The following is a 72,089-nucleotide window of genomic DNA, read 5'->3' as shown; positions in this document are numbered from 1 at the left end:
GTCCTCCTGCTCCTCCACAATCTTCTCCAGCTCCCTGAAACACTCACGTATTGGCTGCACATAGATCCAATCTTGTGAGGTCTTTGAGATACATCCCTCCAGCATGTTTGCCTGCTCATGCAGAACCTTCTGCAGGTTCTCCCAGGCCTTCTGGTTTCTCATAACGTTCTCCTGGTGCGTTATGTATAGCTGGATGGTTTTGTAGAAGATTTCACGCACCATTATGGCCCCAGATTCAACATTCCAGGTGTTGTTGAGAGGGCAGGTGAGGTTCCTGTTGGTCTGACAGTGGTCAGATGTCCCGTTCTCTGGATGCATGAGCTGGAAGTTGTTGAGCATCTTCTTGGGAAGATCTTTGTTGTCATCTTGGAGCCATGCGCATGCCTCGGTGTAGACGATTGAACTGACACAGAGGAAAATAAAAGTGCAGGTGTGGACTGGAGACATCATCCTTGGTCTTTAGAATATGGTGAGAAGATGATGTGATATTGGACAGGAGGTTCTGGGTTCCTCTGTCTTGGTTCTGTCTATGCTCAGTGATGGGCTCCATCTTCACAACTCCACACTTATATCCCAAAACACACCTGGATGTCACATAGAAAAGTGAAAGCATCCACCAAGCTGGGATCTTCCCTATGAGTTTTAGTTTCCTGACTGCGGAGGAAATTTTTACATTCTTGATCCTTTTCTGAATGCAGAGACATCTAGTGGTGATCTTACACACTTCAAGGAAAATGTTCTTATAGTTTGTCCTTCACTCATTAAGGTTTTCTCTCTGGAAGATAATTTTTCTCTGCATTGTAGCATTATTTATACTGTATCTACAGCAAGGATACCCTCTCCTAGCAATTAACTGTATTTGAATTGGGGCTCAGCATTTATTCTAAAATAAGTGACAATTCAAACAAATGTTCAGCATTTAATGCCATTGAAAAATCCTAGAATACAAAGGTACCGCTTAAAACTGGATCTTACCAAACATAAAATAAAAACCTCTCATTATATCATGTTACAAATTCAACCCACATAAACAAAATGGCTAAAAATTGGAAATCACCAAATATTCCAAATAATTTACTATTAAAAAAAGATCATAAACCAGATAAACAGTAATTGATTATATAAATATTAGCAAGAAACTAACAAAATACAAAAACATACAAAATGGTCTTGGGATTATAGACAACACCAAATTATACCTCAATCTGACCATATGATAGAAAGTATCATACATATGAAACAATAAAAGAACCAGCACTCGGACATAACAATAGCATTTCTCCGGGTTACATACAAGATAGGTTTAGTAGGGTTGTTCGTAAATTGAATTTGTATTTAAGTCGGAATTTGTAGATTTAACAAATGTAATTCCAGAAAAATACATTTCTATCCTTGTGACAATTGGATTTTCAAAATTTTGGCTTGCCATGGAAACAAGGGTTAAAAATAAAGCTTTATTACAGACACTTTTAATGACTGTTACAGTGAATCAATGCAGCCTGAGGGTAAATTTCTCACATTCACCAGCATCTAGAGAGCTTCACCAGAGGTCAAGGTGGGCAGAGGGATCATGATCGCCTATGCGTTTCGGAAATGTGATCCTTATACATGGCTGCCATGATCACTAATAAGCAGACATTATGTATCCCTCCAAAACTATTACGTGACCTGGTACAACCAATCACATGGTCCATTTACCCCTGTCATTTTGCACCTTCCTACCACAGGACATTTTTTAAAATATGACGTGTTACTATAAGGCTGCATTCACACAGCCATTGCAGAGACGTAGATCCAGTATCAAACTATGTCCCCATAAACAGCTATGGCAACCCGTGTACGGCACAGAGGTGTGGAGGCTGCATGAAGAGGGCTCATTGGAGGGCATATTGCAGCAAACACCCACCGCTGATACCCGTGATCAGTACTAGCATTAACTCCTCCAATGTCGCCAGCGGCATTTAAAATACAGGGGTGCGTGTGCGTCACCACTTTTGTTACAATTGTAGCTCTCCAGGACACCATCGGGGAGCAGCAATCAGTTGCCATGACAGCCTTGGGTCTTCGTCAGACCCGAGGCTGCATGGCTTCCAAAGATTCATTACAATGAGCCAGTGAAAAATGTGCAAAAATGTTGCGTCTTTAAGGGGTTAATGTCTGGAAAAAAAGAAAATCATTTAATTCTTGTTTCAGATTTTTTCCTTTTTGGGGGGGGGGGCTTTCCTCCTTTTGCCCACTATTCTGCTTCTGTTGCCGTGAGTGCTTTGGCTCCGCCCCCTTCTGACATCACGGGCCTTCCTTTGTCTGCCCACGATTCTCCTCCTGCACATGTGCTATACACACAGGTGAGCTTGCTGCACATGGGCACTCTTCACCTTTGATTGGCTGTTATCCCTCATATATACTAGCTTCTTATTACCTGTCGTCATTCGTTGACAAAGACCTGCTGCGGTTGAAACGCGCGTCGGGGTTGCACGCCAGGTAATAGTTTGTCCTCCTTCCTGTCACCTCAGCGCCATTTTTGCTACCTTCTGGCGCTTATTTGTTCATCACTGGCTGTGCTGCGCTTCTGTGACTCAGGGCCCATATTGTTTGGTAGCTATTCCACACTTCTTACTTCACTGCCTGTTTAGCATGTATATGTATACTTATGTTTTGCTACCTTTTGCCGTATTATATCTGTCCCTGTCATTTTGTATTATCTATTATCTGTATTACTCTCTTTATACTTTACTTATTTAGGGCCTATTACCTGTCGTGCATTGTGTATCTCGCCCTGTGATGCACTCATATTTTATATATATATTTTTTATGCTTTCTATGTGATTACTATTTTTCATTAATTATTGTGTATTTCTTGAGATTTCTTAAAGAGGTTTTTGGCTTTTCTGGTATATATTACTGTCAGATTACCTAGAGTACTAATTCATGTATGACTTATTGTTTTTGGTTTATTTAGTATTTTTTGGTTGACAGTGCTGGTTGAGGGCTTATTTTTTGCGTGACAAGTTGTTCCTTCTTAAATACGTTAAAGACGTTCCGTTCAGTGCAAAGCAAGACAGACAACTGGCGGAGTCAGTGTAATAGATTTAGACCACTGTGTGTATTTCAGCCTGGGTAGTGTGCTAGGATGAATTTCATCCATTTTCAAAAGAAAGCCTTGGTTCTTGTATTCTTATTGTTTTCCTGATTCTATACTATCTGTATCTAGTGATAATCTGATAATCTGGTGGTATATGTCCATTACGCTCCCTTAATTATGTTATTTTTTCCATATCACTCTTGCTTTCTTATAATGGGAATAGCTGATATTATAGCAAGATACATCCCCTTTGTGGCACTGACATTTTTTACATTATCTCTCCTCATTTTCACTCACAGAGGCAGATTTACTTACCCGGCCCATTCGCGATCCAGCGGCGCGTTCTCTGCGCGGGATTGGGGTCCGGCCAGGATTTATTAAGGTAGTTCCTCCGCTGTCCACCAGGTGGCGCTGCTGCGCTGGAACGCACTGGAGTTCACCGAGCCGGGCTTAGTGAAGGTAAGTGCAAGCTCCGCGACAGATTTTTTTTAAAATGCGGCGGTTTTTCCAAATCCGTCAGGTTTTCGCTCGGCCACGCCCCCCGATTTCCATCGCGTGCATGCCCGCACAGATGCGCCACAATCCGATCGCGTGCGCCAAAATCCCGGGGCAATTCAGGGGAAATCGGCGCAAATCGGAAATATTCGGGTAACACGTCATGAAACCGCAAATCGGGCTCTTAGTAAATTACCCCCATAGAGTCCATTAATCCAGGACTCTGGACTGGCAATTTTATTGTTTCTATGTTTTTTGTTTCAAGGAACAGCAAACATTTACCCATTGTACTGTGTCACAGTGGGCTTTGTCCTGCATGAAAATTGCTGGCTGACTGAGAAAAGAATGTAACAAAGGAACCACTTGTTGTTAAAGAAGGTTCTGATACACACTTGCATTCTGAAAACATTCTGCAAACAATGACACTTCCTCCACCACTTTTCACTGACTGTTTTGCTTACCACTTTTCTGTCTGACTGTGCACTAGAAATAACATGAAAACTGTTTGTACATGTATTTATAATGTGTCTGTGCCAGTTTTGTGTCGTGGCTGCACTGTGTGGCCGACAAGACAGAAAAAATGTGCACCAAAAGGGGCTTATTAGTGCAGTTTTTCGCTAGTTTTGATAAATGTGGGCCTTAAGGCTCAGTCTTTCCCCAGTTTGTCTACAAACATAAAAAGTGAGGATGAGTGCCAATGTATGATAAAGGCCATAAGCCTCATGATGTATCCATCGGGTGGTGTGGCCCTTATCATACACTGACGCTCGTGCTATGATAAATCCCCCCTACCTGGCGAAGTTTTGCGTACAAACTGACCAACTAAAGTTTGCAGGTTTTTAAAAAGTATGCTTGCACGGGGGCTCTTCCATGCCCACATCCCATGGAGGTGGCTTAGTGGCAATAATAATTTGAAATTCTTTCAGTGTGCAAGAATATGAAATTATTTAAGTGCTTCTACACAAGCATTCCTCAGCAAAAGTCTAGTCTTTTGATTCTTTCTGCTAATCAGAGGTTTGGTAACTGCAGAGTGGGCTTTAGTCCAAAATACTCTTACACGTTGGGATATTGTATGACAAGACACATGCTTACCATGCTGAGTGCTAAATTGGCAAGCAATTCCAGTTGCAGTGTTGAAACGATTACCCATGGAGATTCTCTGCATTATCCTGTCCTCTCTTTCATTTGCCTTTCCGGGGTGAGCAGCCTTCTTGGGGGACTTGAATGAGTTTGTGATGCTGTGAAGATACAAAATATACAATTTGCAAAATAAGCCTAAATTACTGCTATTTTACTTTTGTTTGGATATATTCACATAGGACTACACAGTGACCTTGACATTAAGGAAAGTGTGTGCATGTATGTGTATGTATATGTGTCTATTAGTTTGATTAAAAACCATAGGTCATAGCTGGTTTTTGACGATACAATGTAGGAAAAGAGAATTTTGGGAGTTACCGGCTAGGGCCACATAACATCAACCAACAAAAATAGACCGTCTTAGCAAGTATCATATTTATCAAGTTGGATGATGCTGGATGATAAATCTATAACAGTTTAGGTCCATCTGGTGTAACCTTTCACCATCCAGTAGTGGATAACATGCTGCCTTAATTAACAACTTCTATGGTCACACAGACAACTGGATGGTACTTGGGAGTACCCAGGAGGAAAATCTCTAGGGGAAGACTCTGGAGGGAGGAGTCTGTGGACCAGTGGACCCTCTGGACCACTGCGGGAGATGGAGAGAGTACTAGCCGCAACCCGGGACCGGAGTCTAAGTGGCACCCTGGTCTTCACCAGAGCCTGTCGCAAAGCGGTATGGTCTTGCTGCGATGGGGTCCCACCAGGTCGTTCCACGGGTGCAACTAAACCCGCGGTGGCAGCCAGGAATAACAGGGGACAGAGGACACAGTCCGAGCCTGGGATGACAGGAGGAAAGCGGCTTGTAAGGATGAGCTGTAACTCACGGCAGGTAAGCAGGCAGTAGCTGGCACAGGACCCAGGCGGGCAGAAATGGAGAGGTCCTTGGAGGAGAGTTGGTGGCTTGCAGGCTTCTGGGATTGCTGGAAAACGGGAGGCACCAGGAGCGTATGGGAACGCTGGAGACAGGAAACATGGAGGCGTCTGGAAACGCTGGAGGTACACGGAGGCGTCTAGAAACGCTGGAGGAACAGAAGCGTCTGAAAACACTGATGGGCAATCACTTCAACAGGAACCGTTGTGGGAAGCGAGGTGTGGAAACCTCGGAAGTTCCATGGAATGCTGAAGATCCGGTCAGGAAGGAAGGGAGGTGCAGGATTATAAGGGCTGAGCTGGATTAGCCACACCAATCAGAAGGATGCTGGCCCTTTAAGGCTGGGAGAGACGGCGCGCGCGCCCTAGGAGCCTAGTTTCTCAGGAAGCAGGCTTGTGGAGAGACAAGTTCGGGCCGGGACCGCAGCACCACGCCATGGGGCAAGGCTGTACCAGCGACAAAGATTGCGGGTACATCCGTGACAACAACAAGTATGATATTGCCCGTTAGATATGATCTCCATCATATCAGCAATCCCACCCGGACCTTTGAAACATTTTCTCAAGTTCCTAAAACTGCAGCACTGAACTTGATCCACTTTCCTTTGTTTTAGCCAGTAAGCTTGGTCTGGTACCATATCCAGGCAGTAAGTGTCAGACCATTTAGAAAAGAGGGGGGCCCAGGATTTTCATACAGACCAGACACATGGCTGATACTGTCTTCCTATTAAACAGAATTAGCAAATCTTTACACATTCTGTCCTTTATATGCTAATGACTAGTCAGATTTTCGTATACATGATACATTTTATTACAATAAATATCAAATAGAACAATTGCAAATAAATAAATACAAATAGTAACTTGACATATCTAAATTGAATAAATTGCTGATATCACAGGTGTGCATGGAGACACCTGACTACTAAGCTGTCTTTTCAGAATGTCTTCTCCTCATGAGTGCAGATAGATGGGTGGCCTGACGGAGATTGTCTTTGATAAATACATGGATTATGCTCCGGGCACACACTGCGTCCTTCTGCTCCTCCACAATCTTTGCCATGTTCCTGAAACAGTCACGTATTGGCTGCACATAGATCCTCTTTTCTGTGGTTGTAGAGACACAGTCCTCCAGCAGCGGATACAGATCTTGCTGGAAGTTCTCCCAGGCCTTCTGGTTGCTCACAAGTTTCTCTTGGTTCTTTATGTATAAATTGATGGTTTGGTAGAAGAATTCACGCAGTGCTATGGCTGCAGATTCAACCTGCCAGATATTATTGAGGTGACAAGTGTCTCTGAGATTTCTGGAGGTCTGACAGTGGTCAGATGTGTCTTCCTCTGGAATCATGAATTGGAAGTTGTTGAGCATCTTCTTGGGAAGATCCATGTGGTTGTCTTTGAGCCATGAACATGTCTTGGAGCTGACAATGGAACTGGTGCAGACCAGGAGAAGGAAAGTCCAGGTGTTGACTGAAGACATCATCCTCAGGCTTTAGAATGAAATTGGGAGAAGATGTGATGTTGAAGAGGAGATTCTGGGGTTGTCTGTCTTGGTTGGGTCCTTGTTGAGTTTTGGGCTCCATCTTCACAGTGTCCAATTTATATCCTAAAAACAAACCTGGATGTCAAAAATGTGAAAGCATCCACCAAGAAGGGACCCTCCAAATTAATTATGTTTTCATAATGGGAGAACTTTTTTTGCTGATTGTAAAAACGTCTAGTGGTGATTCTACAATATTCAAGCAAAACCTTCAATATTCTGAACGTTCCTCCTATAGTTGGTCTTTCACTTCCCCTTAGAGTTTGGGGAATTCAGTGTTAAACATGGCATTACAATTCTGTATTCTGCAGAAGAGGAGGGATGCCCATTACTGAGGTCAGGGGATCACCCAGCATCGGGCTGAATGTGATAGCAGGGCTTCTGTATTCAGGAGAGCAGCACTCACTATTTTCACTATTTTCATCTTCCAAAACCCAGAACTTTTTACATTTTCCCATTTCATGGCCCTGTGAGAGCATTTTAAACTTAGAAAACTTTATGTTCTGCCACTTTTCTTTGCATTATGAATTGACATTGTTAATAATGTGGTGTAGATAACATGATTTGGTGATTTATCAGAGCTTGTAGGCCAGAAAATAGGCTTATAAGCGGGGGAATAACGGATGCGGGTATGGGGATGGAAGCGGCAGACTGCGGGTCCATGAGCAGGGAAGAAAATTGATTGTACGAATGTAAGACATAGCCGCGCAAACAAAGACACACTGGGGCTCATTTACTAAGGGTCCGAATCGTGCACTTTCGTCGGGTTTCCCGACGATTTTGCGCCGTAATGCCCCAGGATTTTGGTGCACGCGATCGGATTGTGCCGCATCGGCGCCGGCTTTCACGCGACAGAAATCGGGGGGCATGGCCGTCGAACAACCTGACGGATTCGGAAAAACTGGGGAATTTAGAAAAGAATTTGTGTCGCAAGGTCAGCACTTACATGCACCGGGGCGAAGAAGGTGAACTGCGGCGGACCGCGGCGCAGCAGCGACACCTGGTGGACATCGGGCGCACAACCTTAGTGAATCCCAGCAGACCCGAATCAGCGTCGGACAACGCGCCGTGGGCTCGCGACTGGATCGGGTAATTAAATGTGCCCCACTGTGCCCGTGCACACTCCCTGATCTCATCACACAGTGACAGCACCACATCATACAGTGTACATGAGCAGAAAATAAGGATATATCTCTGCCTGCACTGCTGCACGGGAAGAATGGGGAGAAGGGATGAGAGGGGGCAGCTGGACATTTCGTTATTGAGGGTCTTCTAGACATTTTAGGGATAAGAGGGGGGCTGCGGCTGGACATTTAATAAATGAGACAGGCATCTGACAGTGTTCTCTTACTTTAATCAGTGTTTTTCTTCATTTTTATTCTTTGCTTCAGAGTAGATACAATTTATAAAATAAGCTTGAAATACTGCTATTTTACTCATACAAACATATATATTCACATAGGGCTACACAATGGGGCACATTTACTTACCCGGTCCATTCGCGTTCCAGCGGCGGCTTCTCTGACGAGCGTTCGGGTCTTCCAGCGATTCATGAAGGTCCTGCGCCCGATGTCCACCAGGTGGCGCTGCTGCGTCGAAGTCTGCCGTGGTGCCCCGGAGTTCATCGTCTTCATCGTGGTGCATGTGAGTATGGCCCGTGCGACCAATTTTTTTTTTTAAATGCGGCGGTTTTTCCGAATCCGTCGGGTTACCGTTCGGCTACGCCCCCCGATTTCCGTCGCGTGCATGCCAGCGCCGATGCGCCACAAACCAATCGCGTGCGCCAAAATCCCAGTGCAATTCATGGAAAATCGGCGCAAATCGGAAATATTCGGGTAACACGTCGGGAAAACGCGAATCGGGCCCTTAGTAAATGACCCCAAATGACTTTGACATTTAGGAAATTGTGTGTTGTTTGATCTCCTGTGTAAATAGGGTGGAAACAAACCAATTGTAAAGGAGGAGACATCATTCTGTCATACAACTTCCAAACATATGGAAGATTTATATACTTAGTTGTCATAGTTCTGAAGTCTGGGATATGGGGCTCTCCATCCCATATCAGGATAACAACAGTCCCTTCCCTCAGTTACACACAGAGATTTCGTTCCTATTTAGCTCCCTCAATTATCTTATTCCTTCCATCTCACTCTTAGAATTGGTATTACTGATATAATAGCAGGATACATCTTCCTTGTGCCATTATTTTACTTCATTACTTCTCATTTTCACTTACTCAGTTCATCTTCCCGCTTGGTTAATAATAATATAATAACTCTTTATTTATATAGCGCACACAGATTACGCAGCGCTTCACAGAGGTTGTCAAATTGGTCCCTGTCCCCAATGGGGCTTACGATCTAATCAACCTACCATTATGTTTTGGAGTTTGGGAGGAAACTGGAGGACCTGGAGGAAAACCATGCAAACACGGAGAGAACATACAAACTCTTTGCAAATATTGAACTGGGTGGGATTTGAACCCAGGACCCCAGCGCTGCAAGTGCTACTCACTCAGCCACCGTGCCACCCCATCCCCTTTCAAAAATGTATAATAAATAAATCTGTAACGTTTAACAAGCCCAATTTTTTTGGACTTTAGACATTTATGAAGTGCACAGTCCGACTCTGCATCGGAAAGCCCCTTTAGGTGCATCATTTTGTGTCATGGCAAACACTATGGGGCACATTTACTAATGGTCCGCAGCCGCGAATCCGTCGGGTTTTTCCCGAATATTTCCGCTTTGCGCTGTATTTCACGGGATTGTGGCGCACGCGATCGATTTTTCGCGCGACAGAAATCGGGGGCGTGGCCACCGGACAACCCAAAGGATTCGGAAAAACCGCAGAATTTAAAAAGCCATTTGTGTCGCAAGATCAAGCACTCACATACACCAGAAAAAAGCAGGTGAACTTCGGCGGACCTCGGCGCAGCAGCAACACCTGGTGAATATCGGCGCACGGACCTTAGTGAATCCCGGCAGAACCCGAATCAGCGCCGGAGAACCCGCCGCTGGATCGCGACTGGACCGGGTAAGTAAATGTGCCCCTATGTGGCCGCGGCACAAAACTGGTGCAAACACTTTATAAATACATGTGCAAAATCCACAGACATTTTTCTATGTGCAAAGTCAGACCTGGCCCGATGACAATACAAAAGTTCTTTACGGACTATTCCAACATATTCCAACTATTCCAAATAACCAAAATTATCCAAAAAAACCCTGAAATAAATAGAACCCTATCTTCTTTTAGTCCTATTTCCAAGAACTATATTTTTATTATATTATGATGCAATTACAGAATTAGGTTACAGAGAGAAACAACCCCTCAGAGAATCACTATATAACAAAATGATACCCTCTACCCGCCCTCCAGATGACTGCACCAAATTAAAAAAACACTCCTAACTTTCGTCAGACCTGAGTGTTTCCCTACTGTCTGCATTTCTCTCCCAGTATCTGAGACATAAAGAACATAGATGTACATACAGATTCTTATTATTTCTGCCAGCTTCCAATAATTTTTCCATAGGTAATCTGGACAGAAATAACATCCTGTACAGAATAGGAACCTTGTTGCTCTCACCTAATATTCCATCTATACTGTATCTCCTAATATAGAACATGTAAACCCATGACATGGTTTATTTGCAAAAAATCACTATAGTTGAATATTTGGTACAAAAATTCTGTAAGGGATTTATCATACGCTGGAGCATAGTGCTTACACTCAGCCCTCAGACACGTTGGATACATCAGGAAGCTCCTCCCTTTTGATATATCTGGTGGCCGGTGGTGCTGCCAGTCAATTCTACACCAGACCCAGACTGGACCTAGAAGGGGCTAGAACACGCTATAACAGTGGTGGCGAACCTATGGCACAGGTGCCAGAGGTGGCACTCGGAGCCCTTTCTGTGGGCACTCAGGCCTTCACCCCAACACAGAGTTTGCCAGCTAGGACTTAAGGTTTTCTCCTGTGATCCAATACAGCCTATGAAGTGCCATGCTGAAGGCGTGGATAGAGATGGATTGTCATTGGACCTCCTGCGCTGGATCTCCTGATCCTTACTCTTCAGGGGACCCTGGAGGGAAGCTACAATCCAAATTTCGACATAATCTTTCTAATGCATTGGAAGCCAATACGATTAAAACCTGTGATACAGCAGGGATCAATAAGTTACTGCTTAAATTGTCATGTTGGCACATTGCGACCTATAAGGTTTTTGGTTGTAGCTTGGGCACTCCGTCCGCTATCACTGCGTTATAACTAGTGCACACTACACTATGAAACCAAATATAGGCTGACTATAGTGCTATGCAGGGCCGCATCTGCCATGAGGCAGGATGAAAATCTTGTTTCAGGCGGCGGACATCAGAGGCGGCAGAATGGCAGCCTGGATGATTTAGGAGGCAGCTCGTGACCTGATCTATCACCCAGCAGAAGTTCCTGCTGGCTGCTCTCTGCTCCCCCCTGCACAGGTCATACACTATTTAGTTAGGATCCTTTTAGCTAGCAGACAATTAACCCCTCAAGCCACCATGACGTACCCCAACGTTATGGGCAGCAGTGCATAAAGACACCATGACATTGTGGAACGTCATGACTTCTGTTACTCTGACAATATGCAGCGATTGCTGTGACTGGTCATTTAGTACAGACAGACAAATCCCAGAAGAAAGAAGCATTCCCTGGCGGAGCTCACCTTATCAGTATCCTATCTCCTCATTTTCCTTCACAGACCCTCCACACCATAAATCACCTGCACACCACACACAATTAACCCCTTCACTGCCCAGCTGCATACCTCTCCCATCTGTGCCCTCCTCTACATTTTTATTTAACTTTGAAGAAAACCTAAAGGGTTAATAAAGCTCCTTAAAGACATTTTGAATAATTGAAGGTGCAGTTTCTTAAATGGTGTAATTTATGTGTTTGTATCTGTTGTTTAGGTCCATTGAAATCACTTGAAATTGCCCTTAATAAAATGAATTTGGAAATTTAAAAAAAAATATCTACTAAACTTCTACCATCCTAAAGATACAAAAGAATTTTTAAAAATGTTGCCAACGCAAAGCAGACATATGGCGAATGTTATTTATTAAGTCATTTTTGTGTTATAACTATTTGTTCAAAAATTTTATTTAAAATACTGATCTCAGGAGGTAAACAATTGATACATATGGGTATTTGTGTGAGTGATTGTCTATATACAAATAGTGTGGAAATAAACATTTAAATAGGCCTGTGTATACAGCGTTGGGGGGGGGGGCGCTATTTGAATTTTCGCCTCAGGCAGCAAAAAGGCTAGAATCGGCCCTGGTGCTATGCAATCGTATCTCCTCCTGTTAACTAAATGTCCCCCATATTGTCTACAAGGAAGCCTAGAAGTTCGCACCGGACACTCTACTTCCATTATTGTGTTTGCCAGGGCCGGCTCCAGGTTTCAGTGGGCCCTTGGGCGACAGAGCCTCAGTGGGCCCCTTTGCAGTCAACTCGCGTAACGGCATGGATTCATTATATACAGCCCAGCCCCATCCTGACCCCCAATACATTATATGCAGACCCCTCCTGACCCCCAATACATTATATGCAGCCCCATCCTGACCCCCAATACATTATATGCAGCCCCCTCCTTGCCCCAATACAATATATGCAGCCCCCAATACATTATATGCAGCCCCCTCCTGACCCCAATACATTATATGCAGCCCCCTCCTCGCCCCCAATACATTATATGCAGCCCCCTCCTGACCCCCAATACATTATATGCAGCCCCCAATAAATTATATGCAGCCCCCAATACATTATATACAGCCCCCTCCTGACCCCCAATACATTATCTGCAGCCCCCAATACATTATATGCAGCCCCCTCCTCACCCCCAATAAATTATATGCAGCCCCAATACATTATATGCAGCCCCCTCCTCACCCCCAAAACATTATATGCAGCCCCCCATCAGATTTCACATTATATACAGCCCTCTTCCCCATATGGATTACATACAGCGCCCTCCTCATGTCCCAATCATTACTAACAGCCCCTATCAAAAGAATAATACTTACCTCAGCCTTCTGCTCAGGTCCGGAGCTTCCCCCTCTCCGTCTTCCTTCTCCTTCCAGCAGCCTCACAGCGCTTCAGCCGGCGGTCACAGGTTCCGCTAGCGTCGCGTTCATAACGCGACGCTAGCGCACAGGGGGCGGGCCGAGGCCCGATCGCATCTAAGATCGGGCCTCGGCCCGCCCCCTGTGCGCTAGCGTCGCGTTATGAACGCGACGCTAGCGGAGCCAGTGACCACGGCCATGCAGCACACAGAGCGCCGCTTTACGGTGCCAGCACCCGGCACGGCCAGGTCGCTTTGGACGGGGGTTTGGCCACGAGTGGGCCCTCCCAGCTGCTGGGGGCCCCGGCACTTGCCCGGGTTTGCCGGGTGCTGGCGCCGGCCCTGGTGTTTGCATTGATTTATTCAATCAGCTGCTGGAGCCTCCACGTGTACACTATGTGATCTTGTGTCCTCACTGCCCTCCTCTTGTCTGTTATATACACAGGCGGTCCCCTACTTAAGAACAACCAACTTACAGATGACCCCTAGTTACAAACGGACCTCTGGTAATTGGTAATTTATTGTACTTTAGTCCTAGGCTACAATAATCAGCTGTAACAGTTATCACAGGCGTCTGTAATGAAGCTTTTTTTTGTTAATCCTGGTTCTTATGACAATCCAACATTTTTAAAATCCAATTGTCACAGAGGCCCAAAAAAATTTCTCTAAAGCTACAATTATAAAATATACAGTTCACATATACACATTAGCGCAGAGGCAGGCTCAACTTTCTGGCTTCCCCCGCTGCTGGCTATATACTGGGGCAGGGGGCTGGTTATATACTGGGGGATATGGGCTGGCAGGCTATATACTGGGGGGCAGTTGCTGGCTATATACTATGGGGCAGGGTCCAGCAAGCAGGGTGCGTATAGCACCTGAAACGCGTAGGCCTAATCCCGCTATATGTAATAACTGGTGTTGCCATTGGGTCGTCATGTTCCATATTTTAATCGGAAGAAAATAAGGATTGAATGAAATTTTAGACAAGCCACGCCGGTGCCGGAGTGAATTTGTTCCCACTTTGTCATACCACGTCGAGGTCCAGACGTACTCCACGTGCACGACTTCGGGCTAAGGTGAGCCGCTATTTAGCCTACTTTTTTCTTTTCCAGCAAGCTATATACTGGGGCTTTGACCAATGCATTTCCCACCCTCGGCTTATACTCGAGTCAATAGGTTTTCCCAGGTTTTGTGGTAAAATTAGGGGCCTCGGCTTATACTTGGGTCGGCTTATACTCGAGTATATACGGTATATGAAATCTAGTCTAATTGCTCTGTTGAAGCTCTAGGAAATTATGATTTCTCACTTCCCAATTTTTATTTCATCCTTACAATAAATATTAAAAATGTTGTTTCTTTTTAAGTACACATCCTATTTTACATAAATACATATGCAAACCATTGACAATGAACAACTCAGACACCACCAACAACTTTGACCCATACATTTTTCGTCTTCTGCCTAGAAAAGCCCCATAGATGGAGCACCCCCTATGCTTTGAGCCCCAATATATGCCCCATCCACCATAGATCCTCGTACTTTTATGACGTCGGGTGGAAAGGGGGTTTGGAAGGGGTAAGTAATGATATTGACTGGTTGCTATTTCATTATTTGAATGTTTTCTGTTTCAGGAAATTGTTTTATTGTTTTGCTGTATAACAGGGGCCATTGTCCTGCATGAAAATCGCTGACTGATTTAATGAAGAACTCAAGGAATGAACCACGTATTGTTGAAGAAGGTTCTGATGATACACACTTGCATTTACTCTGACATGTAACTTTATGAGAGGTCCAAGTCCTACTGCAGAAAACATTCCCCAAACAATGACATTTCCTCCTCTACCTTTCACTGACTTCTTTTCACGCTGGGATCAATCTTTCCCCCGTTTGTCTACGAATATAATGTTTCCCATTAGATTCAAATAAGTTAACATGGCTCTCATCACATGGAGATTCTCCGCATTATTTGCCGAGCAGCCTTCTTGGGGGACTTGATTGAGTTTGTGATGTTGTAAAGATGCAATATTCTAGAGATCACAAACATGGATCCAAAAACTTATCTTGCTATGGCTAATAAAGAGGCTTTCAGATTAACAGCAATGACTTGAAGGACTCTAAAGTTTTCTCTAATTTGGATCAGTGTTCTTTTTTAATTATCCAATTTACATTTTTAGTTTATGCTTTAGAAAATATTCCTTTTTTAAAAAAAATAAGCTTAAAATGCTGATATTTTACTTATGTTAGGATGTATTCAATAGGACTACACAATGACCTTGACATTTAGGAAATTTTGATATCCAGCGAGTGCTGGAATTACAGGTCAGGGCCCAGCAACAAACAAGAACACTTTTTGATGGAAACAAAGACAACACAGTGGTAGCAAGTGATATATATATATATCACAGTGGGTGATGCTGAATGGTAAATCTGTCAAAGTTTAGGGCGACTTACTATAACCTCTCCATAACCATCCAGTAGTGGTTAATAATATAGGCGATGCTGAAGACTCATGCCCCTCTAAAATAACCACTAAGTATGATACTGTCCTTTAGATATAATCTTCAGAATTCAGCAATCCTACCTGGACCTTTTGAAAAACCTCTAATGTTCCTAAAACTGAAGCACTGAACCTGACTCCCTTTCCTTTGCTTTCTTCATAAGTCATGAGTTTGGTCTTATACCATATCCAGGCATTAAGTGGCCATTAAAAAATAGAATCTATGCTCCCAATTTTCTTACACTTTCTTCCTTTTAAGCAGAATAAGCAGATCTGTACTGTCACACTCTCCTCTGTAGGTTAATGATCAATGAGAAGTTCTTATACATGATACATTTTATTACAATTAATATCTCAATATGACAATGGCAATAAATAAAAACAAAAATAACTTGTTAGATTTCTATGTATATAAAGAAATAAATGGCTGATCACAACTAAGCGGTCTTTTCAAAATGTCTTCTCTTCATGAGGGCAGATAGATGGGTGGCCTGCCGGAGATTGTCTTTGATAAATACATGGATTATGCTCCGGGCACACACTGCGTCCTTCTGCTCCTCCACAATCTTTGCCATCTCCCTGAAACACTCACGTATTGGCTGCACATAGATCTTCTTTTCTGTAGTTGTAGAGACACAGTCCTCCAGCAGCGGATACAGATCTTGCTGGAAGTTCTCCCAGGCCTTCTGGTTGCTCACAAGTTTCTCCTGGTTCTTTATGTATAAATTGATGGTTTGGTAGAAGAATTCACGCAGTGCTATGGCTGCAGATTTAACCTGCCAGATATTATTGAGATGACAAGTGTCTCTGAGATTTCTGGAGGTCTGACAGTGGTCAGATGTGTCTTCCTCTGGAATCATGGATTGGAAGTTGTTGAGCATCTTCTTGGGAAGATCCATGTGGTTGTCTTGGAGCCATGAACATGTCTTGGAGCAGACGATGGAACTGGTGCAGACCAGGAGAAGGAAAATCCAGGTGTTGACTGGAGACATCATCCTCAGGCTGGAGAATGAAATTGGGAGATGTGATGTTGAAGAGATTTTGGGCTCTTCTATCTGGGATGGGTCCTTGCTGAGTTCTGGGCTCCATCTTCACAGTGTTCAATTTATATCCTAAAAACAAACCTTGATGTCAAAAATGTGAAAGTATCCACCAAGCTAGGACCCTCCACATGAATTATATTTTCATAATGGGAGAGAATTTTTTTACATTGTTGAATGTTTTATGAATGTAAAACGTCTAGTGCTGAATTTACATTATTCTAGCAAAATAAAATTCTGAACGTTCCTCCTGTGGTTGGTCTTTCACTTCTCCTTATAGTTGGGGAAATACAATGTTAAACATGGCATTACTGTTTTCTGCAGCAGAGGAGGGATGCCCAATACTGAGGTCAGGGGATCACCCAGCATCCGACAGAATGTAATAGCGGGGCTTCTGTATTCAGGAGAGCAGGTCTCAATATGACCTCTATGATAAGGGGCTATAGGCACAGGATTCGGAACCTTATTTACATTTGAATATGTTTTACCTTCCAAAAGCCAGAACTTTTGACATTTTCCTATGCATCCTATGTGTCTGCTGCTGGGCAGAACAAAAGGGGGCTGCTGCTGGACATTTCATTAATGTGGGGGTGGCTACTGGAAATTTCATTTGGGGCTTCTGGACATTTCATTAATAAGAAGGGACTTCTGGACATTTAATTAATAAGAGGGAGCTTCTGGACCTTTCATATGGGGCTTTTAGACATTTCATTAATGAGAGGGAGGCTGCTGCTGGACATTTCATTAATGTGGGGGTGGCTACTTTAAATTTCATGGGGGGCTTCTGGACATTTTGTATCGTACAGTCCAAAAAATAGTAGAAATGAAAATGTTGTCACATCCTGCAAAAATTGACACCTTATACAGCTCCATACGCCAAAGTATGAAAAAGATATTGGCGTCAGAACATGATGGAACAAATAATTTTCTTTTGTACAAAAGGTGTATAATTTTTTTTGACCCTGGCAAGGTGACCCTTGCCAGGAAACCGGAGCTGAGAGGAGAAAGGGGTGCTCTGCTACTGGATAATTAAGGGGTGTTCTGCTGAACATTATGGGGAGCTCTGCTGCTGGACATTTTATTAAAGGAGTAGTTGGTGCATTTCCTACACTTGACTTATATTGTACTCGAGTCAATGGGGCATATCTACAAGAAACAGTTCAGTCTGTACTATGTGCAGTTTTCCTGTGTATAGTGCAGGGGGGGCCAGATTCAGTATTTTTATGGTGCCCGTTCTTAATAGATCTGGTGCCCCAGCACTGCTTCGACAGAGTGCACCACTTTTTTTGGTGCACCATTAACATGGGCCGTGAAATACACTTCTGTTGGACTTTGCATGATTAATCTGGCGCACAATCCGACTGAGCACCGGAAAGCCCCCTTGAGTGCAGAAATTTGTGTCGCATGAAGAATAGTGCTGCTGTGACACAAAACTGTCACGTGGGACACAAATGTGTCTAAGACACTTCTTAAATGTCTGTGCAAGCAGTTTGCACATAAAAGAACATGTAAAGTCTGACAGAAAACTGGCACAGGGCCCTTAATAATTACATTAAAGGAAAGATTACTAAAATAAAGTTTTAACAAGTTAGGTTAGGTTCCAGGATTATTAAATTACAGATTAGGGCATAGGCAGGCAGGAGGAATGTACCATCACATGTACTTCTGATAGTAGCTTCCTCATGGTAGGTTTCCTTTACAGGACAACTATCACCAGATCAAGGATTGTAAACCAAGCACACTGACATACTGGTGTGTGCCCCCTCTGGCAGGATCTGCTCTTTTTTTAGCTTCTTATACCCTGGTTTAAGAAAAAAAAAGGCTTTTAAAATTGTGCAAATTAGCCTGAGGGGCTCCAGACTCCATAGGAGTTAATGAAGCCTGGAGCACCTCAGACTAATTTGCATAGTTTTTAAACCCCCTTTTTCTTGAAAACAAGGGCATAGGAAGCTAAAAGAACAGCGGATCCTGCCAGAGGGGGCACACACCAGTATGTCTGTATGTTTGGCTTACAATCCTTGATCTGGTGATAGATGTCCTTTAAATACTGAACTGAAATGATTAGTGCTGCCAACAATGGAGAAGTCTTTCACAACTTACTACTTCCTTCACACAACAAGAAAGATATATATGAAATCTGGTCTACCGGCTCTGTTGAAGCTCTAGGAAATTATTATCTCTCACTTCCCAATTTTTACCTCATTCTTACAATAAATATCAAAAATGTTGTTTCTTTTTTAGTGCACATCCTATATTACATAAAGAAATATGCCAATCATTATCACTGAACAACTCAGACACCACCATCAACTTTGACCCATACATTTTTCCTCTTCTGCCTAGAAAAGCCCCATAGATGTAGCGCCCCCTATGCCTTGATACCCAATACATGAACCATCCACCATAGAACCTTGTACTATTATGTCGTTGGGTGGAAAGGGGGTATGGTCTATTTCACTGTTTTAATGTTTTCTGTTTCAGGAAATTGCTTTACCCATTTTACTGTATGACAGGGGCCATTGTCCGGCATGCGAAATTCCTGGCTGATTCAGTGAAGAACTCAAGGAATGAACCACGTATTGTTGAAGTAGGTTATGATACACACTTGCATTCACTCCGCCATTAGATGTCAAACTCATGCGGCAAAACATTCCCCAAACAATGACATTTCCTCCTCTACCTTTCACTGACTTCTTTTCACACTGGGATCAATCTTTCCCCCGTTTGTCTGTGAACATTGGGGCTCAATTGCTATGGGTTTTGCTTCTCACTTTTGTCAGACTGTTTGCCTTTCTCGGGGATTGCACGGTTCGGACAGGTATTTAACAGGTGTCTACACTGGGATTTTGGCGCATGCAAATGTTTTTTGGTGCAGCTGCGCTGGCTTCCAACGGGGTGGCCGTTGGACGATCGTCTGATTGGGACTGAGCGCAGGATTTAATTTTCAAGTTGTGTCACAAGACAAAGCACTTACAAAGCGGGGAAGCGACACAAGGATATCGGGCGCACGATCTTAGTGATTGCGGCACAGTGCATAATTGTTGGACAAGACACTTTCTATGAACTTCAACGTTTTCCGCATTATCCTGTCCTCTCTTGCATTTGTCGGGTAGCCTTGAGGGACTTGAATGAGTTTATGCTGTCGTAAAGATGCAATATTCTAGAGATTACAGACATGGATCCAAAAACTTATCTTCCTATGGCACCTTTGGCCTTCACCTGGACAACCTGCTGCCAGAGGCTTTCAGATTATCATGAATGACCTGAAGGACTCTAATTTTGATCAGTGTTCTTTTTCAATTATTCCATTTACATTTTTATTTTGTGGTTTAGAAAATATTCCTTTTTTAAACAAAATAAGCTTAAAATGCTGATATTTTACTTATGTTAGGATATATTCACATAGGACTACACAATGACCTTGACATTTAAACCTTGACATATAAATTGTGTGTTGTTTTTTAATTTTGATATCCAGTGAGTGCTGGAATTACAGCTCAGGGCCACGCAAGATCAACAAGAACACTTTTTGATAGAAGCTAAGAGTACACAGTGCCATATGTGTGCCATTGGCTGATGCTAAGCGATACAGGCGGTCCCCTACTTAAGAACACTCGACTTACATACGACCCCTAGTTACAAACGGACCTCTGGATATTGGTAATTTACTGTACTTTAGCCTTAGGCTACAATAAACAGCTGTAACAGTTATCACAGGTGTCTGTAGTGAAGCTTTAGTGTTAATATTGATTCTAATGACAACCCAACATTTTTAAAATCCAATTGTCACAGAGACCAAAAAAGTTCTGTCTGGGTTTACAATAATAAAATATAGAGTTCCGACTTGCATACAAATTCAACTTAAGAACAAACCTACAGACCCTATCTTGTGTGTAACCCTGGGACTGCCTATACCAGTGGTGGCGAACCTATGGCACGAGTGCCAGAGGTGGCACTCAGAGCCCTCTATATGGGCACCCTTGCCATCTCCCCAGGGCAGGGTCTGCCAGACAGGACTCAAGACCTCTTGCAGTCCCAGGCAGCCCAGGTCCCTAGAAGGAAGCTACAATGATAATCCAAACTTCTCCTTCTTTCTACTGTATTGGTGTCCTGAGGTGCCTATACAATTTACCCCTGTGAAAGAGCAGGGAGTCATAAGTTACTGCTTAAATTGTCGCATTGGCACTTTGCGGAAAATACGTGGGGTTTTGGTTGTAGTTCGGGTACTCGGTGTCTAAAAGGTTTGCCATCACTGGCCTATACAGTTGTCACAGTTTAGGGCCATTTACTGTAATCTCTCACCATCAAGTAGTGGATAAAAATATGGGGGATTCTGAAGGCTCATGCCCTTCTAAAATAAAGTATGATACTGCCCTTTAGATATAATCTTCAGAATTCACCAATCCCAGCAGGACCTTTTGAGATACCTCTGTTCCTAAAACTGAAGCACTGAACTTGACCCCTTTCCTTTCTTTATTCATGAGCTAAGTTTGGTCTTATACCATATCCAGGCATTAGGTGGCAATTAAAAAAAAATAGAGGCAATGCTCACAATTGTCTTGCAGGCATATGGCAGACACTGTCTATACTGTCATGCTCTCCTCTGTATGGTGATGATGTCAGGTTAGCTGGAGAGAATGCTGGTACTTCTGGTTCTTCTGGTGGTGCTAGCAGCGTTCTCCGACCCCCGGCGCGTATCCATGCAAACTCCCCCTCTCGTCCCAGGCAGCGGCTGCTAAGATCTCGCGCTGTCTAGGAGTTGTGTTCTGAACTGCTGAGACTTGTTGTACCACTGCATGGTGCCTGCTATTGTGCTTGGTTATTCTGCACCATGAGAGATTAATTCTCAGTAGTTGTCCAGCTCCTGGAGGTGGGGTTCTGGCTGCATAAATTACAGCTTCACTAGTCACCTGTGCCAGTGTTTGAAAACCCTTCATCACTCGCTCGCTGCATTAGGTTGTATTGCTCTGTATCTGTATCGTTGTTGACCTCGGCTAGTTTTTGACATTGACGTTTTGCCGTCTGACTTTGTTATTGACGTACCCTCTCGTTGTGACTCCGGCTAGTTTACTATTCTTTTGTGTTTTAAGGTTGTCAGTCTGTTTGTGTTTCCCTTCCCACACTTATCCAGTGTATTTTGAGTCTTCAAGTAGTCGCCCCACGGTTTAGCGTGTGGGGGCTATAGGAAGGGACAGAGGTTGGGGCAAGCTCAGGGCACACTATCCCCTGTCTTCTGTGTTACCCAACCCTAACAGATGACCTGGGAGATGTTCTTATACATGATACATTTATTACAATAAATATCAAATATGACAATGGCAATGAATAAATACAAAAATATCTTGTTAGATTTCTATATATATATAAATCATAGAAATTGCTGATCACAGGTATGGATGGAGACTTCTTTGCCTGACTACTAAGCTGTCTTTTCAGAATGTCTTCTCCTCATGAGTGCAGATAGATGGGTGGCCTGCCGGAGATTGTCTTTGATAAATACATGGATTATGCTCCGGGCACACACTGCGTCCTTCTGCTTCTCCACAATCTTTGCCATCTCCCTGAAACAGTCACGTATTGGCTGCACATAGATCCTCTTTTCTGTGGTTGTAGAGACACAGTCCTCCAGCAGCGGATACAGATCTTGCTGGAAGTTCTCCCAGGCCTTCTGGTTGCTCACAAGTTTCTCCTGGTTCTTTATGTATAAATTGATGGTTTGGTAGAATAATTCACGCAGTGCTATGGCTGCAGATTTAACCTGCCAGATATTATTGAGATGACAAGTGTCTCTGAGATTTCTGGAGGTCTGACAGTGGTCAGATGTGTCTTCCTCTGGAATCATGGATTGGAAGTTGTTGAGCATCTTCTTGGGAAGATCCATGTGGTTGTCTTTGATCCATGAACATGTTTTGGAGCAGATGATGGAACTGGCGCAGACCAGGAGAAGGAAAATCCAGGTGTTGACTGGAGACATCATCATCAGGCTGGAGAATGAAATTGGGAGATGTGATGTTAGAGAGGAGGTTTGGGGTTCTTCTATCTTGGTTGGGTCCTTGCTGAGTGCTGGGCTCCATCTTCAAAGTGTTTAATTTATATCCTAAAACAAACCTAGATGTAAAAAATATGAAAGCGTCCTAGAAGGGACCTTCCACATGAGCTATGTTTTCATAATGGGTAAACATTTTTTTACATTATTGAATGTTTCCTGGTTGTAAAAACATCTAGTGCTGATTTTACAATATTCAAGTAAAACCTTCAATATTCTGAACGTTCCTCTTATAGTTGGTCTTTCACTTCTCCTTACGTATCTGTATTCTGCAGAAGAGGAGGGATGCCCGTTACTGACATCAGGGGATCACCCAGCATCCGACTGAATGTGATAGCAGGGCTTCTGTATTCAGTAGAGGGGCACTCACTATGGCCTCTATGATTTGGAGCTTTGCTACAGGCAGAGGATTCAGAACCTATTTTACATTTACACTTTTTCACCTTCCAAAAGCCAGAAGTTTTTATATTTTCCCTTGTGATGACGCAGTAAGAACTTGCATTGCAAATGTGTAAAACTTTACATTATTCCATCTGCATTCTTTTCTATGCAGTTTTAATTAACATTGTTAATGAAGTGGTCTAAATAACATGATGGGGGATTTATCAGAACCTGTTCTCCAAGCTGCTGCTGGACAGTATATTAATAAGTGGGGCTGCTGTTCAGTATATTAATAAGGGGGGCTGCTGCTAGACAGTATATTAATAAGTGGGGCTGCTGGACAGTATACGAATAAGTGGGGCTGCTGGACAGTATGTGTATGGTATATGATTATGGGGCTGTGTGTATATGTCTGTGTAGCATATATGCTATTTCAAGTGTTAAATGCAAGATGGGGGTAGCAGCCAGAGTTTAGGTGTATGGGACCCCAATCTAAATTTCGCACTGAGACCCACTGGAGTCTTGAAATACCACAGCGAACACAAAACTCCTGGTGCACAGGCAGGAATTGCACCTATTTTCTTCCTTATACCACCTCCAGGAAAAATGTGTGTGGAGAGGCGTGAAGGGGGCTGTCCCCAGCGGCGGATTGGACCTGGCGTAGAAGTGCCCTGCTGCACGTCGGCCTCCTGATATATATCCGGTGCAAACAGTTGGGTGGTGTTTACATATAATAGACCCCTCTCAATTACATTATTCTTCAGGTCAGTGCAGTTCTGGAGGCCCTAAATATGTATTATTTTTTAATCTTTGTTCCATTATTTTATTTAAGTTATTGTTTGCAGAAAATAGATTATTATATGTATAGTGACTTTCATGATTGAATTATATTATGTATAGTGTGGGGCCCCATCCACAAATGAAATAAATAATAAATAATAATAAGCTCATAACGTCCTGGAACTCCCGTGTCGTTCACCTTCGTCCATTCTTCTGGCCTTTGTCCTAATGAGACAATTTAGGCGGCCCAATGACACTGTAAGGGTAGTCCCCAGAATCTACAGATGATGTCCTCCTAAGGAAGTAAACCATGAGTTTATTTTAGGTCAGCTGGAAAGCACACACAACACAAGGATGGAGTTATGATGATCCTCCATTGATTATTTAGTATACAGAAGTATTTCTAGGAAATCTTCATAGTATCATAGTATATAAGGCTGGAAGGAGACGCAAGTACATCAAGTCCAACCTCTAAGAATTAAATAAATGTTTTATCCCCATAACCCGTGATATTCTTGCGCTCCAGAAAGGCATCCAGGCCTCTCTTGAACATGTACATAGAGTCCGCCATAACAACCTCCTGCGGCAGAGAGTTCCATAGTCTCACTAAAATCGCCTCTCCTGTAGGCGTAGAGGATGCCCCCTTGCCCTGATCTTATCAATGTTCCTTTATGCGCTTGTGTACCAGTGAGTGTTACATTACGTCATGTAATCACCCAAGTCCAGAAAGCTTAAAAGCTATAAAGTTTCCAGGCATTTTGACAATGCATGCCCCTTTGGGTGTAACAGGGCAGGAGTGAAGTGGGCGAAGGGTGGTGCTGGCCGCCTTGTTTGATATAGTCTCCACCAGGGAACTGGTGGGGACTACAGCAGGGCTAAACATGTCCGTCCTGGTGGAGATCCCATCCTGATCTACTATGAGGCCAGAGACTCTTAGTAAATCTGGAGCACTGTGGGCCAGCAGTGAGCTCCATTGAGATTAATGGAGCAGAATGATCCTTTTTTTTTTTTTTAAACAAGACTTAAGAATTACAAAATATTCTTTTATTTTTAACAAAACTATTTTTTATTCAAGCATATGGCAAACATTAAACAGAGATATACATTTTCCATTTTTTCCATACAGAAAATTAAACAAAACATACAAAAAAAAATACAGTCCCGAAACCTAACCTAATAATATTTTGAACACGATCAGGACATACATTACCTCAGATCATCCAATTGAGAGCCAATGGGGCAGATTTACTTACCCGGCCCATTCGCGATCCAGCAGCGCGTACTATGTGGTGGATTCGGGTCTTCCGGCGATTCACTAAGGTAGTTCCTCTGCCATCCACCAGATGTTGCTGCTGCGCTGAAGTTCCCTGAGGTCCGCTGGAATGCACCATCCTATACCTGTTGAAGGTAAGCGGCGGTTTTTCCGAATCCGTCGGGTTTTCGTTCGGCTAAGCCCCCGATTTCCGTTGCGTGCATGCTAGCGCCGATGCGCCACAATCTGATCGTGTGCGCCAAAATCCCGGGGCAATACAGGGAAAATTGGCGCAAATCGGAAATATTCGGGTAACACGTCGGGAAAAACGTGAATCGGGCCCTTAGTAAATGACCCCCAATGTCTCTTTCCCATTTGTCTCGGATCCTCAGTGGGAACTGAAGCAGATATTCAGGTTGTCGTATACTTTAGACCGTAGAAATGTACCCCTTTGTGGTTTCTGCTAGTAAGGGATCACTTAAAAAAATAGTCAGGATGAATTAAGTTCACAGATCGAAACTGAAGATCCTCAAATGTCTTAAGAGCATCATCAGGCCCTACCAAATGATGTAGTACGAGAACATGGCTTCCTTTTTATAGAATTCAGGCAATAGCAGATTTCTCCAAAATGGTTTAAATATAGAGCATCTGGAAATCTATAGAAGTTTTTACCCCTTTCCTGAACTTTACATATAAAGGTTAATATGGGTAAGGGGCTCTCATTATAATACGGTGACCTTTATTCTATAATACATGCTAGGAAATGCCACCTAGCCCGGGAACTGCCCCATCAAAGCAAATGTTACAAATGTGTTGCAAGAAAGTATATCCAGGCTGATTGTAATCTCTGTGTAGTGTTTCCATACTTTTAATGCCCTTGTTTTCTGTACTCCTATCCGCCTCCTCCTCACATTGTGGCCCCACTCCTCCTCACAATGTGGCTCCTCTCTCCAACAAACTGGCCCCTCTCATATTGTGACCCCTATCCGTCTTCCACCACATATTGTGGTGACCTGTCCTCCATCTGCCTCTTATTGTGGCCCCTGTCCTCCTTCCCCCCTATATGGCGGCCCCCTGTCCTCCATCTACCTCTTATTGTGGCCCCTGTCCTCCTTCCCCGCTATATGGCGGCCCCCTGTCCTCCATCTGCCTCTTATTGTGGCCCCTGTCCTCCTTCCCCCCTATATGGCGGCACCCTTTCGTTCATCCACCTCCTATCGTGACCGCTGTCCTCCATTCCCTTCATATTGTTGTCCCTGTCTTCTTCCTGTTGCGGGGTGTTAAACAAAAAAAACCAAAACACCTTTGTTACTTACCATTCCCTCACTTCCCCACAGCAGTTCCTCTTCTTCTGTCTTTGAAGCCCACTCGGAGTAGGGGGAGGGGCCAGCCTAGGGAAAGCTGATCCAGCCTCTAGGTCAGGGGCGTAACTTGAGGGGGTGCAGAGGTTGCGATCAAACCAGGCCCAGGAGGTTTAGGGGGCCCATAAGGTGTCACTTTCCAATATGAAAAGACTCTTACTATAAACCATACATTATAGTCGGGGGCCTGGCACAGACTTTGCACTGGGCCCCTCAGCTTCAAGTTACACCACTGCTCTCGGTCCCAATCCCTTGGCTGCTCTGCAGATGTAAGGTCTCGAGACTGGGAGCTGGAGGTAGGACCAAGACAATCACCCAACTAACCAGGACAGCAGTGTAATGAACATTACTGTCCTGCCGCGTCGGGATGGTTGGGAGGTAGGCTTGTGGTACTTAAATCACTTATTATCAAGACAGATGATTGGCCATTACTATATAGGGTGTAATACATCATATACTATGATATGACTTAAAGCACTTGTATGCTCAAAAAGTGTAAGATGAAGTATTAAGTATTGCACATGTCATTATTAACTGCAATAATAAAGAAAAAGTTGTTTTATGCCAGGATTCTCAATTTTCTGCAAATGGACACCCCCTTATATACAGTGCCCCACCATAATGATTCTACTTATATACAGCGCCCCACCATAATGATTCTACTTATATACAGCGCCCCACCATAATGATTCTACTTATATACAGCGCCCCACCATAATGATTCTACTTATATACAGTGCCCCACCATAATGATTCTACTTATATACAGTGCCCCACCATAATGATTCTACTAATATACAGTGCCCCACCATAACGATTCTACTTATATACAGCGCCCCACCATAATATATCTACTTATATACAGTGCCCCACCATAACGATTCTACTTATATACAGCGCCCCACCATAATGATTCTACTTATATACAGCGCCCCACCATAATGCATCTACTTATATACAGTGCCCCACCATAATGATTCTACTTATATACAGCGCCCCACCATAATGATTCTACTTATATACAGTGCCCCACCATAATGCATCTACAGGCAGTCCCCGGGTTACATACAAGATAGGGACTGTAGGTTTGTTCTTAAGTTGAATTTGTATGTAAGTCGAAACTGTATATTTTATCATTGTAGTTCCCGACAATTTTTTTTTTTTTGCCCCAGTGACAATTGGAGTTTCAAATTTTTTTGCTGTAATAGGACCAAGAATTATCAATAAAGCTTCATTGTAGACAATTTTAAGATGATTATTGCAATCTGGGACTATTTTAAAGCATCCAGAGAGCTTCACCAGAGGTCACAGTGGGCAGAGGGGTCCGTCTGTAACTATGGGTTGTCTGTAAGTCGGGTGTCCTTAAGTAGGGGACCGCCTGTACTTATATACAGTGCCCCACCATAATGCATCTACTTATATACAGCGCCCCACCATAATGATTCTACTTATATACAGCGCCCCACCATAATAATTCTACTTATATACAGCGCCCCACCATAATGATTCTACTTATATACAGCGCCCCACCATAATGCATCTACTTATATACAGCGCCCCACCATAATGATTCTACTTATATACAGCGCCCCACCATAATGCATCTACTTATATACAGCGCCCCACCATAATATATCTACTTATATACAGCGCCCCACCATAATGATTCTACTTATATCAAGCGCCCCACCATAATATATCTACTTATATACAGTGCCCCACCATAATATATCTACTTATATACAGTGCCCCACCATAATGATTCTACTAATATACAGCGCCCCACCATAATGATTCTACTTATATACAGTGCCCCACCATAATATATCTACTTATATACAGCGCCCCACCATAATGCATCTACTTATATACAGTGCCCCACCATAATGATTCAACTTATATACAGTGCCCCACCATAATGCATCTACTTATATACAGCGCCCCACCATAATATATCTACTTATATACAGTGCCCCACCATAATATATCTACATATATACAGTGCCCCACCATAATGATTCTACTAATATACAGCGCCCCACCATAATGATTCTACTTATATACAGTGCCCCACCATAATGATTCTACTTATATACAGCGCCCCACCATAATATATCTACTTATATACAGCGCCCCACCATAATGCATCTACTTATATACAGTGCCCCACCATAATATATCTACATATATACAGTGCCCCACCATAATGATTCTACTAATATACAGCGCCCCACCATAATGATTCAACTTATATACAGTGCCCCACCATAATGCATCTACTTATATACAGCGCCCCACCATAATGATTCTACTTATATACAGTGCCCCACCATAATGCATCTACTTATATACAGTGCCCCACCATAATGCATCTACTTATATACAGCGCCCCACCATAATGCATCTACTTATATACAGTGCCCCACCATAATGCATCTACTTATATACAGTGCCCCACCATAATGCATCTACTTATATACAGTGCCCCACCATAATGCATCTACTTATATACAGTGCCCCACCATAATGCATCTACTTATATACAGTGCCCCACCATAATGCATCTACTTATATATAGCGCCCCACCATAATATATCTACTTATATACAGCGCCCCACCATAATGCATCTACTTATATACAGCGCCCCACCATAATATATCTACATATATACAGTGCCCCACCATAATGCATCTACTTATATACAGCGCCCCACCATAATGATTCTACTTATATACAGTGCCCCACCATAATGCATCTACTTATATACAGTGCCCCACCATAATGATTCTACTTATATACAGTGCCCCACCATAATGCATCTACTTATATACAGTGCCCCACCATAATGCATCTACTTATATACAGCGCCCCACCATAATATATCTACTTATATACAGCGCCCAACCATAATATATCTACTTATATACCATGTCCCACCATAATATATCTACTTATATACAGTGCCCCACCATAATGCATTTACTTATATACAGTGCCCCACCATAATATATCTACTTATATACAGTGCCCCACCATAATGCATCTACTTATATACAGTGCCCCACCATAATGCATCTACTTATATACAGCGCCCCACCATAATGCATCTACTTATATACAGCGCCCCACCATAATGCATCTACTTATATACAGCGCCCCACCATAATGATTCTACTTATATACAGTGCCCCACCATAATGCATCTACTTATATACAGCGCCCCACCATAATGCATCTACTTATATACAGCGCCCCACCATAATGCATCTACTTATATACAGCGCCCCACCATAATGATTCTACTTATATACAGTGCCCCACCATAATGCATCTACTTATATACAGTGCCCCACCATAATGCATCTACTTATATACAGCGCCCCACCATAATGCATCTACTTATATACAGCGCCCCACCATAATGATTCTACTTATATACAGTGCCCCACCATAATGCATCTACTTATATACAGTGCCCCACCATAATGCATCTACTTATATACAGTGCCCCACCATAATGCATCTACTTATATACAGTGCCCCACCATAATTAATTAACTTGTATAAAATGCCCCACCAAACTGAATGTTGCCCCTATGGCTCATCCTGTAGGTGAGGAAAACATTTGAGCATCTCTATATATGATAAATGTCTGTGCTGTATGGTAAGTGGGCGTCTGGTAATAAATGGCACATCTCCTGATAAAACAAACACAATTTATTTATATATTTTTGTCATTTAGGAAAACCAATTAATAAAAGTAATAATAAATTTAGTTTGTATTTTCATCGGGATTGTCTGTGGGAGAGAAGAAGAGAAAAAAAAGTGTTAAATATTTCTAAGGATGTAATGGAGACAGATATCTATATATTACCAGAATATTATATTATCTACTGCACACTTTGTGGGTGGAGTCCTTCCTTATATCCCATATAATAGGGAATTAGTGGCGATTACACACACAAAGTGGCATAATGGGACAGATTTACTTACCCGGTCCTGTCGCGATCCCGTGGTGCATTGTCCGACAAGGATTCGGGTCTGCCGCGATTCACTAAGATCGTGCACCCGAGTTCCTGCATCTGTCGCTTCTGGGCCGAGGTCCGCCGGAGTTCACCTGCTTCTTCCCGGTGTATGTAAGTGCGTGTCTTGCAACACATTTCTAAAAGTTAAATCCTGCGTGTTGTCCGATCGGTTTGTTCGACGGTCCACCGCCCGATTTCTTTCACGCGCAAGCCGGTGCCGATGCACCAAAATCCGATCGCGTGCGACCAAATCCCAGAGCAATTCGGCGCAAAATGGAAATCGTCGGGAAACCCGACGAAAATGTGCTCGGCGGACCCTCAGTAAATGAGCCCCATTGTCTATGTATAAACTGTAATGTCTGTAATGCGGCCACCATAGAAGTCTATAGGGGTCACACTGGACCTCCATATGTCTCCAATACCATACAGAGTCATATGGAGGATTTACTATCCTAACATGTTCTATCAGAACTAGAATAGAGCTCACGCCTGCTACGTTTTGGGGGTCCTCGTTTTGGAGGTCCTTCCCCTTTCTCAAGCATAAGTTAATTTATAATGAACTTTTGAAAGACTCCTAATGGACTTTACATTCATGCACAATATCAGTTTTTGGTTTGTGTCATTTTGGATACAAATGCTTTGATAAAGAAAGATATTTAGCATCACATGTAGTGTTTCTGTGGATATCTGATTGTCTGCATGTTCTGCATCAGGGGCCGAATTACAGAGACACAATGGGGCTTATTTACTAAGGGTCCGCGGGACCACGATTCTGTCGGGTTTCCCGAATACTTCCATTGTGCGCTGAATTGCCCCGGGTTTTTGGCGCAGATTGTGCATCGGAACCTGCTTGCACATGACAGAAATTGTGAGGCGTGGCCGTCGGAAAACCCTACGGATTCGGAAAAACTGCGGAATTTTTAAAAACATTGTGTTGCAAAAATAGCACTCACACATCCGGAACGAAGTAGGTAAATTCCAGCGGACCTCGGCGGACATCAGCGCAGCAGCGACACCTAGTGGACATCGGGTGCACGATCTTAGTGAATCCCGGCCGAACCCGAATCGGCGTCGGAGAACCCGCCGCTGGATCGTGAATGGACCGGGTAAGTAAATCTGCCCCATTGATTTCTAGCACATTATTCTACTTACCCGGGGTCTACAGTATGGAGTTCAAACTCCTCTCTGATTGGAGGGGATTTGTATTTTTTACATTTTCTCCTAAAAAGGAAGCAAAGAAAATATTTAGAATGCACACAGAGAAGATAGAAGCAATGTACAGAATAATGCAGAGAGATGGGGCATTGTGTATATAGGGCTTGTCCACACAGGTCACCCCCAGGCATTATATATCAGAGGTCATAGAGTTGGTTCCACCTCTTGTCACCCATCTCTATATGCCAGAGTAGGAAGCAATACAAGACTCCAGGCTCATGCTGCAGGACCAGAGAATAAGCCCCAATTGTGACCTATTAATGGACCACTGGTGGTAGAGTATGAAGGTGACTATGGCACTAGGGCCGCATCTGCAATGAGGAGGGTTGAAAATTGTGGGCTAGCACCTGCATATTAGCACAGGGCGCCACCATTAGTAGATGACACTCAGTGTCGGACTGGGCCCACCAGAGAAAATCAATAAAGGGGTCCACTCTTTATTATCCCCCAGGAAATATATTCCAGCAGCCTTCAAATTGTGTTGTTTTCTTATTGGGTTCAGTAATGGGTTGAGCCAGGGCCCACTGGAGGATCCTCTGGTACTCTGGTGGGCCTGTCCGACACTGATGACATCTACACAAAATGGTGGAGTACACCATTGGTGACTTTGCCAGAGGCATTTAAACAGTTAACACCTGCGATCGGTGCCAGCACTGATCCTTGGTGTAACTATTTAGGGGCCGGGTTTAGTACCTGAACCCTCATCCTAACAAGGTTTTTAAATTCAGATTTGCTCATCACTATCAGTAACTTACCACATGTACTCGGATAGTCCGGTTAATAAGAATATGCCGATCATCGCACATAATATTCCAATAAAGATGTTTGCTTGTTGGTTTATCCCTGTATAAGAAAAAGATTAGATTTAGTAATGATTGCGCTATTAACCCCTCCATGACAGTCAGATGACTACAGGGTAACAAGCATGGTGACGTCATCAGTAAGTAATACCCCGGTGCAATGAACATGGGATTATATGGCTGATAGATATCGGGTGTGATACCAGGAAACTGGATATGTCCCATTATATACTAAAATATAAGATATATAGAAGTGTATAATTTATCAGTAAACCCTGACTTGTTATCAAGGCCGCCACTAGGAATTTTGGGATAACTGGAAATTTATTTTGCGCCCTCCCACCTGTACACATGAGTTTCCCATTATATACAGAGATGAGCGGACCCGAGGATAGCGTAAAGATAGCGAGTGCACATGCCCCCATAGGATATAAATAGCGCCCTTACTATATACATAACCCCAGCAGATGCTTATTTAGTATATACATAGCCCCAGCACGTCTCCTCAGTATATACGTAGCACTAGCACATGTCTCCTCAGTACATACACTCACCGGCCACTTTATTAGGTACACCTGTCCAACTGCTCGTTAACACTTAATTTCTAATCAGCCAATCACATGGCGGCAACTCAGTGCATTTAGGCATGTAGACATGGTCAAGACAATCTCCTGCAGTTCAAACCGAGCATCAGTATGGGGAAGAAAGGTGATTTGAGTGCCTTTGAACGTGGCATGGTTGTTGGTGCCAGAAGGGCTGGTCTGAGTATTTCAGAAACTGCTGATCTACTGGGATTTTCACGCACAACCATCTCTAGGGTTTAAATGCCTTGTTGATGCCAGAGGTCTGAGGAGAATGGGCAGACTGGTTCGAGCTGATAGAAAGGCAACAGTGACTCAAATCGCCACCCGTTACAACCAAGGTAGGCAGAAGAGCATGTCTGAACGCACAGTACGTCGAACTTTGAGGCAGATGGGCTACAGCAGCAGAAGACCACACCGGGTGCCACTCCTTTCAGCTAAGAACAGGAAACTGAGGCTACAATTTGCACAAGCTCATCGAAATTGGACAGTAGAAGATTGGAAAAACATTGCCTGGTCTGATAAGTCTCGATTTCTGCTGCGACATTCGGATGGTAGGGTCAGAATTTGGCGTCAACAACATGAAAGCATGGATCCATCCTGCCTTGTATCAACGGTTCAGGCTGGTGGTGGTGTCATGGTGTGGGGAATATTTTCTTGGCACTCTTTGGGCCCCTTTGTACCAATTGAGCATCGTTGCAACACCACAGCCTACCTGAGTATTGTTGCTGACCATGTCCATCCCTTTATGACCACAATGTCCCCAACATCTGATGGCTACTTTCAGCAGGATAATGTGCATTGTCATAAAGCTGGAATCATCTCACACTGGTTTTTTGAACATGACAATGAGGTCACTGGACTCAAATGGCCTCCACAGTCACCAGATCTGTTTTTATGTCCACTGCAGAGATCGCGATAACGTCTCTACAAGCGTCTATGACGCTTGTAGAGGCTGATTTACCCCTCAAGCCTCTATAAATACGCTTGGTGGTTATCTGCCGGCTGGGTGCTTGGCTGCCAGCGCTTGCTGCCCAGGATCGCAGCTCACGCCCGCAACACTCGGCAACACCCACAATATAGTGCCGTCCCTCCTCTCCTGCCGAGCTATTTTGCGGCTCCGATGGAAAGTCATGTGACCGGAGCACAGGTCACATGACGTTCTACATCGGCCGCGGGCTGAAGCAGTGAGTAGCTCCGCCCATCCCCCCCATGGCCGTGTGCGACCGTGCACACAGAGTTATGAACAAGATTGGGCTTGGTCTATGTGACAGACCAATCTTGTAGCCAGAGCAGCCCCTGTATACAGTGAGAGGCTGCAGGGAAGGTGCTATATGCATCCTCCCTGCATGACTCTGTATACAGATCACTGATAACAGTGATCCAATAGACTGTTACCATTAGGTCACTGTTATCTGTGATCTATATATAAGTTTAGCAGGGAACACATGCGACCTTGTAAAAAAAAAATGTAATTAAAAAAAAAAAAAAAATGACATTAAAAGTAAAAATTAAACAGTTTAAAAAAAGCGTTATGCCCCCAATCCCCCCCCCCCCCCAAAAAAAATTAAATAAGTTTAGCGGTGTCAGGCATCAGCCAGGTCTATGGGGGAAGGGGTCCTGGGGGTGGAGTGTCTGCGGCTAGCGTCAGCTCTGGCCCGCTCTGTGGGTGGGGTCTGGGGCTCAGCATCAGCCCTGGCCCGCTCTGTGGGTGGGGTCTGGGGCTCAGCATCAGCCCTGGCCCGCTCTGTGGGTGGGGTCTGGGGCTCAGCATCAGCCCTGGCCCGCTCTGTGGGTGGGGGTCTGGGGCCAGCGTCAGCCCTGGCCCACTTTGTGGGTGGTGGGGTCTTGGGCCGGCGTCGGCTCTGGCCCTGTGGGTGGGGTCTGGGGCTCAGTGTCCGCGCAGGGCCGCTCTTTGGGTGGGGGGTCTGGGGCCAGCGTCAGCCCTGGCCCGCTCTGTGGGTGGAGGGTTTTTGGGCCGGCGTCAGCTCTGGCCCGCTCTGTGGGTGATGGTAGGGGCCTGGGGCTCAACGTCAGCTCTGGCCCACTTTATGGGTGGAGGGGTTTTGGGCAGGCGTCAGCTCTGGCCCTCTCTGTGGGTGGTGGTGGGGGTCTGGGGCCAGCATCTGCTCTGGCCCACTTTATGGGTGGAGGGGTCTTGGGCGGGCGTCAGCTCTGGCCCTCTCTGTGGGTGGGATCTGGGGCGCAGCGTCAGCCTTGGGCAACTCTGTGGGTGGTTGGGGGTCTGAAGTCGGCGTCGGCCCCAAATAGTACTATAATTGTCCCAAGAAGCTACAAAAACGGGCTTTAACAAATTTTCTTCTATAAATAGACATCTATAATAATAATAATCTTTATTTATATAGTGCCATCATATTCCGTAGCGCTTTACAAATCATAGGGGACAAGTACAAATATAATAAGACAGTACAGGGTAAAAACATATATGGAACAAAAGTCTATTAACACTATATACGACTAGGAGTTATATATTTGTATTACTGAAAATTTCATACTCCTCCTCGGCTGAGATTACTACTCAAAAATGGTGAGAGGAGTATTATTACCCTTATGGAAAAATGTTAGTGCGACCTCTGGTCCACTGTCACATCTCAGGAATATCCCATCAAAGTTTATCTTAATTGTTACAGTGACCATGTAGATTTGTGTTGCAAAAAAAAAAAAGAATTTGTGTTCCAAGATCAAGCACTCACATGCAACGGGAAGAAGAAGGTGAACTCCGGCGGACCTCTGCGCAGCAGCGACACATGCAGGAACTCGGGCGCATGATGTTAGTGAATCGCGCCGGACCCAATTCCTCGTTAGACAACACACCGCGGGATCGCGGCGGGACCGGTTAAGTAAATCTGCCCCAATGGGGCTCATTTACTAGGGGTCCGCGGACCGCATTTTCGTCAGGTTTCCAGACGATTTCCGATTTGCGCCGCATTTAACAGGGTTAAGAAGGTGAACTCCAGCAGATTCAATGGGGTAGCGACAGATGCAGGAAATCGGGCACACGAGCTACGTGAATTGCGCCGGACTTCATCTTCGTCATAACATCCGGATCGGGGGATCGCAACATGACCGGGCAAGTAAATTTGCCCCAATGCATCCTACAATATGTGGGCTGCACGGTACGTAATTGAAAACAACGGATATCCGAACATGTGTCAGCATGTATGTTGGGACAGGGGGCTGTATACTAGGGACAGGGGTCTGCTGGCTGTATACTGGGGGGGCAGGGGCTGCAGGCTATATACTGGGGGGCAGGGGCTGCAGATTATATCATTGGGGGGGGTAAGGAGATACAGATCATATAGTCGGGGGTAGGGGCTGCAGGCTGTATACTGGGGGCAGGCTGGGACCAATGCATTTCCTACCCTCGGCTTGTACTCGAGTCAATAGTTTTTTCCAGTTTTTGTGTTAAAATTGGGCACTTCGACTTATAATCGGGTCGGCTTATGCACAAGTATATGCGCTATATTATTTTTTTTTTTTTTATTTTATTCTAACATTTTTTACTCTATACAAACTTGAACTTGAAGTCCAATACACTTCTCTACTAATACTAATGCATACCAGTGCAAAGTGTAGTGCGCACGCATGTTCAGACAATTAACAGTCAGACCCGGAAGGGATCTGACTGCCGGGAACAACGGGCAGCCCTGAGGCACTTGGAAGACCTCGGGGTGGCCAGAAGAGAATTAGCGCGGTCCTACTTAACTGTGGCGTGAAGGGGTTAATACTTGCAATCTGAGCCGTCTCTGATCGCGAGTGTTACAGCGTAGTGTCAGCTGTACAGATTTGTAGTTTTAGATAGTCCTAGGACCACTTTATGGCCGGACCTATAAACTTAATTCATATATTTACAGTTGTTGCTTAGGAAGCAACACAGAAGGTCCTTTGACCCGGTAAAATTTAACTTTTACTTCAATATTCCTTAAAAAACAGGATCACAAAATTGTCATGTATATGAGCCTTGACATAGATAAACACATTAAAAGAATATGGCGGGTGTGGAGATAGATCTCAATTAATATAGTATGCTGGTGCGGAAAACTGGTGGGACAGTGTGACTCGCTAAGGGGTGCTACTAAACCGATATACTATCGGGATATACATATAAAGCAGTCGCAGGAAGCAGCTGCATACCTTTCTGCGATAGTGTATACCAGATTGTCTCTATAGAGTGTAACTATTCACCTCTAGGGACTAGTAAATTCACACGCCATAACCAATAGCATACTTTGATTTTAAGCTAAGTCACACCATCCGCACAACACATTCATACACTGGTATCGTAGGCATGTATTACTGGACTAGTGGTCTCTGCAGGACGACCCTAAGTCCTAAATGAGTCTCCAAATGAATCGCCATCAATTAAAATTAGGCTCAAACAGCCCCCCCGACATGTTTCACCATTAACATGGCGTCCTCAGGGGGTATCGGGGCTGAAATGGTGAGCTCTAGCGGTCCGTCCCATTCTTATCACTTCGTAGTGTGATGTCATCGGGGGTGTGCGTCCTATTCACCTATCAGTGGAAGGTGCGTCACTGAGTAGGAAGGGAAGAATGTTCAACCTATCAATATCAAGTACGTCATCGGGTGGGGAGGAGACAGGTGGGCGGAGACACCCAACCTACGATTCCTCACTTCTGGAGGAATCGTACCGATTTTGCTACCGACTCCGTTCATTAGATGCTGGCTGTAATAGAACGTCCTGGTGCAGGAAGTATCTTCCTTTAGGGACGTACTATTACAACCAAGTGCGCATAGGGGTTAAACAGTAAACGCCATGTTTACACCACATGTCCATAAACAGTTGCATACAAGGACAACTATCTTTTTCTAAGGCAGAAAATGATTTATTTTCAACTATGGTTCTTACCTGGCTCCATATCCATTATGTTTTCTGACTTGTATGCCGCTGACCTCTTCCTATAGAAACCAAAAGAAGAGACACAAAATAATAACTTAACATGTAAAAGTGACATAGAAAGAACCCTATAATGGTGACTATATCCAAGTTGACGGGCCCCAGTGCAAAGTCTGTACCAGGCCCCTGACTATAATCTATCATATATAAAACTTGTCTCCTCATATGGGAAATTGACACCTTATGGACCGCACCCTCTGCACCCCCTCAAGTTATGCCCCTGACTATATCCCACTCTATCCAATGATAAACCATTAATATAATACAGTGTCAGTAACTTACCATGCAAAATAAAACAAATATGCAATGCATACTGATGTAATCATGGCCCACAAACCTACCGCCCCGAGGTAAATCATCTTACAGCAATCTATGGAGAGAGAAGAGGTTAGGAATGATGTCGCTATAAACTCCTGTAATGATATCAGATTATTAATAAGGACATTACTGGATTACTAAATAAAGAAAAAATGAAATTTTACCAGTCAGAAATGACATGATGACATCACATTCGTACAGTTATTTATTAAAAGAGAAAAAAAGAGGTCGAGATGTATGTAAAACACACTGGGGCACATTTACTTACCCGTTCAGTCTCAACCCCCGAGGTGTGTTGTCCAACTAGGATTCGGTACTGCCGCGTTTCACTAAGATCGTGCTTCCAATATCCTGCATGTGTCGCTTCTCCGCTCAGGTCCGCTGGAGTTCAAATCCGTTGGATCTTCCGTCAGCCCACCCGCCAATTTCTGGCGCATGAAGTTTGCGCCAAAATCCGATCACGTGCGCCAAAAACCCCTTCTAAATGCGGCACACATTGGAAATCGGCGGATATTCCGACGATAGTGCGGACCCTTAGTAAATGAGCCCCATTTTCTGTACATTTTCTATGTAATGCAAATGGGATGAAAAAAAACCCCCCAAAAAACACAACAAAAAGTCTCCCGGCACTTACTAGCCATTTCTGCTCCACAATCTTTAAACCCACAAAAGAGTCACAGGAGAAGAACCATTCTAGTTACCAATGGCAGCCAATCACAGCTTAGCTTTCATTTTACCACAGCAGTTTATAAAATGAAAGCTGAGCTCTGACTGGTTGCCATGATGATCTCTGTGGCGACCATAGACTATAATACAGGATAATCCCTCCTTATTTTACCATGTAAAATTATCCTGTCTCCAATAGTAATATTGATTCTGGCCTTTCTTTAACCCTCTATAATTTTCCCTTTTATGAAACCCCTGTGATATCTTCTCATCTTGTCTATTGTAATTACTCACTAATGGATGTTCTTCTCTGTCCCATAGAAATGAGTGGACAGGGAATCAGTATTCCTGAGCAGTGATATGGTCCCAACAGGCACTTTAATATGATCCCTACCCCTAACCTATGATTACAGCTTATAGCAGGGGTCAGGAACCTTTTTGGCTGAGAGAGCCATAAGCGCCACATATTTTAAAATATAATTCTGTGAGAGCCGTACAATGGGGCTTATTTACTGAGGGTCCCACGGCCGCATTTTTGTCGGGGATCACGCCACCCGCCGCTGAACATTATAATACACACGCCACCCCCCGCAGAACATTATAATACACACGCCACCCCCCGCAGAACATTATAATACACACGCCACCCCCCGCAGAACATTATAATACACACGCCACCCCCCGCAGAACATTATAATACACACGCCACCCCCCGCAGAACATTATAATACACACGCCACCCCCCGCAGAACATTATAATACACACGCCACCCCCCGCAGAACATTATAATACACACGCCACCCCCCGCAGAACATTATAATACACACGCCACCCCCCGCAGAACATTATAATACACACGCCACCCCCCGCAGAACATTATAATACACACGCCCCCCCCGCAGAACATTATAATACACACGCCCCCCCCCCAGCAGAACATTATTATACACACGCCACCCCCCGCAGAACATTATTATACACACGCCACCCCCCGCAGAACATTATTATACACACGCCACCCCCCGCAGAACATTATTATACACACGCCACCCCCCGCAGAACATTATAATACACACGCCACCCCCCGCAGAACATTATTATACACACGCCACCCCCCGCAGAACATTATTATACACACGCCACCCCCCGCAGAACATTATTATACACACGCCACCCCCCGCAGAACATTATTATACACACGCCACCCCCCGCAGAACATTATTATACACACGCCACCCCCCGCAGAACATTATTATACACACGCCACCCCCCGCAGAACATTATTATACACACGCCACCCCCCGCAGAACATTATTATACACACGCCACCCCCGCAGAACATTATTATACACACGCCACCCCCCGCAGAACATTATAATACACACGCCACCCCCCGCAGAACATAATACACACGCCACCCCCCGCAGAACATTATTATACACACGCCACCCCCCGCAGAACATTATTATACACACGCCACCCCCCGCAGAACATTATTATACACACGCCACCCCCGCAGAACATTATTATACACACGCCACCCCCCGCAGAACATTATTATACACACGCCACCCCCCACAGAACATTATTATACACACGCCACCCCCCGCAGAACATAATAATACACACGCCACCCCCCGCAGAACATTATTATACACACGCCACCCCATCCCCCCCCCCCCCGCAGAACATCCCAATACACATTTGTTAAAGTGTCTGCGCCAGTTTTATGTGGCCCACAAGACTGCTAGACTGCTGTTACTGCTAAGCCGGACCATGTGCCACATTTATTACTGACGTGCACCACAATTTTGTCTTAGGTCCTAGCTATTTTGTATCTCAGCTGCTGCAGAACCTCACATTAATGTAGAAATGCAGTGGTGGGGGAAGATATGAGGGGATGATGCAGAGGGGTCTGTAAGGGACACTTAGGAGCTTCATAGCTGCTCCGGCACACAGGACACTAAGGGGTTAAGGCAGAGTGTGAGGAGACACTGGGGGGAGGGAGCACTTATCTGTGGCTGATCCTGGCTGCTGACTCCTTCTCCTCAGGTGCTGCATGTCTCCGCAGCTCTGGTCTCCTCTGTATGAATCTCCCGCGCTGCTACATCCAGCCCCGGGATTGGCTGCAGGCACACAGTCTCCTCCCCTCCCTCTCTCACACACGGAGGAGACTGCTGCAGGGAAGGAGACGTAGGTGCCGCCCCAGAATTAACCCTGCGGACCCTGCGCTGCTCTGCCGAATACATCCAGGGGCATTACTACAGCCAGGGGCACAACAGGAGCCAGATAAGGGCCCCTGGTCTTGACAGGCAGCGCAGCAGATGCCACGGCTGTAGTAATGCCCCTGGATAGGAGCCCTGGCTGCGAGCCAGATGCGGCCATCAAAAGAGCCATATCTGGCTCGCGAGCCATAGGTTCCCGACCCCTGGCTTATAGTAACACATCAGACACTGGATATATTGTAAAAAGTCTTGTACATTATTAAGTGCAGTGACTTTTAGATAATTTTGTAGTACGCAGGATGAATAGTTGCTATATGCAGCTATGTGTGTGCAGCTATATGTGTGACCTTCTGTGCCCTGCTCTCTATAGTCTTATCTGCTTACAGACAGTCACTGAATAACTTTATTTGCTTACAGACAGTCCCTGCATGGTCTTACCTCCTTACAGACAGTCACTGCATAGTCTTACGTCATTACAGACAATCACTGCATAGCATTACCTCCTTACAGACAATGGGGCATATTCATCAGGACCTCTGCGCACCGCCAGTGGCGCAGAGGCCCTGAAATAATCGCAAATGCTAGCTTATTGCTAGCTTTTGCGATTATTTTCCCCAATCCGCCACCTTCACGCCAGTGGGGCGTGAAGGGGGGGCGTGGCCGGACGGGAGTGTGCCGGCGCGGGGCATTACTGTCCACATATAAAAAGTCCACATATGAAAGTCCACATATGAAAAGTCGCCGGCGGCGCTTTTTTCTACGCCAGGCCCTGCCTGGCGTAAGTTAAACGCTGCGCTGCTGGCAGCCCGATACATCAAGAGGCAGAAGCCTCTTGATGTATCGGGCTGCGAATTTGCAGTGGCGGGACGATCATACGCTGGTGCACGAGCGCCAGCGTATGATAAATAGACTTACCTCCTTAAAGTCACTGCATAGACTTACCTCCTTACAGACAGTCACTGCATAGTCTTACCTCCTTACAGACAATCACTGCATAGTATCACTGTCTAATTTATAGCTAAGGAGAGACCCTGTCTAATGTATAGCTAAGGGGAGACCCTGTGTAATGTATAGCTGAGGGAGGCCTGTGTGATGTATAGCTGAGGGGGAGGCCTATCTAATGTATAGCTAAGAAAGAACCTGTCTAATGTATAGCTGAGGGAGGTCCTATCTAATGTATAGCTGAAAGAGGACTAGTCTAATGTATAGCTGAAAGAGGCCCTGTCTAATGTATAGCTGAGTGAGCTCCTGTCTAATGTATAGCTGAGAGAGGCCCTGTCTAATGTATAGCTGAGGGAGGTCCTATCTAATGTATAGCTGAAAGAGGACTAGTCTAATGTATAGCTGAAAGAGGCCCTGTCTAATGTATAGCTGAGTGAGCTCCTGTCTAATGTATAGCTGAGAGAGGCCCTGTCTAATTTATAGCTGAGGGAAATCCCTGTCTAATGTATATCTAAAAAAAGGCCCTGTTTATTGTATAGCTGAGGGGAGGTCCTATCTTATGTATAGCTGAGGGTAGTTCCTGTCTAATGTACAGATGAGGGGAGGTCCTGTCTAATGTATAGCTGAGGGGAGTTCCTGTCTAATGTACAGATGAGGGGAGGTTCTGTCTAATGTATAGCTGAGGGGAGTTCATGTCTAATGTATAGATGAGGGGAGGTTCTGTCTAATGCATACCTCCCAACATTTGTGAAAGGGAAAGAGGGACAAAATGCGTGCCGCGGCGATCCCCCTAAGCCACATCCCCAATCACTCCCTGGCCACACCCCAAATTTTAGACATATTATAATAATAAAAATCATCTCAATTAAAAAAAATATATATATATATCCTATATGGGATTTAAACCTAGAACCTGCAGTGTCCATGTACAATAATATCACAGTGCCCCAACCAACTGAGCTATAATCTCAGTGATTCACAAGGTGTAGAATTTTGGTAACTAAGAACTATGACTACTGTTACACTGTGACACAGATTTAATGCCTTGGTATATAGAGAGGGATCTCCTCAGAGATTATTGTAATAATTGAGACTATTATTATTATTATGGAGATTATTATTATTATTATTATTATTGAGATGATTATTATTATTTTTTCTATTATTAATAATCATCTCCATAATAATAAAAATAATAAAATGTATAATAATAATAATAGTCTCAATTATTACAATAATAACCCCTGAGAAGATCCCTCTCTATGAGTGCATTAGTCTGTGTCACAGTGTAACAGTGGCAGATAACACTTCTCAGCTCTGTATCACTGGGCTTATAGCTAAGGCTCTTGTCTGCAGTGCAGAGGGTCCCAGGTTCAAATCTCAGCCTAGGCAAAACTTTATTTAATTTAATTAAATAAAGAGCTTGTGTCTGGGGAAGCCCTGGAGACCATATATGGACAGATGCTGATGACGTGGTCCCTGCTCTCTCCGCGATTCCCTGCCCGATTTCTGCTCTGGGGAACCCTAGGATATGGATAGAGATCTGAAGCTGATGACGTGGTCCCTGCTCTCCGCTAAGCCGACACTTCTCTGAAAAGGATTCCCTCCCGATGTCTGTAGAAGCCATTCTGTACTATCAGTTCTGGCTTTCAAAGTATTTACTATGCGGACACAGCGCCGGGACACAGCGCCGGGACACAGCGGGACCTGGGAAGAAAATCCGTGACAATCTCATAGCTGCCCGTACCGCAGGGCAGAGGTAAGAAAAACGGGACTTTCCCGGCAAAATTGGGACGGTTGGGAGCTATGCTAATGTATAGCTGAGGGGAGTTCCTGTCGAATGTAGTGACCATCACAATTGGATTGTATCATGTCTTTTATCCGATGCTGAGAAGAGCTATATGATGAAATAAAGTTTGCTAATTATAAGCAGGAGGACGTGGAGCTGGATTTTCTTCCTTATAATCAGCATCACAATGTAACATGTATAGTGGTCATCACAATTGAATATAAATAGGGACAATCAAGATTGTAAATGTATAGTGACCATCACAATGGGATATGTGTAGCAAATATAACAATGGGTTATGTATAGTGACCATCACATTGCAATATGTATAGTGACATTCACAATAGGCCATATATAGAATTAGCTACATACTATATGTGCGCAGGCGCTGACCACTAGGGGGCACTAGTTAAGTCTCTAGGAAGCTTCTGCAGTGAGGCCTCTGATGATGTCATCATCATGTGATCAGTCACATGTGTGGGAGGGGCAAGACTAGAGGGTTTGTTGCTATAAGAACTTGTGCTCATTCATAAAGGAAGTGTATGCTGAATTCTGAGGGAGGTCCTCTCTAATGTATAGCTGAGTGGAGACACTGTCTAATGTATAGCTGAGGGAGTCTAATGTATAGCTGAGGGGAGACCCTGTCTAATGTATAGCTGAGTGCAGGCCCTGTCTAATGTATAGCTATGGGGAGACCCTGTCTAATGTATAGCTCAGGGGAGTTCCTGTTTAATGTATAGCTGAGGGGAGGTCCTGTCTAATGTATAGCTGAGGGGAGACCCTGTCTAATGTATAGCTGAGAGAGGCCCTGTCTAAAGTATAGCTGAGAGAGGCCCCATCTAATGTATAGCTGAGGGGAGGTCCTGTCTAATGTATAGCTAAGGGAAGGTCCTGTCTAATGTATAGCTGAAGGGAAGGTCCTGTCTAATGTATAGCTGAGGGAGGTCCTGTCTAATGTATAGCTGAGGGGTCGCCCTGTCTAATGTATAGCTGAGGGGAGACCCTGTCTAATGTATAGCTGAGGGGAGACCCTGTCTAATGTATAGCTGAGGGGAAACCCTGTCTAATGTATAGCTGAGGGAGGTCCTGTCTAATGTATAGCTGAGGGAGGTCCTGTCTAATGTATAGCTGAGGGGAGACCCTGTCTAATGTATAGCTGAGGGGAGACCCTGTCTAATGTATAGCTGAGGGAGGCCATGTCTAATGTATAGCTGAGGGAGGTCCTGTCTAATGTATAGCTAAGGGGAGACCCTGTCTAATGTATAGCTGAGGGGAAACCTTATCTAATGTATAGCTAAGGGAAGTTCCTGTCTAATGTAAAGCTGAGGGGAGACCCTAATGTATAGCTGAGGGAGGCCCTGTCTAATGTATAGCTGAGGGAGGTCCTGTCTAATGTATAGCTGAGGGAGGTCCTGTCTAATGTATAGCTGAGGGAGGTCCTGTCTAATGTATAGCTGAGGGAGGTCCTGTCTAATGTATAGCTAAGGGGAGACCCTGTCTAATGTATAGCTGAGGGGAAACCTTATCTAATGTATAGCTAAGGGAAGTTCCTGTCTAATGTAAAGCTGAGGGGAGACCCTGTCTTATATATAGCTGAGGGAGACCATGTCTGTCTGATGTATAGCTGAGTGACTGCTCTGTCTAATGTATAGCTGAGGGGAGGTCCTGTCTAATGTATAGCTGAGGGAGGCCCTGTCTTATATATAGCTGAGGGAGACCATGTCTGTCTGATGTATAGCTGAGTGGCTGCCCTGTCTAATGTATAGCTGAGGGGGACCCTGTCTAATGTATAGCTGAGGGGAGGTCCTGTCTAATGTATAGCTGAGGGGCCGCCCTGTCTAATGTATAGCTGAGGGGGACCCTGTCTAATGTATAGCTGAGGGGAGGTCCTGTCTAATGTATAGCTGAGGGGCCGCCCTGTCTAATGTATAGCTGAGGGAGGTCCTGTCTAATGTATAGCTGAGGGGATGATATGTATAGTGACCATCACAATGGGATACGTTTACAGTCACTTCAAACATAAATCAACCCCTTCACCTGTTTCCACCTTTAATGCCCAGGTCATTTTCCATTTTTTTTTGTCGAGGGGCCACATTTATTAATAATTTAGCTAAGTTTGCACTTAGTGCAGTTTGCCTTTCTATGGTGCAGTGTGTGCCAGCTCCATGAACACTGGAGCAGGGTCTTTATGAATCTGGCGCACTGCGGGTGCCAAAAGCATCCTGAGAGCACCATTTCTTTCTGGTTAATCAGTTTAAGTGGCGGCAACACATTTATGATGGACTTCCAACTTAAATGTAGGGCCTGGTCTAATACGCACTGGAAGGCCCATTTCTGTGCACAGTATTGGGTCGCCACATGCATAGTGCGGCTAGGACACAATACTGGCGGAACAATTTCCGTAGTGTCTGTATCTTACCACATGTACTCAGATATTCCGGCCATTTAATACAGTACTACGTTCTGCATGAATGTCGTGCCCTCTGCGCTACTCCGATAGTATTCACCGAGTCCTGTAACATAGGATGTACAACACAATTCTGTTGGACTTTGCATTTTAAATCTGGCGCACGGTCTGACTGAGCACCGGGACGCCCCGTTCAGTGCAGAAATTTGTGTCGCATGAAGCATAGTGCCGTTGTGCCACAAACGGGTCTCGTGTTATACAAATGGGGTGCAGACACTTCTTAAATACCTGTACAAGCAGTTTGCACTAGAAAGAACGTGCAACGTCCAACAGAAAACTGGCGCATTGGGGAATTACATATCTGTATTCTGCATTACTGACGTCAGGGGATCACCCAGCATCCGGCTGAATGTGATAGCAGGGAGGAGAGCAGCGATCAACATGACCTCTATGATTCGGGGCTTTGCTGCAGGCATAGGACCCAGATGCCAATTCACATTTACACTTGTTTAACCTTCCAAAAGCCAGAAATGTTTATATTTTACCTTTTGATGGGCCTGTGAGAACTTGCATTAAAAATATGAAAAACATTACATTCTACTTTCTGTATTCTTTTTTTTTTTTTTGCAATGTTAATGAAGTGGCATAAATAACTTGATGAGGGTATTTATCAGAGCTCATACGCCAAGCTGCTGCTGCTGGACAGTATATTAATATGGGAGAATGCTGGACTGTAGACCCTATATATGGTATATGATTATGGTGCTGTGTGTATATGTTTGTGTAACCTATGTGAGTATACGTGATTGGGTAGCTGGGAGAATTTTAGTGTATGGGGCCCCAATCCAATGTTCGCATCGGCGCCCACTGGAGTCTTGTAGTGCCATCACACAAGGTTTCTGTTCCTCTGGAATAGTCAGACATAGTGCTTACTATAGGTCCTGCCAGAAAACTGGCCTGGAACCGCAGCTTGTCTCAACAGGTCTAGCCTGGTGGTGATCCCATCCAAATCACAAAAACATAGAAATTCACACAAAATAAAAATATAGAAAAAACAAACCATACAGAACTTCACATAAAACAAAGAAATATAGAAAATAAAAAGTACCCGAAAAATGGCCCTGTCTAATGCTTATCTGAGCGAGGTCCTGTCTTATGTATAGCTGAGGGAGGTCCTGTCTAATGTATAGCTAAGGGAGGTCCTGTCTTATGTATAGCTGAGGGAGGTCCTGTCTAATGTATATTTGAGGGGAGTTCCTGTCTAATGTATATCTGAGGGGAGTTCCTGTCTAATGTTTGGCTGAGGGAGGTCCTGCCTAAAGTCACATGTGTGGGAGGGGCAGGACTAGAGGGTTTGTTGCTTGAGAAGCTCTTGCACATTTATATAGCAAGTGTGTGCTGTGTTCTGATGGGAGACCCTGTCTAATGTATAGCTGAGCGAGGTCCTGTCTAATGTATAGCTGAGGGGAGGCCCTGTCTAATGTATAGCTGAGGGGAGGCCCTGTCTAATGTATAGCTGGGTGGAGGCCCTGTCTAATGTATAGCTGTGTGGCGGCCCTGTCTAATGTATAGCCAAGTGAGGCCCTGTCTAATGTATAGCCGAGAGAGGCCCTGTCTAATGTATAGCTGAGAGAGGCCCCGTCTAATGTATAGCTGAGGGGAGTTCCTGTCTAATGTATAGCTGAGGGGAGGCCCTGTCTAATGTATAGCTGAGGGGAGGCCCTGTCTAATGTATAGCTGAGGGGAGGCCCTGTCTAATGTATAGCTGAGCGAGGCCCTGTCTAATGTATAGCTGAGGGGAGTTCCTGTCTAATGTATAGCTGAGGGGAGGCCCTGTCTAATGTATAGCTGAGGGGAGGCCCTGTCTAATGTATAGCTGAGAGAGGCCCTGTCTAATGTATAGCTGAGAGAGGCCCCATCTAATGTATAGCTGAGGGGAGTTCCTGTCTAATGTATAGCTGAGTGAGGTCCTGTGTAATGTATAGCTGAGGGGAGGCCCTGTCTAATGTATAGCTGGGTGGAGGCCCTGTCTAATGTATAGCTGTGTGGCGGCCCTGTTTAATGTATAGCCAAGTGAGGCCCTGTCTAATGTATAGCCGAGTGAGGCCCCATCTAATGTATAGCTGAGGGGAGGCCCTGTCTAATGTATAGCTGAGGGGAGGCCCTGTCTAATGTATAGCTGAGGGGAGGCCCTGTCTAATGTATAGCTGAGGGGAGGCCCTGTCTAATGTATAGCTGAGAGAGGCCCCATCTAATGTATAGCTGAGGGGAGTTCCTGTCTAATGTATAGCTGAGCGAGGTCCTGTGTAATGTATAGTTGAGTGGCGGCCCTGTCTGATGACTGTAGGGAGTAACAAACCCAACCTTATTAAATTCGGTATATGGCCCTGTACCTAAAACCCAATATGACAATAAAGAACCGGGAAACTTACTGTTTGGGTAACGTGGGAAGGCCATTGCATTTTTATTTTTTATAACAAAAACATAAATTATTAATAAACTTGAAAAATTAACAACATGGTAGGACCATAGACTTCTTCAAACCTTGGGATGGGACTTCACCCGAATGGCAGCTGCGGCCCGGCAGCCGGCATGTGGGAAACCTCAAAACGCCTTTAGGCCTGTGTCCAACTCCGCCACGGAGCAGCCCTCTCCCTCCTAACGCAGGCTGCGACCCCCCACACGGACCAAAGCGACAGCCTTCTCAGCCAGCTCTTGCAGGCCGAGAAGATAAATGTCCATCCCTATCGGATTAAGATGGACCTCGTCTCCTAGTAAAAGGTGGCAGTTGTCGCCCTCCAGATTTACATGCCGGAAAACCACACCTCCCAGGGATACGACGTGCTTGGAGATCCTGATGTTCAGGGTCTTTCGCGCTTTCTCTATTGCTCCATGATCACGCGGCTCTCCAGTGCCAGTGAGGAATCGTCTCAGACCACGCCAGGGAAACCGATTTAAAGAAGGTGGGGAACCTAGAGAAATCCTGTTTTATGAGGGAGATCAGGTCACCGACTTTAATTCGCCCGAGGTAATTTCCCCCCGCGTGAATGATTAAAACTATGCGGTCCTGATGGATCCTGCTGATCTCGACTATTTCCGATAGCACCTGAGACCAGGGCACACCGCGTACCCTGCGCCAGTGGACCTGCGCTTCTGCCAAGCCCAAATTTTTTCCGCAAGGACGAACCGCTGCTCTCCGCTCCGCCCAATGAACAAACGAATGGCCGACAATCCACACGTGGGTGCGATGCCCTAAAAAATTAATAAGTGTAACTAACGGGAACATACCAGATACCAGAAAAGTGTACATTAAACTTGAGGGTCAAAATCTGGACGAATACAGGACTTGAAACAGTCCGATTTCCATCTGCCTAGCTTTTTTATGGCGTTGTCACTCATACCGCAAGAGTGCGCCGTTGTGGCAGCTCCTATGCGGAATGAATGAGTACCAAATTCCTTAGGATTAAGACCCAACAACAGTAAAGATTGTTTGAATACAGAATTAAATTGATAACGGGTGAGTGGGTTCCCTGATTCATGAACAAGGAAATTATTACTACCCGATGGACGTGAGATGGAGTAATTAAAAATCAAAGACACTGGACAGGATTCCGAACCTGAGGGATGGATGGTTAACCAAGTGCCTCTACCGTACACGTCTGTTTTAGAACGCCGCACTTTCAAGTTAATAACGGAAGGAGTAGCAAGGACATCTTAAGACGACAAACCGCTGTGTTTGGTCGCACTAGGGGGTATGAGTTCACTGATGCGAAGGGCAGCGAAAAAAAGCGATGGAAAAAGCCGCTTTAAATAGTGACGCCTCAAAGGCGTCCCTACATACTACATCCAAAATAGGAATAAGGCGATTAAACAAGGGAAGGGAAACCGGTCTACGGGAATCGTGAGAAGAGTTCTCGCGTTTCCAACCTTTTAATAACTGTTTAATGAGAAACATCTTAGTAATATCTGGGCGGTCGTGTAGCTTTAACATAAAGGATAAGGCTGCTAAATTGGACCTAGCTTTATGGAATGAAGCCCCTTGGGATTTTAAATGTGCTAACCAATCCAAAGCCTGACTTAAGATCACTGATTTCTCAGCGGGTAAGGAACCGCCAGAGAAAGCCAACCACTGTTCCCAGGAGGTGGCATATTTACTCCCTGTGGAAGCTGAAATGGAGTTCCTCAACAAACACGCTAGCTGTTCACGGCCAGATTCCATAAGTACTGTGGGCATCCTATCCCGGACTCGTCTGCTGACCCATGAAGCTCTCTGAACATCTGAAACTGGGAATGAGACAGGGCGTTAGCCATGCCGTTCGAAGATTCAGGAACATATCTGGCACATAACCAGATATTATTTTGTAAACAGCAGAGCACCAGATGTCGAATAAGGGCCAGCACAGGATATGAAGATGATGAAAGACTGTTCACCGCCCGTACTACTGAGATATCATCCACCCACCATCGGATTCTGTGATCTGCTAAGGAGAGAACCCCATAATTCCACCGCTACAACTAATGGGAAAAGCTTCAACAGGGTAAGGTTATTTATAAAACCGGAAAGGATCCAGGAGGAGGGCCAAGAGTCTCTACACCAGCTTGAGCCGTAAACTGCAGCAAAGCCGTCCACAGCTGAAGCCGCAACATTTAGGGACAAGGAGTGATTGTCAGTTTCTGGCTCCTGCAGGATGCCTGCGCCATTAAATTCTTGAAGGAAGACTTGCCAAATCAGCAAGTCCTCCTTCAATGGTTTAGTTATTCTAATGTATTGAGTGGGATGCGTAGTGCCCTTAGTAGCCAGTGAGAGGCGGCGTGAAAAAGCCCGCCCCATGGGGATTACTCTACAAGAAAAATTTAGCAGGCCCAAAAGGACCTGAAACTGTTGTAAAGTGGCTTTCCTCTTACTTAAAAACCAATTAATTTCCTGGCGCAAACGGTCCACCTTGTCCTCTGGCAGCCTAAAAGACATGCTAATGAAATTCAATTCAATACCCAGGAAGGATAATCTGTTAACGGGGCCGACGGTCTTGTCCTCGGACAGGGGCACCCCGATGAATTCCATCAGGGATTTAAAAGTGTGGAGGAGGTGAGAAAACGTATCAGAGTCCCCCTGTCCGACGAACAAGAAGTCGTCCAGGTAGTGTGTCAATGATTAAATACCCGTTTCGTACCCCACGAGCCACTCCAAAAACGGAATACTTCAAAATAATAGCATGAAATGGAGCAGCCCATGGGGAGACACATGTCGTACCTTCTAGGGAACAGCCTAACAGATGGAAGCACTTTGGGTGTACCGGGAGTAACCTGAACGCGGATTCAATATCCGATTTAGCAAGCCAAGCACCCGGGCCAGCTTGTTGGACTAAGTCGACAGCATCAAAGGAGACGTATGTAACAGCCGCATCCTCCTTTGATATGGTGTCGTTAACGGAAGAACCCTTTGGAAAAAATAAATGGTGTATTAACCTAAATTTACCGGGCTCCTTTTTGGGAACTAAACCTAGAGGAGAAATCCGGAGGTTGGGAAAAGGGGGTTCCTGAAAGGGGCCCGCCATCCTACCCAAAGATACCTCCTTTACCACCTTTTCAAGCACCAATGCAGGATTTTCTTTAACCGAAATTAGATTGCTACATGTAACCAAAATCGAGGAAGGTTGATGGGGAATGAAAAAACCGTAACGGAAACCATCTTCAAGAAGGTTTGCCTCCCGATTCTTTGGGTATAACTTTAGCCAGTGACTTAGCCTGTTGGCGTTCACTGGCGTTCTCGGATTGAGAGTTAGCATTCGGGCCCTGTTTGTTGCTGAAGCATTTGAGGGCTGAATGATTGTCACCGCAGATGGAGCATTTGTGCCTAAACTTGCTCGAGGAGAAAAATCTGCAGTGGCCCTCATTATAGAGCCAACATGCTCCGGTGGGTTTGTGCACCGCAGAGGCCGGCTGCTGAGACCACCCTGCGATGGACCCGGGAAAGGGGCGTTGGGAGCGCTGAGTCAGGATTAACTGAATCCACATGTCAGTAGCCTTAGAAGCCCAACCAACGTGTGGATTCAGGGGGAGGCCACGGGGAAACTCTTCGTCATACCTCCACCAGGCTGCACCGCCGTGCAGTTTAAATGCGTTTAATATGGTGTTCATGTACACAAAGAGGTCTGGGGCAGTGGCTGGAGACTTTTGTGTTATGATTGAGGCCATAACTGCAAATGCTTGCAGCCAATTGTTGAAAGTCTTAGAAACCTTCAGCATCTTCTCCGAACCCTTCTCATATGATCGCTCTTTATCGACTGTAACATGTTCAACATTAAGGAGCGACCATATGTCAACATACTCACCCTTACTGATTTTTTCTTTAGTATCCCCTGGAACATCTGTACCCAGGGGTGCTGCACCACAAAACATGGAATCTCTAAATGTGATACCTTGCCCTGCACTGGCTATGTTCGCTAACCCCCCGGGGCTATCTTGTGATGTGTGGACTGCGGCTCGTCTTCTTCAGCTGGTCTGTGGCGTGGGGAGCGTGGAGGAGCCGAACTGCGATGAGAGGCATGAGGCTGGTCCTGGGCAACTGATCTGGAGTGCGAAGCTTGGCGCTGATTTTGGATGCTTTGGGAAGATGACCTCTGGAAGGATGCTGACGGATGATGTGAAGATCGCCTTCTAACCGAAACGCTGGGCGAAGATCTGTGCTGAGTTGACCGGTGAACTGAGGCCCGTCTGGATCGTTTGGACAGACGGTGTGGGGAGTTGGTCTGGCTTTTACGGGGATCTCGGCGGTGGGAGCTGCTGTGCAAGTGCGCTACCTCCTGGCCACTTGGAACAAGATGAGGATGGGCTGGAATATCTTCTGCGATGTCCACCGTGCTGGTAGTAGCGGCTGCGATCTGGTGCATAGGGGTCAGCACCAACATCTGTAGCTCGGCTGCGGTAAGACCTCTGTGAATCGAATCCAGCTGCATCCCTCTGAGAGTAGTAGGAGGATCTCCGACTATGATGCCTGCGTGCCTCAGTAGGTAAGGGAGTTCTGCCACGTCCACAGTATGGACAGTGTGGCTTCTGGGGAGTAGTACAAAATGAGGGAAGGGGACCTGCCCAATGACCCAGGGCTGTAGGTAGGTCTGGGCAAGGACCGGCGGTAAGGTGCGGGGGGGGAGGGGGGTGTGCGCACGTGTGAGCGGCGGCTGCCGCCATGCAGACTGGAGAGGCCCCCGTGAGTAAAGCGCTTGCTGCGCTCATGAGAGGGGGGCGCAGGTGAGTGGCGCCGGAGAGGAGGAGATGCAGGGAGCTTGCGGCGCTGCTGCGGAGCAAGAGGCTGCTGGGGATCTCGCCGTTTGCCACGCTGGTGAGTGGGAGATGAAAGGGGGTTGCGGCGCTGCTGTGGAGAGTGGCGCTGCTGGGGAGAGCTGGGATCGCTGCGCTGATGAAAGAGGGAGGAATGGTGGCTGTAGCGCTGCGGGGGAGAGCTGTGGGGCACGTGCAGAGAGCGCAATGAGGGGGAACTATGCGGCGAGGAGCATCGCTTACCGTGAGAAGCGACAGGGCTGTTCCCCCGCTGATCCGGATGCTTGAGAGGAGGTGAAGGCCCACGTGGTGTGGGCGATGCCATTTTCTTCTGTGCCACGCTTCCTGCTTGCTGGAGGGGATCCAGGGCTCAGGCGGTCCAGCGGACGAATCTTCCTCACTGGTCTTCCACGATCCGACGCCAGCTGCTCCATGGGACGGGATCCGGACAAGCTGCGAGGCCTGGTGGCACAAGGGGACTTCGACAAAGGTGAGGAGCACTGGGTTGCAGGCGGAGACAGGGTGGCGGGCCGGCGGGCAGGGGTGGCGGCTGACACAGGAGCTGTGGCAGCCGGTGGATGCAATTCTAGAAAGGGAACCGACCCTGCAGCAGGACGCTGCAGGAGGGCATCCAGCCAGGCTGAGCACGGAGGGGGGTCTCAGACTTCACACCTCTCCGATCCTGAGGGCAGAAGGAAAGAGGCCCCCCCCCATGTGCACTTGAGCTTTTTAAAATACCCGGGTGGGTCCTTACCCGCCCCCAAAGACCGCCTCCAGCGACCTCACTCAGGGAGGGGTAAAGGGTCAGCCACCAAGAGCCTTCTAGAAGCCCTGTCTAATGTATAGCTGAGAGAGGCCCTGTCTAATGTATAGCTGAGGGAGGCCCTGTCTAATGTATAGCTGAGCGAGGTCCTGTGTAATGTATAGCTGTGGGAGGTCCTGTCTAATGTACAGATGAGGGAGGTTCTGTCTAATGTATAGCTGAGGGGAGGTCCTGTCTAATGTATAGTGACCATCACAATTGGATTGTATCATGTCTTTTATCCGATGCTGAGAAGAGCTATATGCTGAAATAAAGTTTGCCATTATAATCAGGAGGACGTGGAGCTGGATTTTTTTCCTTATATTACAATGCACAATATTACATTCATCATCACAATGTAATATGTATAGTGACCATCACAATGTAAAATTTATAGTGGTCCTCAAAATTGAATATGAATAGGAACCATTAAAATCGGAAATGTGTAGTGACCATCACAATGAGATATGTGTATAGTGATAATCATAATGTAATTTGTATAGTGACCAGAACAATGTAATATCTGTAATGACTGTCCCAATATCGACACTTATTCAATAAAGTTCACCACTTCTGAATTTGGAACTTTGGAGGGCTGACGCTTTTTACAATTTTGCTATAAGAGGAACCTGCCAGGATCTGTGGGGGCGCTGCACCCCTCCTTTACAACGCTACTGTTGACTATTCCCATTGGATATGTATAGTTATCATCAAGATGGATATCATCACAATGTAATATGTGTATAGACATTAACAATGGAACATGTATAGAAATGGCTACATACTATATGTGTGCAGGCGCTGACCACTAGGGGGCACTAGTTTAGTCTCAAGGAAGCTTCTGTAATGAGGGCTCTGATGATGTCATCATCATGTGATCAGTCACATGTGTGGGAGGGGCAAGACCAGAGGGTTTGTTGCTTGAGAAGGTCTTGCACATTTATATAGGAAGTGTGTACTGTGTTCTGATGGGAGACCCTGTCTAATGTATAGCTGAGGGGAGGTCCTGTCTAATGTATAGCTGAGAGAGGCCCCGTCTAATGTATAGCTGAGAGAGGCCATGTCTAATGTATAGCTGAGAGAGGCCATGTCTAATGTATAGCTGAGGGAGGCCCCGTCTAATGTATAGCTGAGAGAGGCGCTAATGTATAGCTGAGGGAGGCCCTGTCTAATGTATAGATGAGAGAGGCCCTATCTAATGTATAGCTGAGGGAGGCCCTGTCTAATGTATAGCTGAGGGGAGGTCCTGTCTAATGTATAGCTGAGAGAGGCCATGTCTAATGTATAGCTGAGAGAGGCGCTATCTAATGTATAGCTGAGGGAGGCCCTGTCTAATGTATAGATGAGAGAGGCCCTATCTAATGTATAGCTGAGAGAGGCCATGTCTAATGTATAGCTGAGAGAGGCGCTATCTAATGTATAGCTGAGGGAGGCCCTGTCTAATGTATAGATGAGAGAGGCCCTATCTAATGTATAGCTGAGGGGAGGGCCTGTCTAATGTATAGCTGAGGGAGGCCCTGTCTAATGTATAGCTGAGGGGAGCCTCTGTCTAATGTATAGCTGAAGGAGGTCCTGTCTAATGTATAGCTGAGGGGAGACCCTGTCTAATGTATAGCTGAGGGAGGCCCTGTCTGATGTATAGCTGAGGGGAGGTCCTGTCTAATGTATAGCTGAGGGAGGTCCTGTCTAATGTATAGCTGAGGGGAGGCCCTGTCTAATGTATAGCTGAGAGAGGCCCTGTCTAATGTATAGCTGAGAGAGGCCATGTCTAATGTATAGCTGAGAGAGGCGCTATCTAATGTATAGCTGAGGGAGGCCCTGTCTAATGTATAGATGAGAGAGGCCCTATCTAATGTATAGCTGAGGGGAAGGCCTGTCTAATGTATAGCTGAGGGAGGCCCTGTCTAATGTATAGCTGAGGGGAGCCTCTGTCTAATGTATAGCTGAAGGAGGTCCTGTCTAATGTATAGCTGAGGGGAGACCCTGTCTAATGTATAGCTGAGGGAGGCCCTGTCTGATGTATAGCTGAGGGGAGGTCCTGTCTAATGTATAGCTGAGAGAGGCCCTATCTAATGTATAGCTGAGGGCAGGGCCTGTCTAATGTATAGCTGAGGGAGGCCCTGTCTAATGTATAGCTGAGGGAGACCCTGTCTGATATATAGCTGAGGGGAGGTCCTGTCTAATGTATAGCTGAGGGAGGTCCTGTCTAATGTAGAGCTGAGAGGAGGCCCCGTCTAATGTATAGCTGAGAGAGGCGCTATCTAATGTATAGCTGAGGGAGGCCCTGTCTAATGTATAGATGAGAGAGGCCCTATCTAATGTATAGCTGAGAGAGGCCATGTCTAATGTATAGCTGAGAGAGGCGCTATCTAATGTATAGCTGAGGGAGGCCCTGTCTAATGTATAGATGAGAGAGGCCCTATCTAATGTATAGCTGAGGGGAGGGCCTGTCTAATGTATAGCTGAGGGAGGCCCTGTCTAATGTATAGCTGAGGGGAGCCTCTGTCTAATGTATAGCTGAAGGAGGTCCTGTCTAATGTATAGCTGAGGGGAGACCCTGTCTAATGTATAGCTGAGGGAGGCCCTGTCTGATGTATAGCTGAGGGGAGGTCCTGTCTAATGTATAGCTGAGGGAGGCCCTGTCTAATGTATAGCTGAGGGGAGGCCCTGTCTAATGTATAGCTGAGAGAGGCCCTGTCTAATGTATAGCTGAGAGAGGCCATGTCTAATGTATAGCTGAGAGAGGCGCTATCTAATGTATAGCTGAGGGAGGCCCTGTCTAATGTATAGATGAGAGAGGCCCTATCTAATGTATAGCTGAGGGGAGGGCCTGTCTAATGTATAGCTGAGGGAGGCCCTGTCTAATGTATAGCTGAGGGGAGCCTCTGTCTAATGTATAGCTGAAGGAGGTCCTGTCTAATGTATAGCTGAGGGGAGACCCTGTCTAATGTATAGCTGAGGGAGGCCCTGTCTGATGTATAGCTGAGGGGAGGTCCTGTCTAATGTATAGCTGAGGGAGGCCCTGTCTAATGTATAGATGAGAGAGGCCCTATCTAATGTATAGCTGAGGGCAGGGCCTGTCTAATGTATAGCTGAGGGAGGCCCTGTCTAATGTATAGCTGAGGGAGACCCTGTCTGATATATAGCTGAGGGGAGGTCCTGTCTAATGTATAGCTGAGGGAGGTCCTGTCTAATGTAGAGCTGAGAGGAGGCCCCGTCTAATGTATAGCTGAGAGAGGCCCAATCTAATGTATAGCTGAGGGAAGCCCTGTCTAATGTATAGCTGATGGAGGTCCTGTCTAATGTATAGATGAGAGGCCCTGTCTAATGTATAGCTGAAGGGAGCCCCTGTCTAATTTATAGCTGAGGGGAGCCCCTGTCTAATGTATAGCTGAGAGAGGCCCTGTCTAATGTATAGATGAAAGAGGCCCTGTGTAATGTATAGCTGAGTGAGGTCCTGTGTAATGTATAGCTGAGGGGAGCCCCTGTCTAATGTATAGCTGAGAGAGGCCCTGTCTAATGTATAGATGAAAGAGGCCCTGTCTAATGTATACCTGAGAGAGGGCCTGTGTTATGTATAGCTGAGCGAGGTGCTGTCTTATGAATAGATGAACGAGTTTCTGTCTAATGTATAGCTGAGAAAGGCGCTGTCTAATGTATAGCTGAGGGAGGTCCTGTCTAATGTATAGCTGAGCGAGGTCCTGTCTAATGTATAGATGAGGGGAGGTCCTGTCTATTGTATAGCAGAGGGGGGGCCTGTCTGATGTATAGCTGAGGGGAGGCCCTGTCTAATGTATAGCTGAGCGAGGTCCTGTCTAATGTATAGCTGAGGGGCGCTGTCTAATGTATAGCTGAGGGAGGTCCTGTCTAATGTATAGCTGAGGGGAGGCCCTGTCTAATGTATAGCTGAGAGGCGCTGTCTAATGTATAGCTGAGCGAGGTCCTGTATAATGTATAGCTGAGGGAGGTCCTGTCTATTGTATAGCTGAGGGAGGTCCTGTCTGATGTATAGCTGAGGGGAGGCCCTGTCTTATGTATAGCTGAGCAAGGTCCTCTCTAATGTATAGCTGAGGGAGGTCCTGTCTAGTGTATAGCTGAGGGAGGTCCTGTCTAGTGTATAGCTGAGGGAGGTCCTGTGTAATGTATAGCTGAGAGAGGCCGTGTCTAATGTATAGCTGAGGGAGGTCATGTCTAGTGTATAGCTGAGGGAGGTCCTGTCTAGTGTATAGCTGAGGGAGGTCCTGTCTAATGTATAGCTGAGGGAGGTCCTGTCTAGTGTATAGCTGAGGGAGGTCCTGTCTAGTGTATAGCTGAGGGAGGTCCTGTCTAATGTATAGCTGAGCGAGGCCCCGTCTAATGTATAGCTGAGGGACGTCCTGTCTAATGTGTAGCTGAGGGGAGTTCCTGTCTAATGTATAGCTGAGGGGAGGTCCTGTCTAATGTATAGCTGAGGGAGGCCCCGTCTAATGTATAGCTGAGGGAGGTCCTGTGTAATGTATAGCTGAGAGAGGCCCTGTCTAATGTATAGCTGAGGGAGGCCCGTCTAATGTATAGCTGAGGGGAGGTCCTGTCTAATGTATAGCTGAGGGAGGTCCTGTCTAGTGTATAGCTGAGGGAGGTCCTGTCTAGTGTATAGCTGAGGGAGGTCCTGTCTAATGTATAGCTGAGCGAGGCCCCGTCTAATGTATAGCTGAGGGACGTCCTGTCTAATGTGTAGCTGAGGGGAGTTCCTGTCTAATGTATAGCTGAGGGGAGTTCCTGTCTAATGTTTGGCTGAGGGGAGGTCCTGTCTAATGTATAGCTGAGCAAGGTCCTCTCTAATGTATAGCTGAGGGACGTCCTGTCTAATGTGTAGCTGAGGGGAGTTCCTGTCTATTGTATAGCTGAGGGAGGTCCTGTCTGATGTATAGCTGAGGGGAGGTCCTGTCTGATGTATAGCTGAGGGGAGGCCCTGTCTTATGTATAGCTGAGCAAGGTCCTCTCTAATGTATAGCTGAGGGAGTTCCTGTCTAGTGTATAGCTGAGGGAGGTCCTGTGTAATGTATAGCTGAGAGAGGCCGTGTCTAATGTATAGCTGAGGGAGGTCATGTCTAGTGTATAGCTGAGGGAGGTCCTGTCTAGTGTATAGCTGAGGGAGGTCCTGTCTAATGTATAGCTGAGGGGAGGTCCTGTCTAATGTATAGCTGAGGCAGGTCCTGTGTAATGTATAGCTGAGGCAGGTCCTGTGTAATGTATAGCTGAGGCAGGTCCTGTGTAATGTATAGCTGAGGGAGGTCCTGTGTAATGTATAGCTGAGGCAGGTCCTGTGTAATGTATAGCTGAGGCAGGTCCTGTGTAATGTATAGCTGAGGCAGGTCCTGTGTAATGTATAGCTGAGGGAGGTCCTGTGTAATGTATAGCTGAGGGAGGTCCTGTGTAATGTATAGCTGAGGCAGGTCCTGTGTAATGTATAGCTGAGGCAGGTCCTGTGTAATGTATAGCTGAGGCAGGTCCTGTCTAATGTATAGCTGAAGGGGAGGTCCTGTCTAATGTATAAAATAGGAAAAGGATTGGGGCTACTCAACGGATATTATTCCATCCAATAGGGGTCCAAAAACATGTGCGCACGGATATTAGAAGTATCAGCAACAAACAAAAACAAATTGCAAAGTGTCCAGAGCACCAGTTTAAGGGCTCATTCACACTGCCGTCTGCAGGGCCGTCCCCATAGACGGCAATGGCGGCACGGCGGGGATACAGTGCCACACAATGCAAAAAATAGAGCATGTTGTGTGCTGCTGTTTTCTATGGAGGGAGGAGCGGTCACCTCCAGCACACGGTGGTATGCCTGCACGGCGTGCATACTGTGTGTGTATGTACCCTTAGGTACACCCAATTATAGTTGCAAATAAAATACAGTTTTATTAAAATATTAATGTACTAGAGGTCCAACATCCCCCCCCCCCTACCAATCACTATATACACTGGTTGGTAAAAGAGGTGTAGTAGTCCCTGAAACAATTGTGTGATTGTGCAGTGTTCACAGTGTTGAGGTATTTCAAAAAAGTCTTTAACCCCTTAAGGACGCAGCCATTTTGTAGCTTAAGGCTCAGCCCGATTTTTTGGATTCTGACTTGCGTCTCTTTATATGGTTATAACTTTTGAACACTGTTACTTATCAAAGCGATTCTGAGATTGTTTTTTCCCCACATGTTGTACTTCATTTTAGTGGTAAATTTTGGCTGATAAGTTTTGCGTTTATTTACAAAAAAAAAGAAAATATGCTAAATTTTTTGAAAAATTTGCCATTTTCGAAATTCTAAATCATTGCGTTTTCAGGCAGATAGATTTAGCACCTAAATAAGTTGCTGAATAACATTTCCCATTTGTCTACTTTACATTTTCATAATTTTTGAAATGTCTGGATAATTTATTTTGATGTCACGCGGCTTACAAATAGAATATCGCTTTTCCGGATTTTCAGAATTGACTATTTTGGGGATAAATACAGTTTTGAATAACATTTTACATATTTAGCATCAAAACCCCCTATATAACCAACCCATTTTCAAATCTGCACCCCTCAAACTATCAGAAACAGATTTTACGAAGATTGTTAACCCCTTGAGATCTTCATAGTAATTGAATCAAAATGGAGGTGAAATTTAGAATGGTCATATTGTTCCCTTATACGTTCATTTAGCACTAAAATTTACACATTTCCAAAATATAAAAAGAGAAAACCCACAATACAATTTGTTCTGCAATTTCTCCTGAGTACAAAGACCCCCCACATGTGGCTGTGACTTGTGTTATGGGGGCACAGCGAGGTGCAGAAGGGAAGGAGGGCGCTGCAGCTGCCAGGATTTTAGTTTCCTCATTGGCCCCTTTTGAAGGCTATAAAATTTTTGCTTTTTCGTTATTGGGGCCATGTGACAGCATTTTTTTTGCGGGACGAGATGCTTTTTCCATTGTTACCATTTTTGGGTTTGTATCACCTATTGTTGAAAATTTAGGAACTTTTTTTGAGGGCAGGAGTAGAAAAGCATCAATTCTGTACTGGATTTTTTACTTTTTTTTTTTTTGATGTTCACCGTATAGACTAATAATCATGTTATCTTTATTCTATGGGTTGATACGATTACGGGGATACCAGACATGAATATATTTTCTTACGTTTTACTAAATTTGTCAAACAAAACCCTAATGTGGGGAAAAATCTATCATTTATGTATTGCCGTCTTCCAAGTGGCATAACATTGTTACATTTTTGGCTACGGAGCTGGTTGATGGCTTGTTTTTTGCGGGACATGTTGTACTTTGCACCAGTATCATGTCTGAGTACATATGGTTTTTTGATCGCATTTTATAGCATTTTTTGTGGGATTGAAAAGGTAAAAATCATAATTTTTGGAAGGTTTATAGCAGTTTTTTTTTACGGCGTTTATCGTGGGGGTTCAATAATGATTTACTTTTATTCTACGGGTTGTTACGGACGCGGTGATACTATATATGTGGGGTTTGTGTTATGATTTAGACTTTTTTTTGAGTTATATGTCTCTTTATATGTTTTGGGGCTTTGGGGCATTTTTAGTGATTTATGACTTTATTTTTTTATTGAATAACTTTTTTTTTTTAACTTTTTAACTTTTATACCATGGGACATGAAGAAGCAATCATCTGATTGCTTCTTCATGATAATATTCTGCAATACTCATGTATTGCAGAGTATTATCAGTGTCAGCCTATACACTTGCATAGGCTGGCACTGTGCCAGTAAGATGACGTCACAGACGCCATCTTACTGGCAGTTCTTGCAGGTAACTCTGGGGTCCAGATCGGACCCCAGAGTTACTATAGCAACGATCGGCGCCCCCCGAAAACGGTTCGGGGGGGCCGATCGTGGGGGAAAGATCCCCCAGATGCATGTTAGATGCCGCGGTGGCGCTGACCGCGGCATTTAACGGGTTAAGCACCCGCGATCGGAGACAACTCCGATCGCGGGTGTTACACTGGGGTGCCGGCTATTAGTTACAGCCGGCACCCCGTGTCTCCCGATGCCGGTTCGGCTCTGATCCAGAGCCGAGCCGGCATAAGCGCCGTGGCGGATATATCCGCCACTGAGCGCTAAGTCACTGCGCTCCGTGGCGGATATATCCGCCACGGAGCGTGAAGGGGTTAAAAGTAAAAAATGTATTAAAGTCAAAATCTTCTTTTCTTTTTGCTTTCTTATACGTACTGTCCCAATTTAGACGCAATAGTTGGATAGAGCGTAATACGCATTTGTCGTCACTTTATGTGAATATTCTATACGGCTAATTTTTTGTGAGCAATTTTCCCTTTTGTATATATCGCTGTCGGGCACCAGTTTAGGACTGAGTTTTTTTCCCACTTTTCCTCTCTTCTTTTCTTTTTCTCTTGCTGCTATTCGATGATAGATTTTTTTTCTTGTCTGTAGATGTGAACTCAGCCCGGGCTTCGCGATTCTGCTGGCCTTGCTACTGGTCTGGAGCATGCGCAGCAGCGATTCCCGGGCTGTGCTCACTGATCTGCTAATGGAGGATTACATATATATTGTATGTGAAACGTGTTCCTCATGTATATAATTGTTGTTATACACATCCTCTAATCATGATATTAATGATCATTAAGCACGGCACGGTGGCAGCATGTGTCTGAGTGATAGCGCTTCTGCCTTGCAGCGCTGGGATCCTGGGTTCGATTCCCACCCAGGTCAACATCTGCAAAGAGTTTGTATGTTCTCTCCGTGTTTGTGTGGGTTTTCTCCGGATCCTCCGGTTTTCTCCCACACTCAGTACTCATACTGGTAGGTTGATTAGATTGTGAGCCCCATTGGGGACAGGGACCAATTTGGCAAGCTCTGTGCAGCGCTGCGTAATCTGTGTGCGCTATATAAATAAAGAATTATTATTATATTAACAGTGACTGCACCAGTCACTGTGTATTTCTTCTCCTGATCAGATCCTCCTCCCCTCCCCATAGACCTTTAAGTCCTCTGACAACACTGGGAGCAGCAACCCATCTTTAAAGAACAAGAATTCAAGACTACTTTTACAGTAGTTTTGTGGGGAAGGAGATATATTAATTTTTTTTTACATATTATCGACTTATGTAAACTGTGTTGAAATGATGTTTAATTCACAGTACCTGTGCACTGTGTATATTGCACCTGGTAAGTGATGATGCTATGACTTACATAAATACTTTGAACACCAAAAGTTTGAACAAAACAATAACAATCACTAAGTTTATGTATTAAATTTGTATTTTATTAGTAGCAAAAAATAACAAAATTGGATACATAGAGTAATGAGTGGACCAAGAATAAAACAAAGATAAAAAGTGGCTGTGCAAAGTAAATAGCCAAAAAAGAGGCATGGGGGTAGGTTATACAATCCAAGTTAAATACATTTACGAGCACAAGGAAGGCATGAGAAACATAGTAAGCATAAACCAATGTGACATATATAAACGGGTTGTACTGATACCATACCAGGGATGCACGCCACAAACCCCGACACGTGTTTCGCCGCTTAGGCTTTCTCAAGGGGAGTGCTAGTTGTTTGTGGGTGTCTAGAATATAAAGGACTGCAGACCAATAAAAAATGACTGTGGATAATTACCACCTGGATCTCCTTGTTGTAGCTGCGTTTATCGCCCATGAAAACCACAGGCTGCGGCCTGGCGGCGCAATGCGCATGCGCGGGAGCGGCCGGTTATCGCGAGAGCCGCCGCGAATCTCACAGCGGCGGTCCCGGCCGGGATAGGCTATGCGCATGCGTGAAACCAGCAGCAGCAGCGCCGGAGGAAGAAACCAATGCGCACGCGCAATAGAATATAGGCATATCGGTAAGTATAGTAGAAATAATACATATTGCACATGAGCCCCTGGTATAAATATAAGTATAGTAGCAAAATACAAGAAAAGTACAAGAAAAATACATAAATAATGAGTACCAAAGTGATATTAAAAATATTAATTATACAAGATGATAACATGAGTAAAACGAAAGCAAGAGTCCCAACGTGGGCATAATAAAACATGATGATACATAATAAAAGGATGAGCAAAACGGCGCATATTGCACTTAGTGTAACCTATATTATTGGTGAATAAAGAAAGTGCAAAAAATAAAAGTGCAAACCCAGTGCAAAAGTGAACATGCGTGATAAGTGCAAATATAATAAATAGGTAAAGTGGGTGGGATAAGGGGGGGGCAATTGTATAGACATGGGCCAGCAAGCGCAGGGTGCAGGCGATGAGATCCGATGACTTCTGCAGAAAGAAAAAAGAAACAACATGACAGACACCATCTAATAAAAATGAGATAGTGAAAAAGGAAAAAGTAAATAGGATCGAGAACAAGAGTATAACAACAGAACGCACATGGAGAATAAGAATTAAAAAAGTAAAAATGCGGGACCCCAGGAGTAAGTGGGCTGGAAAATGGATGAAATAGAAGCTGTATCATAAGAAAGGCACATAGCTGAGGTTCTCGTTAAGGCCATGTGGGGTTACCGTATCCAAAAGGAAAATCCACTTGGCTTCTCTTTGTGCCAGTATTCGTCTCCAATTGCCCCCCCTGGTATCGGTGAGCGCCCTATCTATCCCCCTTACCTTGAATTGGGATTCGTCGCAGTTATGATGTTCTTTGAAATGTCGCGGAATGGTTTTCAATTTCGTTGGATCCCTTTCTTCCTTTGCGGCTTTAATACCAAGGACGTGTTCGCGAACTCTACGGCGTAGTTCTCTAGTGGTAAGACCGATATAGATGAGCCCACAGGGGCATGTAGCAGAGTAGATAACACCGAAAGTGGTGCATGAGATGGTGTGTGTAATCTCATAACGACGTTGCCTGTTGGAATTGGAAAAAGATGTGGCAGTTTCAACATTCACACAGGCAACACAATTCCCACATGGCCGACAACCCCATTTTGGACCACGTGATCCGAATAAGTGGGAGGTCTGGCCTTTATATGCACTCCGGACCAAATAATCTCTCAAATTCTTAGATCGACGATATGTAATCGAAGGATTCTTCTGTGTATATTGGTTGAGAGTTTGGTCCATGCGTAGAATCTGCCAATATTTGGATAGGATGGCCCTGACACTAGCCCATTGAGAGTTATACGTAGTAATAAACCTCACCTGGTTGTCGGTTTCTTTATTTTTGGTTTTGGGTCCAAGTAGGTCCCTGCGTCTGGCTCGTTTCGCTATTTTGTATCCTTTGTGGATGGCTTGCTCAGAATAACCCCGTTCTTGGAATCTTTGCTCGAGATCCTTGGACTGGATCTCAAACTCAACATCGTTCGAGCACAGTCTACGAATACGGAGAAATTGTCCAATGGGTATACTATCGATCAGCTTTTGAGGGTGAGAGGAATTGGCATGGAGTAAAGTATTGCTAGATGTTTCTTTCCTGTAGACGGTAGAAGAGATGTTGCCCACATCATCCACATCAAAAAGAATATCTAGGAATTCCATTCTATGTCTTCCTGCTTTATATGTCAATCTGATGTTTTTATCATTTTGATTAAGGGTCTGAATAAACTCATGGAGCTCACCCAGCTCCCCCCGCCAAATCATGATGATATCGTCTATATAACGTGCGTATAGACATACTTTGTCGACATATTTGGAAGGATTGGTAACAAAAATCTCCCTCTCCCACAGCCCCAGGAAGAGATTAGCATATGAGGGGGCACATGCCGCCCCCATAGCTGTCCCCTGGAGCTGCAGGTAGAGGAGATCCTTGAACAAGAAGAAATTATGTACCAATGCAAACTCCAAAAGATGTAATAGTAGTGTGGCAAAATTGCGATCGATATTGGATGTCTCCAAAAAGAATTTCGTAGCTGATATGCCATCAACATGACGTATTGAAGTGTAAAGTGACTCAACGTCACACGTCACAATTAACATGTCTGGATCCAAGTGTAGATCTTGAAATTTCATCAGGACATCATTCGTATCTTTCAAGTACGAGGGCAATGTCTCAACAAGTGGGCGTAAGTAGTGATCAACTAACTTACATATGGGTTCACAGAGGCTATCTGTACCCGACACAATCGGACGTCCGGGTGGATTGTTCAGTCGCTTGTGAACCTTTGGAAGAAGGTAAAAGGAGGATACTTTAGGAAATTTTGGTACCAAAGTGTCAATATCCTTCCCCAGTATAACATTATTATCTACTGCCACTTGGAGAACTTCAATTAGCTCATCTTTAAATTTTGTTAGGGGGTTGAACGTAAGCCGTTGGTAGCACGTATTGTCCCTCAACTGTCTAAATGCTTCTTTCTCATAATCTTGGACTGGCCAAATCACAACATTCCCACCTTTATCAGATGGTTTAATAACCACATTAGTTAACTTACTTAGTTCTTGAATGGCTGTTCTTTGGACTGCTGTGCAGTTGTTGTTATTGCCACTTCTCGGTATACGTCTAAATTCCTGTGTGACCAATTTAACAAATAAATCAATATTCGGGTAATTAGAGAACGATGGAAAATTTTTTGAGCGAGGTAACAAATGTGAAGGAATTTTACCTTTGATGGTAGTTTGCTCTTGTTCATCTAATAACTCCTCTAAGGCTTGAAGGGCCAAGTGTTCATGGTCATCTGGTGTCATAGACATCTCTTTCTCGTGGAATATTTTCTTAAAAGTAAGTTTTCTTGCGAATAGGTGGAGATCTTTTATTGCTGTGAAGCAGTCAAAATTGTCGGTGGGGGAGAAAGACAGACCTAATTCTAAAACATCAATTTGGGCTTTGGTAAGTATAATATTGGAAAGATTAATTACCTTTGGTGTTTGTTTCTTCGTGCCCATCTCGGAATCACCTCGAGCCCATCTTTTTGGCTGTTGGCGTTGGTATGGTTCAAATCTTCTCTTGTTTCCTCGTCTGGGTCTAAGATCTGATCCATCTGAAGAGGTTTGAGAATGACCTCCCAGGGAAGATATTGAAGATATTGACGGACTGCGATTCTGGAGGCTCAATTTGGAAGCTTTCCATTTGTAAATTTTCCCAAGAGCCATATCTTGGGAGTCTCGATGGAATTTTCTAGTTTTCTGAGTCTTAATCTGTTTTTCCCAAATATTAAACAATTCTTCTGTCTCTGTTGTAAATAATTCTAATTCCGTGGTAGACAGGATCTGTTTCACCTGGCATTCCACATCCTCTATTTCTTTTTCAAGGATTTCAAGCTGTTTCGTATTCTGTTCAATTATAATCTGTATGAGTAATTGAGAACTTTTGTTACATACCTCTTCCCATCGTGTGCAGAAGGAAAGATCGTCTAGACCAAAGGAGGGATATATCTGGATTCTTAATCCCCTAGGGATGAGATTTTTCGAAATATAGTTTTCCAAGGATAGGCGATTCCACCACAGCCTGGTACGGCGGTGTAATAGATTCTTTAGCTTCAGCTTCAGCTCTTTACTCTTCTTCTGATTCGGGTCCTCAATAGATCCACTATTACTGCCAAAGACAGCGTCAGCTTCACGGCGCCATTGGGATTCCCTAGCCCGAAAATCCATGGTAGGATATTAGACAACGTCTGTAAAAATTACAGGAAGTTAATATACACAAAAAGGAGAGCCAGCAGTGGGGGCCGTCCACTGCGGGCAGCATGCATAGAACACCAAAAGTTTGAACAAAACAATAACAATCACTAAGTTTATGTATTAAATTTGTATTTTATTAGTAGCAAAAAATAACAAAATTGGATACATAGAGTAATGAGTGGACCAAGAATAAAACAAAGATAAAAAGTGGCTGTGCAAAGTAAATAGCCAAAAAAGAGGCATGGGGGTAGGTTATACAATCCAAGTTAAATACATTTACGAGCACAAGGAAGGCATGAGAAACATAGTAAGCATAAACCAATGTGACATATATAAACGGGTTGTACTGATACCATACCAGGGATGCACGCCACAAACCCCGACACGTGTTTCGCCGCTTAGGCTTTCTCAAGGGGAGTGCTAGTTGTTTGTGGGTGTCTAGAATATAAAGGACTGCAGACCAATAAAAAATGACTGTGGATAATTACCACCTGGATCTCCTTGTTGTAGCTGCGTTTATCGCCCATGAAAACCACAGGCTGCGGCCTGGCGGCGCAATGCGCATGCGCGGGAGCGGCCGGTTATCGCGAGAGCCGCCGCGAATCTCACAGCGGCGGTCCCGGCCGGGATAGGCTATGCGCATGCGTGAAACCAGCAGCAGCAGCGCCGGAGGAAGAAACCAATGCGCACGCGCAATAGAATATAGGCATATCGGTAAGTATAGTAGAAATAATACATATTGCACATGAGCCCCTGGTATAAATATAAGTATAGTAGCAAAATACAAGAAAAGTACAAGAAAAATACATAAATAATGAGTACCAAAGTGATATTAAAAATATTAATTATACAAGATGATAACATGAGTAAAACGAAAGCAAGAGTCCCAACGTGGGCATAATAAAACATGATGATACATAATAAAAGGATGAGCAAAACGGCGCATATTGCACTTAGTGTAACCTATATTATTGGTGAATAAAGAAAGTGCAAAAAATAAAAGTGCAAACCCAGTGCAAAAGTGAACATGCGTGATAAGTGCAAATATAATAAATAGGTAAAGTGGGTGGGATAAGGGGGGGGCAATTGTATAGACATGGGCCAGCAAGCGCAGGGTGCAGGCGATGAGATCCGATGACTTCTGCAGAAAGAAAAAAGAAACAACATGACAGACACCATCTAATAAAAATGAGATAGTGAAAAAGGAAAAAGTAAATAGGATCGAGAACAAGAGTATAACAACAGAACGCACATGGAGAATAAGAATTAAAAAAGTAAAAATGCGGGACCCCAGGAGTAAGTGGGCTGGAAAATGGATGAAATAGAAGCTGTATCATAAGAAAGGCACATAGCTGAGGTTCTCGTTAAGGCCATGTGGGGTTACCGTATCCAAAAGGAAAATCCACTTGGCTTCTCTTTGTGCCAGTATTCGTCTCCAATTGCCCCCCCTGGTATCGGTGAGCACCCTATCTATCCCCCTTACCTTGAATTGGGATTCGTCGCAGTTATGATGTTCTTTGAAATGTCGCGGAATGGTTTTCAATTTCGTTGGAATACTTTGTATTCAGATACATGTAAAAAAAAACACCTACTGTATATACTCGAGTATAAGCCGACCCGAGTATAAGCCGAGACCCCCAATTTTACCACCAAAAATTGGGAAAACCTATTGACTCGAGTATAAGCCGAGGGTGGGAAATGGATTGGTCACAGACCACCCCCAGTATATAGCCAGCCAGCCCCCTATAGTATACAGCCTGCCCCCAGTAGTATACAGCCATCCCAGCCTGCCCCCAGTAGTAAACAGCCACCCCAGCCTGCCCCGCGTAGTATACAGCCACCCCAGCCTGCCCCCAGTAGTATACAGCCACCCCAGCCTGTCCCCAGTAGTATACAGCCTGCCCCCAGTAGTATACAGCCTGCCCCCAGTTATTATATTTTGATAAAACAGGCATTTTCGGACGCGGCGATACCTAATGTGTTTGTGATTTTTACTGTTTATATTTATATCAGTTCCAGGGAAAGGGGGGTGATTTGAATTTTTAGATTTTTTTAATTATAAATAAAAATGTTTTAACTTTTTAACTTTTACTATTTTTCAGACTCCCTGGGGTACTTTAACCCTAGGTTGTCCAATTGATCCTACCATATCCTGCCATAGTACTGTATGGCAGTATATGGGGATTTTCGTCCTCATGCATTACAATGTGCTGATAGCACATTGTAATGAAAGGGTTAAAACGAGACAGCCTCGGGTCTTCGGAAGACCCGAGGCTGTCATGGCGACGGATCGGCGCTTTCGATGACGTCATGGGGAGCGACGATCCTCCGCACACGCACCGCCATCTTTGTGAAGCCGCTGGAAGAATTACTGGCGGCAATATGCAGGTTAACACCGCGATTGGTGCTGGCACTGTTCGCAGGTGTTACCGGTAAGTCTTTGCTGCGATATGCAGTAAAGACTTACCGGCTATGGAGCACCTGCAGCTGACCCGTGACATGCTATTACGTCACATGTCGTGAAAGGGTTAAAGAGCCAATGATTCCACTGCCAGCCCTGCCGTACAGTAAACAAGATGAGTAAGGAGCTAAAATCTTTCCATTCAATACATCCTTGTATCTTAATAAGGATGTGTAAAAATCACGTGTGTTGTTTTTTAGATATATGACATATTTGTATGTGGACTTGATAGGATTAAGAATGACACTTGCTTCACATATATGAAAATTCTATGAAAATATATGGTTATCCTGTACACAAATGTGGCTAAATGTCCTCGTTAAATGAACCCGTTAAAGTTTGGATCTGGCCGAGTTTGGCAGCACCAGAACTCCATACTCTCACCCCAACCAGTAATACACGATCAGGACAGATCATGGGTGTTATCCTTTGAATTCCGCTGGCAAAGTGCACACCAGTGTAAGAGGGGAAAAAGGCCCCCCCTGTCGTGGCAGATCAGGGGGTTACACCCCACCCATTCCACTCCCGTAAATATGTCATATATACGTCCCCTCTAGGCCAGCAATGGGCACACAGAGCCGCACCATTCCGCACTCGGGGAAAAGATAGGACATGTCCCATCTTTCCCCGTATTATGGTGCCATGCGCCATGTTTCTCTATGGAGAAGGGCTGTGTCGAGCAGCGCTCACCCCTTCCTTCTCTCCCGTGTTCCGACATGTGCCCGCCGTACTACATGTGTGAATGTATTTCATCCAAAAAAAATAATCCTTCTATAGACAATGGGGCACATTTACTTACCCGGTCCCTGCGGAGGATGAAGGATGAAGTCTGCCGCGATTCACTAAGATCGTGCGTCCGATATCCTGCATGTGTCGCTTCCCCGCTCAGATTGCCCGGAGTTCACCATCTTCTTCCCGGTGTATGTGAGTGCTGATCTTGCTCCACAATTTGAATTTTAAATCCCGCGCCTAGTCCGAATCAGTCGGGTTGTCCCCGTCCTGCCCCCGGATTAGTGTAGCATGAAAGTAGTCGCGATTGCGCCAAAATCCGATCATGTGCGCCAAAAACCCCTGTTAAATGCGGAGCAAAACGGAAATAGTCGGGGAAAACCTCAGTAAATGTGCCCCAAAGTATCTTAGGTCACTCAGATAATATTGTTCGAATACTGCACCAATTAAATAAACCACTAGGTGGCTATACTGTTCTAGATAAAAAAAAAATGTTTATTATTAAAAAGAGAGTTAGTGAAGTTTATTTTACATACATAATCCAAAAGCACAAAAATTCTTTTTAAAAAATAAAAACACGCTGTATTGGAGAAAACAAAGGGTTTGGCACAAAACAACAGAATAAAAGCATAAGCTGCCAGGGTCAAATGATTTTTGGGCGGAATATCAGTATTATTTTGCTTTATTTTTTTATTTTAGAAAAGATTGCACCTATCCCTGCATGCCATTGCATTTTCAAATTGCACTGTCCC

This window comes from Engystomops pustulosus, chromosome 4 (genome assembly GCF_040894005.1).
Source record: "Engystomops pustulosus chromosome 4, aEngPut4.maternal, whole genome shotgun sequence".
Lineage (NCBI taxonomy): Eukaryota > Metazoa > Chordata > Amphibia > Anura > Leptodactylidae > Engystomops > Engystomops pustulosus.
Note: the sequence above shows the minus strand (reverse complement) of the source record.